Below are 71,073 nucleotides of genomic sequence, written 5' to 3'. Positions count from 1 at the left end.
TGTCAAACAAACACATTGTAAAGTCGAAGTAATTAGTAGGGGTGGAAAAATGGGCGAGCAGGTGCGCAATGCGATGCTCATACCTATATGATATCCACCAAAAATTTACAAAACCACCGTGTTCTCACAACCCACAGCCGGTAAAATATTCATAGACAAGCCTGCCCAACTGAGTAGCATTTAAACCAATTCCCACCTACTGATAGTCAAGTATACCCCTCACGTAACCACGTTCACTTTAGGTTCGCGTTATATATACTCCATATATTCACAATTAATTGTAAGTTTAATACAAAATAGTAATATATCGTACATATGAAATGAACGAGCGAGTATGAGGTGGGTCGAGTGGATGGATGTGGGGCGGCTAAGACCTCATACCCTACCCTTTGATCTTTACCCATTGCGAGTAAGACTTTTTATACTCATATTCACCCGGAACTCGTTAAATATATTCATACTCACACTAACTGTAAATGGGATGAATATGTTACAAAATCGTTAAAAATTTATCTGTCCATTATTTCCTAGCAAGGATGTTGGCATTTGTGGACATAAGCTTCGATTTTGAACCGATCTGAAACACCTATTTCAAAATCGATCCGATAATCCGAATCAACAACTCTATATGTGTCATTTTTGTAAAACCATAATCCACTCAATGGTTTTTTGCACTTGTGATGTAGAAACTTACGGTGCCACTATAATTGATTGTTGAAAAATTATCGTGAATAATATAAATTTTAGTGATTTTTCTATGGTACTATCTTTAAATGAATCAATGAATAATAGAAGTGCCAATTTAGGGGTGTTTGTCTAGAACAATATACACTTTTGTTTATCGTAGGTTATTTGAATAAAAATAAAGTTAATTTAATGGTTAAAAAAGCTAGTAATATTTTAAAAAACACTCCTCTAAATTGATATTATTTAGAGTTAATTTAAAGTTAGTATTAGGAAAATTTGCTTTTAAAAATCTCACCTTTAATGATTATCTTTTAAATATCCCACCATTTAATTAATTTTGAAAAATCCCACCTTTCACCTGAATTTGGTTCTAAAGGACAAAATGACCTTCAACCTGTTTAACAGGTTAAAATCTATTTTTTTTTCTAAATTAACAAAACTAAGAAAAAAAATAAAAGAAAAAGAATATTCATTCTACCTCCCCACCAGCACTTACCCCCTCTCCATGCTAACATCCACTCCATTAACACTGGTGAAACCACCACCCCTCTCCCCCTCCATATCTGACGTCGACAAACCAAACCTCCCCATTTCTCTAACCAGATCCGTTAATGAACTTTAACGTCGTAATTATTATCGATAATTTGGAGTTTACTTTACAAAACATTCTCAACTTTAATTTCTGCTTATTTGTTGTGAATTGGTATTGTAATGTTGATAATTTAAAATCTAAATATAATCTTTATTGTACTATTGGATTAAATTAGTAGTATTTATGTTAAATTAGAGTGTTTGAATTTCAATTTTTGTTGTTTATTTAACCGTTGATCTCAGAGAAGGTTAATTAATCCATTTTTTTGTTGTTTTTGAAACAAAAAAGTCTCAATTGCAGTGTGTGCATCTTTGGGTGTTTTGATGAGGGTGGGTTGTTGCAGATTCACAAAGGGTAGGGGTGACAATTTAAGGATAGCAACTATTGAGGTAGTTGTGGGTGGGGTTTGGCGGCAGCAGTAGGGCTGGATGAGCAGTGGTGGTGGCCCTACTTGGTGGAGGGGGCAATATTGAAGGTTTCAGGGGTATGTTGCAATGGAGTCGTGGAGCCATGGAAGTGATGCTGAAGAAAGGTAGATGGAAGACAATTTTTTAGGTTTTCAATGTTTTAGTTTTATTTTTCTAATTATAAAAATATAAGGAGCAACCATAATGAAACACATGGTAAATTATTTATTTTTCTGTTACTTTTTGAAATTAACCTGTCATAGTAGGTGGTAAAAAGTAAAAAGTCTTTTAGATGAAAATGTGAGTGAAAGGTGGGATTTTTCAAGAATAATTAAAATGTGAGATTTTTAAAAGATAACCACCTAAATGTGGGATTTTTAAAAGTAAATTTTCCTTAGTATTATTATAGGTAAATAAGTGAAAAATTATAATCACATTTTTATTTTTTGAATCAATATTTTTAAATAAACTTGGATGGTTTCAATAAACTTTGATGCTCATAATTTAGTCTTGGGATTATTGCTCTCAAATCTGATGAATAATCAATATTTTTGAATATTTCTTATGTTAGAAATAACTTTCATTTAGTTTATCTATTAGGTTAATAGATGAGATATGAAAGGTAATTTGTTTATAATGATTTCTTATCGAGATTAGGTGTTCAACAGATCAATCAAAAGCAAACATAAAAGTTATCATATTCAATACATATTCCTTAATTGCAATTTTTGTTTTAAAGTTAATTAATAGACTTATAAGAGTTATAATGCAAAAAAATTAAATAAATAAAAAAGCATTTTAAAAATAATCATATTAACTACTATCTTGGCAAAAAGTAGTGCTACAAAATGATCACAATTCAAAATCTTAGACCCCAAATCATGGCTATATTCATTGTCTTGTAAGCAATGAAACTTTGAAAGGAAACAAGAACCTAATGCATAGACGAGATTCAAAGATCAAGCATTATAAAAGGAGTGGGAATAACAATCAAATACATTTCATAAAAAATTATAAAAAATAGAGTATATAATAAAATTTTATATGTCGAGACAAATCCAATAAAATCATACATGAATATATTTTAATGTACAGATATCCATGAAAAATTTTGTACTCACTCATTTTAATTGAATATTTCTTGTGGGAACATCAAATGACAATGAAAAAAATAATTTAAAACTCCTCATTCAGACTTTAGCGACAAATAATTTAGAATTTAAAATTATTTTTTGAATTAAAATTAAAATTATATTTTTTGAAACTTAAATTCTAGACCTTGCCTATGAAAAACAATACTCTTAATCTCCAACTATGATAAAATTGGATTATCTAAACATTTAAATTACTTGATTCTCCAATAATTAGAAGTCCATAATTTTGAGGATGATGAGTCCTAAAACGGTGATCTATCTTGTTTATTTAAAAAATTGGTCCCCACCATGTGCAACGGTCAAAACATGCCAAAATTTCAAACAGTAGGGTCTCCCATTCTCAAGAATGTCTCATTCTCCCAATCAAAACCCTCTTCAAATATTTTTGAATTCATTCACTCCTTCTTCTCTCTCCTCCACAAATTTGAGTGAGTTAAACTAACAATCAAATTTTGGGTTTAATACAGAACAACGGTTGGAGTAAATGCTAAGAACCTTCCTTCCTTTCCTTTCTTCTACTGTTCACCAATCATCTTTTCATGGTTGCATTAGTATTTGTCTAGAAAGTTAAAGAGAGAGATTAAATACTGAGATAAATTTTTGGGTTTAGAGAGAGAAAGAGGAAGAAGTAGTGAGAGGGAAAGATGAACAATAGGCAAATGCAGAGATCTGGGGTTTCAAATGCCCATCATCAAAGACAGTATTCTGATAATTTTTTGGATAATGGGTTTTGGCTTCAGTCTAATGGTGCCCAACAGGTTAGATCTGATTTAACATTTTGTAATTTTAGTGTTCATTTTTGTATGAATTTTGTGTTGTTTATAGTTTCTGAGTTGTGAGTTTGTTTGATTTTGAGATGGTTAATGTTCGCCTCTTTCTGGGTATTTGAGTTCATGTGATTCTGCATATCTGATTTCATGTGAATTTCCCTTATTTGCTTGCGCTATTTTTTTCGTTTGTTACTGAATTTTTGAATTTATTACTTGTACTTCTTTGACCGATTTTGAATCTTTTGTATATTATGATTAAAATTGCTACTTCTGTAGCGAGTAACTTTGGGGAATATCGGGCTGTTATGTTGATGATGTGATTGGTGAATGCAGGATTATGGGTATTATGCACAAGGAACAAAAGGAAGTAGGAACGGTCAGAGGGGTTACGGTGGTGGAAATGGGGACTTTTATACAGAGCCATCAACACCACCAATGAACCCATCTCGAATTTCAAGGAAGAACAGCGAGGGTCAGATTTCGCCCAATGACTTCAGCCCTGGCCTGTTAGATCTTCATTCTCATGATACGGAACTTCTGACCGAAGTGGGTGTTTGATTGATCTCCTTTTCAATTGTCACTTTATGATTTATGTTAAACATAGTTCTTTGGTGTCATGTGCATTTTTATTTATGTAAAGTTGCTAATGATCTTTGATTCCAAGTTCAATTGGAATCAACCTCATTGTTATCACTAACAATGATAAGGTTGTGTACATTCTACCCCAAACCCCACCCTAAGTGGGAACCTCTTAATGATGTCGGGGTAATGAAATGACGTTGGGGTAGTGAAATGTTGTTGTTAGATGTTAGTTTTCTGTTTGAGGAGTGAAATCTAATTAATTAGGATGAGGATGCTGTGGACATTCCCATTTGATTGCAGAAATTTGCTGTATTTTGTAGCATATGAGTGTATGTTATTGATCGGTGTTGATTTGAGAATATTAAGGAAATGAGTCTAGATTGCCTTAAGTCAATCTAACATGCATCCATTGATCTAAATGTAAAAAATTTACATGGTATTGTGGCCAGTACAGTAGTATAATATGTTAGTATGAAGATAGTAAAGAAAATAATTTTCGTGGGTTGTGTGTAGCTTGTAGTTTATTGCTTTCTGCTTTACTAGAGGAATTGAACTCCAGATTTGTGCTGGCCTGCTGTGCATGCAGGTTGAAGTCTTATAACACGGGAACCAATTTTAGGTAGTGACTTCGATCAAGCTTGTTATTTAAAGTTCGAGTTTGGACTTACTAGCCTTTCTAGGTTTTACAATCATTATAGATAAATCGAAAATTAGGGATGGGAGATCTTCCTAAGTAGGATCAAAACTAATGACTATGGAGTTGATACATAGGCGAACTTGTTAATGCTTGTTGTTTTGGGTTTTGATTTCACCATGCTTGTACTCACTGGTCATATTCGCTTGCATTGAGATGTGTTGTGAGTTTTAATGCTAATTGTGATGATATATGCATTCCGTCGGACCATAATGTATGACATTTCTAAATGGTTTTATGTATAATTTACTCAGATGCCTGCTCCTGGTCAGTTCAATGGCTCTCTATATCAATCCTTTCAAAGCAGAAGTTTTGATGACTTTGAAATTCCTGCAAGTAAGCAGAATGGGACTAATAGAGCTCGTGGTTTGCAAGAGAACAATCTTTTGAAAAGTATTGCTGTGGATAAAGATAAAACTAGCTCTGTTGCAAAAATCAAAGTTGTGGTATGCTTTTCTCATCCTAATTTTGTTTTTTGCTCTACTTGTCTTAAGGACACATGCTGTTATATGATGAAAATCTTAGTCTATCTGGGTCAGCATTTGATGGTTTTTCAGGGTTAACCTTGGACTGTAATCAAGAATAAAATAATTAGTTTCAAATCATAATACTCTTACAGTTCATATATGTTGGAGAAACAGTGTATTTCCTCCTATTCTATTGCTCAATTCCAGTTCCAAATCAGATGGGTAAGGAAGGCTGTAATAAATTAAATCAGATGAAGCAAATTAGATATTAGGGCAATGGAAATTTTCTTAGAATAGAATGTGCCTATATCTATTGAAACATGCTCTTTTAGGCCAAGCTTTTGGATGACTAACTAATTCATAAGTACACAACTATGCAAGTTGTTTGCTTGCTGATATTCCTAACTACTGGATGGCTATAAGATTTTCTCGGTAGGGATTACTCTAACACAGGCTACAATGATATTCTGGTGCTTTAAGAGACGCAATAAGAAATTATAACTGCATCATGACTAAATTTTGTGCTTTGATTCTCGTACTTCAAGAGATGCTTGTCCACGCTATTGCTTGTTAATCTGTGAAACCTTGTGGGATTACTTGCATGTGCAGGTTCGGAAAAGACCTCTTAACAAAAAGGAGTTGGCGAAGAATGAGGAAGACATTATAGAGACGAATGCAAATTCTCTAACAGTTCATGAACACAAATTGAAGGTGCGTGTTTCTCATCTTTTTAAAGTATAGTGTGTAATTGCTTCCTGCATATTTTGTCTCTTAAATTGTTTTTTGTCCTCAAAGGTTGTCTCCCCTGGTTAAATTGATCACTACTTTTCTAGCACACAATTCCTTGCATTCATCATTTATGTTTAGTGTTGATTTCAATATCTAAAGCACCGACTGCCATTATGATGCTTGAACAGGTTGACCTGACAGAATATGTGGAGAAACACAATTTTGTCTTTGATGCAGTGCTAAATGAGGAGGTATCCAATGATGAGGTGAGATCATAGGAGATGTTAAATTGTACATGACAAAGGTTTTCATACTTCATAAATCAATCCTCTATATTTCAGGTCTACCATGAAACAGTAGAACCCATTGTACCTATTATTTTTCAACGTACAAAAGCAACGTGCTTTGCATATGGACAAACAGGTGAGCCCATAGTGCCTTGCGTATTATTGGCTATTTGTAATTCTTCTAAAAGTTTAAGTTTTCGTTCAATTATCTACTGTTGGTTTGGCTGATTTTAAGCCTTAGTTATGTTAATTTACTCATTCTCACATTTGGAACTGATTTTTTATTTTTTCAAAAAATTTTCAAGTGAAACCTCAGTGTTTATACTCATTCTTGCACCTTGAACTTATGCAGTATAGCTCAGCACCTTGAATATATTTAGTGACATTAAATATGGAAAAATAGTGAAAAAAATAAATTAAACATGGTACCATGAGTACTTTAAAACTGAATACTTAAGCTGGTGACATGTTAGTGGCCTGAATCAATTTCATTCCGCATCATGCCTTGTGGTGTGTGAGACACCTACTATAACCAACTATCAGCATGTTTTATATAAAAATGTCTTTTAATTTGCTTGATTCTGATGCTTCTATAATCTTGTTAGACAATTAAACATCCATATGGATCAAAGCTAGTCTGCTAAAAAAATAAAAAAATGTGCCTTTGTTTTCTTACTGTTTGGCCATGAACCACCTAATTGTGTCTGTCTGGGTGTTCAGAATGATTGTGATCAACACAATTTTACCTGAAATAAAATTTGATCGGATACTTTAAACGGCAACGAGAAACATTTATTTTAGAGTTTCTGAAATGTAGGAGAGGTAGGTACACTTTTAATTTACAGTAAAAAATGAAATGAGTGAAAAAGGCAAGAAAAGAAAATAACTAAAAAGAAAAAATAAGGAAAAGAAAAGAAAAGAAGGGCTCATGGTATTATATGAATGTTGTTTCGGAAACATTATTCTAGAGTTTGAGAATAAAAGGTTCCGATACGAGATTCGGTTGAAAGTTTCCGGTTTCTATTAACTATGGGTCAACCTAATTGCTGCTTCTGATGTCCAGGAAGTGGAAAGACTTACACAATGAAACCATTGCCCCTCAGAGCCTCTAAAGACATTCTACGACTAATGCACCACACTTACAGGAACCAGGGTTTTCAACTGCTTGTCAGCTTCTTCGAAATATATGGTGGAAAGCTTTTTGATCTCCTTAACGAGCGAAGGTGAGTTGCCCAATGTGGTTTTGCATTTGTTTTTTGATATTTCTTTGTTTGCTTTAAATTGAAGCTCCATTGTGTAGAAAACTCTGCATGAGAGAAGATGGAAAACAACAAGTCTGCATAGTAGGTTTGCAAGAATACCGAGTATCGGATGTGGAGATGATCAAAGAGCTCATAGAGAGAGGAAACGCTGCAAGAAGTACAGGTACTACTGGTGCTAATGAAGAGTCCTCTCGCTCGCATGCTATTCTTCAACTTGCTATCAAGAGAACAGTTGAAGGTGCCGAGTCAAAGCCTCCACGACTTGTTGGCAAGCTTTCCTTCATTGATCTTGCTGGGAGTGAACGTGGTGCAGATACCACAGACAATGACAAACAGACCAGGTAATAGATGCTCTTTTCATCTGTTTATTTGTCAAGTACTTTCCGTCGAACCATTTTTCCTTTGATATTGAAAATATGTTCGGTTAAGGAATCTTTATCAGTAAAGTCCTATATCTCTGCTAGTTGATGATGACTGATGAGTCACGAGCTTAGCTTTACGTTCAGGCCCAAAGTGTATCATGTGTTACTCAATAGTCGGAGATGAGGTTGCTTTCATATTTAAAGATTTTGTGAGCACTCCCAAGTGTAGCTCAGATTCTCGACTGAATTGATCATATGTTACCCAATAGTCATTATTAAGAAACTTATACGGGAGCATTTTTTTTGAGATATGATCATATGAACCCTTAAGCATGATGGATCTGGGTTTTGTTGAGCTTCGTTTCCAACTTGCTAAGCACATCTTGTCCAATCTCAAAGGGGGAAATCCTCTTTAATGTATGCATTAAAACAAGAAAATTCAAAGTATACATATACATCTAAACAAAATACAGTCAGTCAGTCATACTTCACAAACTACTACCTAAACAAGTACTTTTACATAACAATAGGCATATAAACATGTTATCATATTTCATAATTCATATAATACATTTATGAATTTTGAACTCGGAATGACATACATACTAGTACATCAATAGCTTTCAATTTTTCTTCGAATAATTGAATTATTGCAGCCTTTTTTCTGTTACTGTGTCCCATTTTTAACATGTATAATTTTCCAGGATAGAAGGAGCTGAAATCAATAAAAGCTTGCTTGCCTTGAAGGAATGCATTAGAGCACTTGACAACGATCAGAATCATATACCCTTCAGAGGGAGTAAATTGACCGAGGTGTTAAGGGATTCTTTTGTTGGAAATTCAAGGACTGTAATGATTTCTTGCATTTCTCCAAGCTCTGGTTCAAGTGAACATACTCTTAACACACTAAGATATGCTGACAGGTATCTGTTCTTCAGATAAACTAATAACCTTAAGTTTGCACTCATTAGTTTTCTGTCAATCGAAAATAACCTCTTTTCTTTATCGCTAACAAGGGTAAGATTGCATATATCCGACCCCACCCCCAAAATCCACTTTCCTGGGAGCCATGTTATGGCTTTAGGTAATGGAGTACTTCATGCAACTGATATGACCTGCTCCAATTTCTTCAGGGTGAAGAGCCTTTCCAAAGGAAACAATGCAAAGAAAGATATTACACTTCCTACCGCAAATCTAAGGGAATCAACAAATTTACCCCTGTCTTCTGGTTTTCCAACTTTTCTCAAGGGTGACATAAATGACGATTGGCCCCAGTCCGTTGACAGAGATGAGTATGAGATGCCAGAAGAAACTTATGACCAAACAAAAGTTGTTAGGAAGAAGAGTGGAAAGAGTGATACAGGGGCCTATGCTTCTGAGGATAAAAGAAAAACTGCTAAGTGCCAAGTAAAATGGAAAGATGTACCCAAAGTTGATACAAATAACTTTGATTCGGATGATGATGATCTAAATGAACTTTTGCAGGTAATTGATTGTGTTGATGATTCTCAATTTGAAATCAAGTTTTTTTTCGACTGAGATATAATTTTATTTTTATGCAGGAAGAAGAAGATCTTGTTAATGCTCATCGAAGACAAGTTGAGGAGACTATGGAATTCGTAAGAGAGGTATGTATATGATTATTGTGCTAGATATCCAGGGAAAATGGTAGTTAAATCCTACCTTTATTATATAAGGCCGGTTGTGAGTCTATGGCTCAGTGAGTTTGTGTTTAATTTATTATGTTAAGTTAATTAGTGTAACACCCGAATTTTCTCCCGTCCTTCACGATTTTGGTTTCGTCTAAGGGGTTGGAAATTCTGAATTTCCAACCCCTTGGACGAAACCAAAATCGTGAAGGACGGGAGGAAATTCGGGTGTTACAATTAGAAAATAGAAATAACTACGATATGAAAATGTATATGGCGAACAAGATTTTTGTATCAATATTTTTTGAGATAGGTGGTTTGAGGAACCCATTGATACATTAATAGTACACACATAGTAATGATGCTTACATATGATTATGTAACTAGTAGAGTGACCGGAATGACTTGCTCATAACTCATGAACCGTGTAGAACTGTATATTCAATGGGGCCTCACCTGCCCAACGAAGTTTTGCCCCTGATTTTTTTCGTAGTTAATTGAAATTATATCAAGAAAAAACCACACAACAATGCCAAAGCCTTAATCTTAAATGATTGAAGTCTGCTACATGAACCAATCGATCTGCTTCTTACACTATTTTCTTTTTGTATAACTGAATTATGGTTTGTATTGTGACATTCTTTTAGGTTTTATTTACATGTCTTTAGGGATGATAAAATTGTCGGAATTAACCATGCTTTCATACATAATTGTCAATTAATCCTACCTAGCATTTTACCGCAGGTGTTGAATTCCGATCTGGTTCTCTTTTTTAGTTTGGATACGTTATTTATTTCTTGTTTCTCTTCAAATTGCTTTGAATTGCAGGAAATGAATCTGTTGGTCGAGGCAGATCAACCAGGGAACCAACTGGATGATTACATAACCAAACTTAATGCCATTTTATCCCAAAAGGCTGCTGGCATTGTGCAGCTGCAAACTCGCTTGGCCAATTTCCAAAGACAGCTGAAGGAACATAACGTTTTAGTGTCATCAGAAGCATTTTAACATCAGCAAGTCATCTATCGAAGAAGACGAATTGAATATAGAGTGGGCCAGCGGCTTTTGCATAACAGCGCCAGCTATTGTCGTGCCTTGCTGATAAGCGTGTTAATGCAGGAACATTTTTCAAACCCTCCTGCTCATATATTGCAGCCATCGAGTTCGAATCATAGGTGCTTTCTTATTACCCCTCGAGGGTTTTTACTACTCTGTTATTCTTCCTTAATAACATGCATGTCCCGGAGAAGACATGAGCTCGTTCGTGTGATTTGTTACTATGAAAAGAAAATCTCTTGAACATTGCACATCAGTTGGAGCTGTGAGCTTGTTCGTGTGATTTGTTAATGAGGTGATGGCATTGCAATGTGCCCTTGTAGCTAAGGCATTTGTATTGTTGCTGTATTGTTACTGTGACCATTGTGTATCATTACTATCATTTATTATGATGGATGTTTACCTCAAAATTTCAATGGGGAGAGTTTGCGTTGCGAACCAGTTGAAAATGAAATGTTGCGTTTTGTCGATGTGATTTTCTCTCCCATGTTACCTAAAACTACTATTTTATCCTTCATATGAAGTTCGAGAATATGAGTGGCCTCCTCCATTGACGACTTCAACCTTTACAACTCACAACATCATTGAATTATGTGGAGGGATTAAACTTATGTCGAAACCATTTCTATGGCTTGTTTGATCTACTACTTGTGCTAGGCTCTTTTGGCAATTTACATGTTCATTTTCGTATAATTCTTTTGGAATCGCAAACGATCGCTGATGATAAAAAGCTCAACACCTCTCATATTTATTACATTTTCTTTCATTTTACATACCATATAAAGCGTACAAGAAAACACACCAAGCACACAAATGAAGCCAAGAGACAAAGACGAAAAAATTCAAATACGATGATACCTTAAAGACGAAGACACAATACTTTTATTCTAAGCAAAGTGTGAACGAGCCAAGTTTCCTGCTCGAAGAGCATATTCTGATAGATGAATGTGACATCAAAGGCCCGATTCCTCTGCTAGAAGGTTGTCGCGACAAGGGGCCAAGTTTGCTGCAGTTAGACGAACCTATGCTTATTCCTGGTTGTAGCACATGAAAATCAGTGTACATATCCATGAAGAATTTGTTCACCATTTCGACATATACAGGGCAAGTAATGCGCGAATAATAGTGAAGTGCTTCTTCGATATCTAATGTATGATCAACATCTCCTACATAAATCATCTCCAAATCTTTCATTTTTTGAGCTAGTATGTATGAAGATTGCTGAACTTTTCTCGGATCTTCTGATTTTTTTGTGAGTTCATCATTTGTTTCGTATGAGGTTGAAAATTCTCGAGTAGTGTGAATGCCATCATTATGGTCTTGATCATCCTTATCGAAAACTGATGATTGGTGGAAGTTCGACAACTTTGGGTGGATGTGTTCAAGGTGATGACTTGATTGGTTTAGGCTGTTGCAAGATAAAGGGTTTATGAACAACGTTTTGGGTATATTTTCATAGGTTCCAAAGAGGAAGGTTTTTAGATTTTGCAGGGTTTTTAGGAAGAATTTTTTGGTTTTTTGGATGGTTTTTTTAAACATTTGTTCCCTTTTTTTTTTTCTTTTGTTGTAGTAGAGAAGTTTTAAGCATAAGAGTAATGGAAGAATTAGTAAGTTGAGTACTCTTTGAGCAGTCCAATTCATTCATATAAGCACTGTTCTATGTGTTCCCTAAAAGTGGTTCATATTGTTGCATCGTGTCGACCGTATTGTAAAGGGTTTCAAATTTACTGAACTGACCTTATCGCATTGTTAAGGTGTACAAAAATTCTCATTTTAGGCTGTATTAAGGGATATCATATGATTATGGCCGATATTTGACAATATGACAACCGCATCACTCCCGCAACCATATCAGCTAATGGTTACCAAAATCTTGACAGTTACTAATTTTTGCATGTGGTTAGTGGCACTGATTAAGGAGGAAAGCAAAGGAAATGATATGGTAGGTTAAAGCATATAAAGAGCTCTCAAGCACTTGTCCTAAATCATGATCAATTATTCTTGTTAACCCATGTTATACCGGATAATGGGGAGCAATCTTATAGCATTGAAAGAAACCTCACTTTAGGCGCTTATGCATTTTTGCAACAATCAATTATAGAAAACTTTTTTTAGTGTTTAGAATTTTATCAACTAATGGTTGTAATGCATGCCTTTTTTTATTACTAATATCTAGTTGTTGATGGTCCAACATCTTTGCCAATCACAACCTTCAATCATCATTAAAATTTTTTTGTTAATGGGGTTCATGTATCTTGTTCATCTTGTTAATTTGAAGTGTATAGTTTGGTTTAGATACATTTGTTTAATAGTTGGTAGATACTAAATAGTCATAGTTGCTTATATACATGACTACATGAATTCAATTGAGTAATTGATAATAGTTGAAAATATTTGTTTAAGTGGAGGCTTGGTTTAAAATATGATTTTCTACATATAATTTTATTGTTTAGAGCATCTGCATGTGGAGCAGAACGTTTGGGGTTCAACCCTTACTGAGCGCAGGTATCAATTGGGGGTTTCTTCACTGCACACATCTCTCTTTACTTCCTCCTTGGGGAACGAGTATGATTTGTCCGCATCTTTCAGGAAAAATAAAACCCCCTACCCGGACCTTGCCTTGTGCGGAATACCGGGAGCGTCATTCACTTTTGCTTTTTTTTTTTTTTTTTAGTTTGACAAGAGATTTGATTTGAAAATTTTGAATGGAAATACTATGTTACAAGAGTAAGGCTAAAACAAGTGAGTATTTTTTAGGCAAACAATTGTTTGTTATGTGCTCATGCTTGGACAAACACGAGGATAACTTGTGCAAGCTATGTGCGTATAGGGAGGAAAAGACTTGTTGGAATCCTTGCTCATGCAAGTACTTAGCAATTTGCAATGTATTAGCTGGTTGGATGATCTTGCCAGCACGAGTATATTGTAGGATGCTAGGCTAAATACACACTTTGGTTCGTGTTCGAATTAGCAGTTTAATACTCGGATATAGCAAGCTTGGCGACACAAGCTTGGACAAGTTACTTATATGCTTGGACGAGCACTATTGTATGAGTAAACACAATGAAACTTTTTGAGTTTGATGAGACAATCACTTTTAAGTATTTGAGTGAGTTTTGTAATTTCGTATAATAATAATAATTGTAAAATTATTTGTGATTTAAGTGGTAAAAAAATTCTCATATTTTGTTTTTTCTCTTTGTTCGTTGTTTACTTAAGAGTCATGTACATATTTGCTCATCTTTACATGTGGATGTAAGTAAGTTTCACTCAAACTAACTAATCTTATGTCTTCTTGGGTGATTTCAAAAAAGATTTCAACCTTTACATGTGGATGTAAGTGAGTTCTAACAAATCAATTCCGTTGAATGATTAAAATAGTATTTATAAAAAGCTATTATATATTTAAAAATAATATTTTTCACAAAACCAAGCACAAAAACGCACTAATTATACATATGATACTAATTACTAATGATAGTATAATAATTTCATCATGCTTGATTCGTTTAGGTCAAAGACGAGTCAATTTCTATTTGTAATTTTGTATAGTAGTTAGCTTGGTTTACACATCACTAGTTTGACATAGTTCTATAAGTTGCACATCAAAGATGAGTAAAGTTTGTTGTTAGTTAGAACTAATTTTGCTCTCTAAAAATACATAAAAAAAAAAAAGATTTTCTTAAGCTCATGTATTTGCATTTTCTCAATTATTTATCCTAGTAAATTAATTAAGAATTTGTTTTTTTTTTAATGTTATCTAGTATTTCACAAATATTCATTTAAGACGGTCTTATTGTGAGATATAATTAAAATGGTCTAAATAGTCCAACTGAACTGATACTTTGGTTATTAGAAAACTTATTTTTTAAATTCAAACTCTTTATATGAATATGTCTCGTTGCGACACGATTTCATGCAAGAGTTGTTTCCAGACTCCCAGTATTTAGTGGTGTTATTGAACAAAGTAATTGCAAATCACAAATTGTTGTGAGAGATGGTCTCTCCGAGAGATATATTAGATATCTGAGCTAAATATCCCAATTAATACAAATTAAAGAGAAAATAAAAATGCGGGCTTCTTATTTGAGTTCGTCTCTTTAAGAGATAATTGCAAATATGGGCTGAAGATCCAACAACAAGAGAGATATGTATCCATCCTCCAGTTGACTCAACCCGGCCCACTACATCCCACATTGTCCTGGCGTCCTGCCCCCAAAGATAACCCATCAAAACCCTAAACGTATTAATCACACACTATAACGCCGCTCACATTTCCTCTTTTCTCTTTCGCCATTTCATTGTTCTGCTTCTTCTACTTCTGCAATGGTGATTCTTCTTCCTTCCTTCCCTTTTCTCTCTTCTTCTTCGTCTTTCAATCTATCATCTACAATCTATCAATTTTATTCTTTTGACGATTAACATTTTTATTTTTGTTTGTTTGGTGATAATTAGGGTAAAGGAACAGGAAGTTTTGGAAAGAGGAGGAACAAGACTCATACTTTGTGTGTGAGATGTGGTCGCCGTAGTTTCCATCTTCAGAAGAGCCGTTGCTCCGCTTGTGCTTTCCCTGCTGCTCGCACTCGCAAATGTATGCTCTTCTCTTTCTCTTTTCTCGACTTTTTTTTTGAATTTCTTCTCTTCTTTGTTTGTTTTCTACTTATCGTTGATCTGGGTTTTTCAATTGTAAGAAATAACTTTGAAGAATAGAGCAAATTAGATTTTATAAGTGTATATGTTGTTCGATAGATCTTGGATTATATATTAGGTATTTGATTGATTTTATCTATGCATCCGTTTTTATATCATTGAAAAGTTGTATTGATTACTAGGTATTGGTGATATAAATTTGCTGATACATTTAGGGCGTGATTGTATTCGGCAAATATCTAGGAGGAAAATAAAGGTCAAACTATAAAAATTTAGGTCAGTTGAGATGGATCTAAAAGGGAAATGAAGGTCTAGAGAACAAAATGGCAAGAAGGAAGATGAATAAAAGGGGAGATTATCAACCTAATTATGACGGAAAACAGTTATTTTCCGTTTTGTTTGACAAGGTAATTAAAAGGGAATACATGGGAAAAAAAATTTCTATCACTTTGTAAATTAACGATGTTACACCACTCTCTCGTCCCAACACCTCCATTCCCTCTATAGAGTTTTCCATTAACTAAATGAAGAATATTAATTATCTGAATTTTCCATCAGAAATTCAATTTATAGAAAAGTGATACATTAAAAATTATGAAATTTCATATTATGAAATTATGCGGTGTGCTGCAAATAAAATGAGTTCCCACACGATTGTTTTTTCTTGTAAAATAACATAAAATGATGAACAATGCAAAAGTTGGTTTGGAAGCGACTTAAAAACAGAGAAAGTATATTGGATAGTTTGGGTATTTGTTCCATTGCTAAATCTTTGGACCTTTTGTTCATTTTTGAATTATTGGTTTTCATTGGATCATATATGATGAAAACTTGCTTTAGTTTCTGATCTTTATGAGGAGGATATTATTGAAAATGGGTTTTCTAATTTGGATTTGGTCTTTATGTTTGTGGAAATTTAGATAACTGGAGTGTGAAGGCAATTAGAAGAAAGACTACAGGAACTGGCCGCATGAGGTATCTTCGCAATGTTCCACGTCGTTTCAAGACTGGTTTCAGAGAAGGTATTTTGTTGATAGAGCATTTTCTAATGTGCTTGTTTAGGTTTGTTTGTTGGGTTGTTGAACTATGATTGTGTGGTTGGTTTAGGCACTCAAGCTGCACCTAGGAAGCAAGGAGCTGCTGCATCTGCTTAAAGTGAGCTGTGGAGGTGTTGATTTTGGTACTTTTCGGGCATTAACTCCATTTTTGCATCATTGAAGTGTTGGAACTAGCCCTTTATATCTTTGAACTAGCTTTCTATTTTGAGACAGTAATTGTGATAAGAATGATATTACTGGGTTTTTCAATTCAGTACATTGTAGTAGACATTTTATATATTTTGAGGCCAAAAGATGAGATTTTGATTAGCTTCTACATTTTTTTTTGCTAATAATCTCTATTCTGCTGCTGTTTGTTATGGTAAGCTTGATTTTGTGTGGCGCTTCCCTTGCTGGTCTTGTTGCATTAGTTTAGCGTAAGAGGACCGCACAGGTGATAAGAGTATACATTGTCTTGGTATTAGTGCGAAGCGTTGGTTATTGTATCTGCTGAAGCATACGAATCAATGATGCACTGAAATTCGCTTTGTTTTCATATGCTCAGTTTATGTTTTTGCTTGGAAGTTTCATTTGTGTGCTGGGCATCTATTTCTTCTTGCGATGGCATTTACGATAAACTCATCATGGTATTTACACAACAGACAGGCCATTGTTTGGCCACATTTGTAGACGCTTGAAATCTGCTATTGTACTGTGGTTGAATATGTGGGATGGTTAATGAAATTATATAATTGGTTTATCCCATATTAAGCCGTCTCCCTGTGAAATTGTAATATCCGTTTTTTTAAATAATAATAATAATAAATAAATAAATTTCAGAAATTTTAAAAATTAAAAAATAAAAATATAACTTTCCATTAACAAATAACTTCCTACTTCTCCCTCTAAATCTTATAATCAATCTCACATAATTATTATAAATTAAACCAATTACCCTTAATTTCATTCACATTATTACTCACACTTCCTTTTCTTGCTACAAAAAGGTATGTAATTTCATCTCTTTATAATATTGTTCTACCAATTTCAATCCAAATTACACATTTTGTATTTGATAAAAAATAAAAATAAAATTATTTCTGACCTTAATTTTCCGGCAATATGACAGTCACCGGGATACCACCGGCGTGCGACGGCGGCCACCGGAGCCACCGCCGGTCGGCACCTTCTCCTTCTTCCTTCTCCCTTTCTCCTTCTCTCTCTTCTTTTCTTCTGTTTTCTTCGTGGGTTGGGTACTTGTGACCCATTTCCTAATCTAAAAGTATGACAATTTTATTTATTTATTTTATATATTTTCTTTTTTTTCTTTTTTATAAATCCTTTTTAATTATTATTTAAACTTAATCCTTTTCTTTTAAAACCATTTCTACTAATCTTAAAAATTTTAACTACATTTTAAAATTTGTCATTTTAAATAAATTATAAAATATAAATCGAGGGTCTTTTAATTTATTTATTTCGATGGGTTGATTGGGGTATTAAATTGAGATATCTTATTTTATCGTGTAGACAGCGGATTCGTAGACAGAGATTATTAAGAGCGTATGTTGTCTAGGATCGCGTGACAAGGTAATTCTCAATGTCCATCTAATTAGGACTATCCCGTTAGTATTATGTGCTAAGTGATAATTAATGTGTTTAAATTTGATATGACATTATTTTGTATGATATTGTGTTTTATATATTCTCAAATTATATCTACTATTATTTTTGTCAAACTTGAATTTATAATTACGATTTTGATAAAATTTATATTAATAACGAAATTAGATACGGTTTAATTTTGAAAGAGAAATATTTATAATATTATTATTTTGATGAAAGTTATATATTATTTTAATAATGATTGTAAATGCGATTGAATTTGGGATGAAAATATTATGATATTAAAATTGCAATTGAATATTCTTGAGATATATTTTTCTTGGGAAAATTTATGATCATAAAATAAAATGTATAAGGTATGTTTGATTATATGTTTGTGTGCACGCGACTAATTATTAAAATATATTAAATCACGTAAAGTGTAACACGAGGGAAATGAAGCTCTTATATTTGTTGTGATCCAAGTATAAGGGTGATGAACAGGTTGTCCTGTTTGGTTAGTATAGCTGCCGACATGTATTATTATTTCTGATACTTGATACGATGTTTGGTCTTTCTTCTATTTGTTGTGATCCAAGTAGAAGGGATGTGCACACTAGGGTTCTCTGAGACTACTCTGCTGGCCTTGAATTATTTGGGGTTACGACCTCTTGATGAAGTAGATATAGGGGTAAAGCCTCGGCCTACTGGCGTTCTCGTTCCCTCAAATTAAAAATTGATTATGTGTTTGTCATTATTAAATATCAAATTAATAAATTGGTTTATGTGATATTATATATTGTTTTTTTAAAATTGTTTTTCTTTTAAACTCAGCTATATATTTTATTTTCTTAAATACTTTTCAAGCTTAATCGTTTTACGGGATGGAGTTGGAATTACTCGATTTCCTGATTTTGGAAGTTTTTCCTTTGTTTTTCTTGCATTCTTATGTTGCAGGTTATTGATGGCATGGGAATCGTGGAGTGAGGATCACTTAGAAATATAGCTTTTATTAGAGTTGTATTTCAGTTTAAATTTTACCTTAGGTTGTTTAAATTTTATATGGACATAGATTACATTTCAGTCTTTTCTTATGTTGTAAGACCCTTTGTTGGATTTAAAATTATTAAGTTATTTCTTAGTCGTTAAGCCTTACATTTATTTTATTAGAAATAGATGTGGCGATAACACTCCCATGAGTAGGTTTTGGTTCATGTTTTTCATTAAAAGTGTTTTCCAAAGTTCGGCCTATTCTGAGGATGTTACAGAAACGGTTTTAATGAAGAATTTGTCTTAATTAGGGATTTACTGGGGAGTTTAGATGCAGTTATGGTCATTTTGCTACTACGCAAACATAGATTAATGATAAATTCTTAACATGTAAACAGTTTACGTAAATCCACCAAGTTTTCAAGCGGTAAATGAGTGTATCATGGTTGTTAACCAAGTTTTCTCATTTTACAATGAGGCACAAAACAAAATAGCTTAGAGTTGACATTTTAAGCTTTAGGGGTAGGTTATTAAAACTATAAAGTAGGATATTAACATTTTATTGTTCTTACATAATGTAATAATTTTATCAAACACTTGGAATGCAAGCTCAACAATAATGATCTCCATGAAGCAGCAATGCCGATGGTAGTACCGATGTCAAAGCTGACGGAGCGTTTAAGACTTAAGAGGCAAAACATAGATTGGAGATAAAGAATTGCATCTAATCATCTACAAGTACCAAATTGTATATCTGAGACAATCTCGAAATATACATTTACGCAGCACAAATAGGTGTAATAACAGGGCAAAAGCAAATTGAAAATTCTGTGGTTTATCATCCTCAAAATTTACAGAACTGAACAATCCAAACAAATGATAATCACAGACTTGTTGTAGAAAGGCCAAAATTATACCATTACAGATATGCTAAAGACTAGATCATTCAGATGTATACTTGTAAGGCTTTGGGTTGAAATTTACAAAATGTAATGCAAACATTTTGAAAAGATCAAGCAACCTTGAATTCTCCAAACTTGTGTTTTTCTTCATGGAGCTGCTTGAATACAGGGTCTAACTCTGGGAATGTATACAAAAGTAAAAGTTGGAGAAGATCCATGACAAGCTGCTTCAGACACACAGATGACTGCCAAAAATAGATGATATCAGAAGGGTGGTTTCTAAAACCCACCATTATAAGGGGAAATAGTATCAAGTACTTACAAATCAATTGACCGTGCTTTTTTTAATATGCTGGATATTTCAGTCGTTTCCACAATACAATTAGCAATCTAGCATAACAACTTATATATGTTTCACACATTAAGGGCATGGTATCACCAACTAATTAAGGGCATGGTATCACCAACTAGTTTTCTTTCCCTTTTTAACAATATATATTAGCAAAAAATGTTCTTTAAATTCTCGATACCACAAATATAAGATGAGAAGCTAAATTCACATGATAGTTTCCCTTTTTCGATATAATTACAAATAACAGCCAGTAAATCAGAAGCAGTGTCACATTGCCACATAGGAGCAGTAATATTATTTTCATTACTCATTTGGAAAGAAAAATGTAAAATTCTTTTAGGACAAAGGAGCATATCCAATCAATCAATGATAGGTTACAATTTGAGAAGATACTAATGGATAAATGCATTTCTAATTCATGTGGAGCACATTGCGCTCACAGTAATAGAAAGCTTTAAAAGTCGCAGCAAGATAAATGGAGACGTCAAGATGCAGTGGGAAATAGGAAGCGAGCCCTGGACAGCAGATTGGTCATTTGTCAGATGGACAACTCAACCAATCTGCTATTTTAAGCTTCTTAAACTAAACGACAAGTCAAGGGTTGGAAATATTGACCGAAATCTAACAAGTAAATGTAAATCCCTTATCCAGTTAACAAGCAAAGGGTATACTTTCCCTCAATTAAATAAAGCAAGATTAAGTCTTCACAAATCTGAAATCTATTTTCATTTAGAAAAGCAGTCTTCATTTTAATTTTAGACAAAAAACAGAAAGTGAATGAGAAAACTCAAGGTTTGTTTCCCTCAATTTCTATGAGCTGCGAGAAGAGTTCATAGCTAACTGAAAAGAATGGAAAAGGAAAAGAAAACTAAAATATTAAAACGGCCGCCTCTATTTTATACATACATCACAGATGCACACAAGCATGCGCGTGTTAACAGTTAGACCTTGGTAACAGTTTCTAGGTCAGTATCTGAATGAAAAAACCATTTTGTGGTGCACGGTAAGCTCAATCATGGATCAGAAGAAAGCTTAAGAAAACTGCAAGTTGGAAGAAATGCAGAAAATTGATTCTTCAATCTGAAACAAGTTACCTGGAGGAAGTAGTACAGATCCTTAGCACACTGTTCATACTCCTTACGTCCAATAATGCTTACAACAGCAGAAGGGGCATTATCTGCAATGAAGATTTTCCACTAATCATATTTCAAAATGCAGGATGAGGAACAAGTATAGTTCTGAAATTGTAATTGGGTAACTGACCAATCATTAGCTCGTAGACAAACTTGGCACGTCTTTCAGCCTCACTCTCTTGAAGTTCAGCAGTTGTATCAACATCCTCTGCCTTAGGTGATGATAGCTGACTTGGAGATGGACTTTGAGATTGGCTACCAGAGGCAGGGGGTTTTTGCCTGCTAGGATGCTTTGTTATGAATATTCCATCTGGCCAAAGTATCTGCATTCAACTTAAGTGTTAGTGTCTTCAACTACTGGGATGCAGTATCTGCTAGTGAGATAATAACAATAAAAACAAATTCAGCAAATCATCCAAAAACCTACAAATATCAGAAGACATTATCAAGCCCAAGTCATGGCTACTGTTTACAACGTAAGTAATCCTATGAAATCCCCCATTTTTAATTCCACCAAAGAAAATAAAGAAATGATAAAGAGAAAAAGAACAATACTTAATCCCAAGACCTAAAAGGAGCCGTAGCCTAATATAAATAGAGGAAAATAATAGCAAGACCTAAAAGGAGTCATAGATTCTTGAGCCAACTCATAAAACCAATATCTAGTATATTTGTAAGACCAAGCAAGATCAGCACAACGATAAATAATAATCTAAATATGCTGTTGGAAAATAACACTCAATCCCAACTAGGAAAAATACTCCTGTTTTACATCACCATTAGCTAAGCAAATTAAATCTCCTGGACCCTGGTTACTGATTTGATAGATGTTGACAGCACCTCAGGCCAAGTAGGAATAAAATCATACGTAAGGTTACCAACTCAGCCTGATGTAGCATCAACTCATAATATACTAGAATCATGAAAACAAGCAGCTCCAAAACCTCTGCATGTATACTCACCATCAAGTACCAGGTATCAGCCAAAGAAATTATCTTCCACTTTGTGCCAAAACTTCTAAGTTCTAAGCGATCAAAAAAAAATATCAAAATAACAAACTTGCTAAAAAAATATTTTTCAGCCAGGTGTTTTGACATAGCTTATTGATTTCTAGCAAGTCCCAAACGCATAATGTTTGTTTCCACTGACCAATAGTAAGGTCCTAAATAGTTCCAGTCCAACCAAGTGAAATCACTGCAACTTATAAAAATTCCAAGTTATCAATTCAGCCTCTCTCTAAATAAAAAAATCACACCAAATCACCCAGATTCAACCATGACGTGAGTGCATCACCAGTCACCACCACTATGCAACAGCCCTAAACAAATCTTCACAAGAGCCACAAATCTTAGCACACAATCATTGTTGCAAAGGGCACAGTGTGAAACCTGAGATCTGAAGTTGGTTATTTGAAAAGAAAAAAGAGAATGCAAAAACAACACTACAGAACAGCTCTAAAACATAAAATCTTGCCCACAATGGATGATTACAGAGTACATGTTGTGCAACTCGAGATCCTATGTTGGTTATTTTAGGAATAAAAAGAGGCAACAATACTTAGTAGATGATGCCATCATCAAAATGCATCATACAGCACTAGACAACACCTCTGTAAATGAAACAGATTATCTAGAAGCATTACAAGCTATACTCCACCACGTCCCCCATATTGCTCCTCATGAATTGAACCCAAAACAAAACCTTGAGAAATGATGATAGAACCAGTACTATAGCACCTGATTCTCATCCATACTTCCATGATCTTAACCTTTTTTTCTCTTTGTAACTTAACACTTGATTGTTCTTCCCTCTCACTCTACTTCCAATTAATATTCAAAACCCATTTTAATATTCATGCCAAAGTCAACTATTTCTGCCCCATCATCACTTAGGTACAATTATTCTACCTCTTGTACTTGATACTTGCAATTATAATGGAAATGGCCATTTGCCAACCTACCACCCACTGATAAGGTAGCCAAAATGTGTAACATATAGACTGTTCTATACCTAGTAAATATAAATCATACAGCAAACACTTCCCAGATATTGGTCAAGTGCAAGACTGATCATCTGATGCAGCTTCATTTTAGTCCTGAATCCAGCCAAGAAATTGCCTTTCCACCAACAGAAACAGAAGGTTAGACTTCTTGTCCCCATCTTTTCTCCTGTCTGAATCTTTTCTTTTCTCCAAAAGAATTTAACACAAGGCTAACGTGATTGCTTTACCTACTTTAGGGACTAGTACTAGTCTACTAGTGAGTTGGGGCTCAGAAGGCCCATTTTATTTCCTTTCCGGAATCATCAATCAATATGCAATAAAGATTTACTAATGTAAATCCTATTTGCTTATATGATACAGATTTGAAGACCTTATAAAATAAGAAAGTACAGATCCTAATTTTCGTGGGGATTAGATTGCAAATCACAAAATGAACACGATCATAATAATTGTTTAGTAGTCTTGTCAAAACCTAAAACTCAAGCCAAAAATCTCACTTCAACTTCATAAATCACACATTCATATAAAATATACATCCTATGCATTGATATAGATTTGAAAATGTTATCCCCTATGATAATCTACAACACTAAAGTAGTACTACCAATGAGTTACTTACGCACTACTGAATAATTTAAGAGAGAAACATCTGATGCATCAAACTTAAACTAAGACTAACTGAAATCAGATTTTTGTTTTGCAGAAACTCTCAAAAATCTGTAACAGTAATAGCTAAAAGACATAAAATATATTAACCAGTCAAATCTTTAATAAACAAACTGCTCCACTATGTCAACACAAATTCTACCCATATTTACCAATTCAAACAAGATGATCCACAAGACATCCATTCCTACACTTATTCATAAAATAAACAAACCCAAATGTTGAAAAAACCAACTAAACAATCAATTTTTACTTGGAACAACTAATTAATGGAAGTTTTTCCCTCAAAAAATGATTGGGGATTTCAAATAACCCTAAAAATTTTGAAGTTTTGGAAATAGTTGACCCAGGACAAAAAATAATATATATATATATATATACACTCTCCGTTTCTTTTCAAATGTCCCATTTGGTTTGGGCAAGTTTGACAACGCACTAATACTACCCTTAATATCTCTAATTGTGCATATTAAAATTAAAAATTATAAAAACTAGATATTAATAAATCTTATGTTAGGACGAATCAAACAAGATCTCATTTGACTATGTTTTAACTTAGAAATTAAGAATAAAATACAAATTAAGAGTAAATAATAGATAGTGTCCAAAAACCAAATGGGACATTTGAAAAAAAAAATGGAGGGAGTATATAGGGATAGGATCATGTGAAAACCACTAAAGTGGTAAAAATTGAAAACCAAAATAAGATATACATATTGTGACAAAAGGTAACATACTATCTTATAGGGAGTACATATTTCTGTGAAGGAAAAAAATACATATTATTTACAAAAATATCATCTGGATATGTACAACTTTTAAGCATGTATGTACACCTTTTAGAAAATGTCCAATTATTTACAAAATTGCCACTGGAAGATGTACATCCTTTAAGCTTTTATTTACACTTGTTTTCAGTTTTCACCATTTTAATTAGTTTTCATATGATCCAAATGTTGTCGGTACGTTTTAGCAAAAAAAGTGTTACTTTTAGAAGAAAAATATATTTTTCAAAAAAAATAAATTATACTCCAAGTAACACGTTTTTTCCGAAAAGTAACACCTTTTTATGTAAAAAGTAAAACCTTTTTTGAGTTCTGTTCAGAATTTTTTTTCTTAAAATAACACTTTTTTGCCGAAAAGTAATCCACTTTTTTATCAGGCAATTTGGTTCTCGCGGTTTTCATATAAGGATGGTTCTCATTTGAACTTCTTCCTATATATATATATATATATATATATATATATATATATATATGAAGCCAATGATCTTTCATCAGAAACATTAAAGGGATTCCAAATTGGAAAAGATGCGTGTTAAATAAACATCACACCTACCATGAACACATAGATAACTTTTAAGTTCATGATCTAATAAAAACAGCAATTCTCACACCTGCTCAACCCTCTTGATCCCTGAAGCAACAATAGACCCTCTCCGTAAACGCTGGATCTTTTCAACCAACCAATCATCAAGAGCATCACCCATTCCCAACTGCAACACCTGTTTGACTACCCAAAAAGCTTTCCGCCTAACAAATAGCACAAGAGTAAAAGAGGATAAGCTTATACACGTGGCATCTAACAACCCTCAACTCGAAAGATTAAAAATACAATGACTTTTACGTTATAAATCAAAAAACCAAGTAATACCTGATCCATGCTCCTTCCCGAAGCTGAAAAACAACATCTACAAATTCCAAAATGGGTCCAGTAAGGTTTGGTGGCACCCACTGAAATCAAAGGACGCCAGTCAATCAATAAATGGTGTAGCAGGTAAAAGACACTACCCAATAAGAATACAGACGAATGTGATTGTGAGTACAAGGTAACTAGTATAAGTGTTCCTCTATTCTGTAATTTTTTAAGAAAAATAAAACTAAGTACCATTATTTTAACTAAAATTAACAAAGACACAAGTTTCATATGTTTGTAGTCTTAGCACCTCCTCAGGAAAAGTTGGATCATCAACAGCATCTTGTTTCACATCCCCTGCAATTGCGTTCCCTTTTCTTCCAACATATTGGTCAGCAGAAACTTTTTTTTGTATCTTGTTATCTGACTCTCCACCTGAGCCCTTTTTGGCAGGTGAATTTGTAGTGCTTTTCATATCACATTTCAAACCATCCATAGAACTATGATTCATCCATAACGATTGATCGTTTTCAGATTCTGCACAATCCGTCCTAGTTTTCAAGTGGTTCATCTTTGGGCCTCCACGGCCAGATAAGCTTGCAATGTTTTCATGTGACTTAACTGAAAAACAAAAGGCATTAAAGATATAATACCAACAGATAAGGGGGGAAATTTCAGGGTATTTTCTTCTCAAAAAGAAAAGGAAAATTCCCTAGCTACCTTTGTATATGGGTAACGCCCTCCTGGTGTTTTTATTGTTAAAAAAAAATAAACTGGCAAAGGAAAACATACTATGTGGCAGACAAGAAATCCTAAAACCAAACAATAGAATACTAACAGAATTGAAGCTTTAAATGTATGCTGATATTTCTAAAGATGAAAAAGTAACTATACTTTACTAATAAAATAAAGCTCACCTGTCAATGTCTCAACGATAGAAAAGGCACTGGAAAATGTGTAAGTCTGTGCAGTCCAGAGAAAACCAATTAAGAAACATTATAGATGTTGCAACAAGTAATAACACAAACAACAGCCCCACTAATAGCAAACCTGAGAGTCAATGCTTAGGAAGTCCCACACATCTATTGATGCTGAAATAGTTGGAAGCTGCATGAGCTTCTGAGGAAAAGAGAAAACATCAAAGAGTTATTTAAGATGGACAACTTTGATTCAATTACAGCACAACAAAACAACAACTATGTTTCCAAAGCCTTAATTCCAACATGGAACCGGCTACATGAACCAAAACAAATCAGCAACGGAAATCGCCATTAATAAAGACTATACTTTATTTGGCCCTATACAATACTAATTTACAACTAACACTACAGCAGAAGAGATAGAAAAATCAAGTGAAGGAAGAGATTGGGGAGGATACGGATAATTTACAGGACAAACCAAAACAAAAGAATAATAATTAGTAAAATCTTATCAGAGATGATAAATAACTATCAAAACAATACCATTACACAACACATAACTCATAGTAATGCAAAGGACTGTCAATATATGATGTGGAAATGGCAAGAAAAGAAGGAACATATAACCTTTAAGTATTGATCAAGCAATTTACAGCGTTCTAGTATTACGGGCACATCAAGGCCAGTAGACAGAAAATGTTTTGGCGGTAAGTGGAGATTGTACTCTGGATATTCTTTCAAACGTCGATGTAGCTCCTCAAAATGTCGATATCTATCAAAGGCAAACTATTTTAGTAGTGTGATGATAGAAGTGTCATCCTGGATTGGGAAGAGTTTTGACACAAATAGAAAGTGAATTGAAAGCATTAGGCACCTTCGTTTAATCGACCAACTGTTATTTTCAGCATCTGTGACTGCAATGGAATAAACGGCAAACATTTTAGAGCTACTCGTGACAATATTTGCGCCTAAGACCTGTAAAAAACACAAGGCCATCAGAAATATGCATTCCTATGTCATAGCAAATAGTTGTTGATCATTCACATACCTCACATCTCAACTTAAAAAATGTATCTCCTAGGAAAGTACTTTGAGGGGAGTTGGCAGACGATGCAAAGCTTCCAGGTAACAATGAAGCAGCAGATGAAGAAGCAGTTGTTCCACTCTGAAGTCTACCCATAGTCTCCATGTCATAATCATCACTAGAGTCATCATCTTTCACATTTGCTTTCAAAGGGTGTAAATCTTGTCCATCTCCTGATAAAAAGCTTGTCCTCTCAACCTCTTGCCACAATGACGTCTTCTGACTGCCTAATCTAGACCTTTTCCGGCCACTTTGCTGTCTATGCAACCTTTGATGCTGAATTTTGTTAGTCCTTTTACCCTTCTTTCCCACTAAGCCCTCAAGTGGATGATGGATATGAGAAACACCAGAATTCCGATTAGTTCTACCATCCCAAACTTTGGTGGTTGGAGAATCTAAACCTGTTACTCTATTTTCTTCATCACCTGAAGAGCTTTGACTGCTCTCAGAATTTGTCTCATCCAAAAGCATAAGTTTGCGCTCCTCATCATCTTCATCTGATGTAAGCGGAGGTGGACTCAACGTATTTCTATCAGCATGTATGTACATGGTTTCAGACTGAGGCCTCAAATTGGAACCACGAAGAATAACTCCTCTCTCAACGGAAGCAGTCTTGAGTCCACTTTCTTTCTGTTTTATGTTGACATTTGAAGAATTAACTGTATTAGATCTCCTTATTGAAGGATCTCGAGGAAGAATATGATTCACTGCTTCAGCTTCATTATTGTAATTTCGCCCCTTGGACCACATATTTTCAAAGTGTTCAGGAGCAAGAGCCCGTGTTTTCTTGTGAGAAATATAATCCAACATATCACCCCATTCACCTCCAGAGGCAGACCGATCAATGTTGCTACTAGCAGCAGCTGCAGGTCCCATAGGCAGAGAACTCCAAGAACGAGTAGATCGGGCATCAACTGAAAGCAAAGGATCCTTGGAAGCATCTTTATTGTCAACCTTCCCTCCACTGAGGTCATTTAAAGAACTTTTAGATTGATTGCTCTTAAGCTCAACAAGTTCAACGCCAGTGGTAGAGGGATCTGGGAACGGTGAGAAATTATCGGAAGTATCTCCATTCTGGTTTAAGAGTGAGGAATCATTTGCCGTTGCACCTCTCCCATTTCGCTTCTTTGCAGACATTACTACTTGTTCAATTCTTTCATTTATAAACCTATGGCAGCATTAAGAATAACAAAGAATATCATCTAATATACATACATATATGACCCAACAACAACAAACAAGCGAATGACAATACGCCACATCAACATTAGAGAAGGCAAGACCCAAATTCTGAAAGAAAGGATCTTCTAAAATAAATCACACCAAGATATACTAAACCCAAATGAAAAGACAAAAGATATAAAATATCAGATTTCCTCCGATACCTGGGATTGGCCAAGTTTAGAACTGGTCGAATTACTGCACAAGCAAGAAGCTCTCGAGAAACATAATGGAAGAAAGAACACTGTAGATCTTCAGGCTTGAAAGTTAAAGACAAGACACCATCCATTATGTGCTGCAATACCTGTTCATATACAATATAGCTTATAAAAACTATGTAATAAACTCAGAGAGCAGATTTGAACAAACTGCAGCCAAAAACTCTTTAAATATAAAAATGACTTGACTCATTGGAGGAAGAGAATAACAATAACAAAGACCTTACTGCAGGAAAAATAAAAGGTATTTTAATACTTTCACAACGAAGCTCTCAACTAAGTCATAAATCACTAAATCAGTAACTGAGACCCCGTATATATAGCTTTGCTGCATGTATCCAAAAAAATGAGGTCAAACAATAATATATACAAAGCGGAAGACTAGTGGCCATAAATTTCTTTCTACAGAGTATGTTTCAAAGTGTACCAAGGCACTTGAAAAGCAAGAAGAATCAATTATATCTCTGAGTAAGACTTTTTTCTCTTTAGAAGTTCTAGGGCTTTCTATCATAAAAAGGGTCCTTCTCCTCAACAAAATGGCTGATGAACTCATAGAAAAATGTTGATCCAGATTTTTTAACGATATTAGTAATTTAATCAACCATATTTTCCTGTAACGCAAATCTGCCATCAAGCTTGAACATCCAACTTTAATATTTCTAAATTTCCTTATATCGTTGACCAATTCTAAAGTTCCAAGTCTAACTATAAAATGCCTAAAGTTATGTGATTTCCCTTTTTTTCTTCTAACTACCATATTCCTTGTTACAAGCAGTACCAGATAAAATTAGTCACTTCAAAAAAAATACTTTCACCCACAGTACGTCTCAGCGAGGATAGTCAAACTTTTATTGTTCCAAATTTCCAATGTGATATTTGTAGAATTAGCTAGAGAATAAACTTTGTTTCAGCTTTCATGTCCCACAGCATGTCCTTCAAATTCATCCTACATCACTTGGTATAAGATCAAAATCACTCAACAATAATATATCATGAAAAGAGCAATATTTTGCCAAAAAATTAGTGTTCAAAGTTGAGCCGTATAATGAATAATGACCCTGGTATTATGGACAACAGATATCCAACTTGATCATTGCCCCTCGCAAACTTCAATCACCACTGGACTATCACTATTCAGCTACCACTGAACTCCAAGCATGAAATATTGAATTGCTTACATATTAGTTTTGAGATTGTTAAAAGTTTAAAACCCTAAAATCAACAATTCTAGAGTCATAAGGACAATCAGGTGTTGGCTGAAATGGCCATTTTGAAATCTATACAACTTTATATATAAAAATCACCACATATCAACCATCACAGACTACACATAACCGCAATAAGGTACACTAATACTAGCAATCATTACCACAGTTGCTAGAAAAATGAGACTAAACCTCTTCCAAACTCAAAGCATCCTCTCTGTTACCATTTCCAATACTCGAGTCACAATCACAGCCACAAATCTCCATTCTTGTCACCACCATCAATATTTCACCTACCATTCTAATACAAGCAAGTACCTCTTGCAAGTTACAACCCCCTTTGACGAAATCATTTCCGATCCATACATATATCACATATTGACAAGAGCTCTAAATACCATGTCCCTTTCATTTGCTCCATCCACAAGACCAAACAGCCAACAATATGCAAGTTTAATTGAACCCTCTTCACACTCAAAGAGCTCCTCCACCCCCACTCCCCCACCCCCCAAAAAAAAGGAAAAAGAAAAAAGAGAAGGCTCAAATCTCCCAAAATGATGCTAAACTGCTCACAGTCATTGCCATTAAAATGGTATGCCACGACAGCTAATCAAGGGCCATTATTATCAACATCATTCAGTAAACCACAAAGATCGTCAAAGAAAAAACCGAGGAAAAAAATGAAAGAGTTAACTCCACAAATGATCAATACTTTTTCTTCCAACAAGAAAAGAAAGCAAACTATGTATTGTGCAAATTAATATTGTCGACATCAGCGCATTGTAAATGTGTTTGAGTTTACCATGACAACAATGTATGCCAAGACAACTGCAAAAACATAGCAAAAGTTGTTCCTAAGACTGAAACTGCAAACGCGCTCGTATTCAATATTTTGCACTATAGAACTACTTGTCTTTCTTCAAAGCATTTATGTGGTAGCTTCATGGTTCCATAGGGAACAGCGAAGTGAATTAATGAGTGAAAGACCAGAGAAACAGAGGAGAATAAAAAAGTCATTATTCTTATCTATTTTGATTCCAAAATTTCGAACCTTTTATATCTTGTGAGTGTATAGGAGCACTCACTTTTCTTTCAGAGTTGTTTAAGAAAATGAAAGTGCTTCAAGTTTCAAACTAACAACCCACTTACCTAATATCAATAGTCAATGAAAAGTTTAAGATACCAGGGGATCAACAATAATCGCAACATATAAATCTCATTTCAGAAACTCAGGGCACAAATTTAAACATCTATCGAGATTCAAGAATAAGCACCTTATGTTCTGACTCAGCAGAATAAAGAAGTGGGTGTAATTTGTTTTCAGCAGCAAGGACTAGTTTCAGCTCCATATCGCGTTCATCAAAAGTAAGTGATGCCAAATTCTTCTTGATCTTTGCTTGACAGATACGAAAAAGTTCCAGATGCTTGCAGATCAGATGAATAACATCCCTGCATCATTTCAGATATATTATCTACAATTAGCACTTCAAAACCACTGACATGAAAACATGAAGGGTGAATGTGAGTTAATACCTCATCAGAAGATCAATGAGATTAATATTCCTCATGCGATGTGCAAATTCTCCCAAAACGCTATTCATTAATTGCACTAGTGCCTCTGGACCATCCAGATCAGGGGTTAATTTGGAATACCAGAGATCTGTAACCCATTCAGAAACTATGTGTCTTGTCAAATGATCAATTGCATCTTCAACAGGAGGGGAATTGACTTTCCTTCTCCAATTATCCATCATAAGGGAAGCTTTAGGACCATCAAGAGGCTTCTCCTGAATCACATCATTTGCGGAAATCTGAGTCTTCTCCATGGAAACATTTCCATAACTCTTGCTATTGTAGGCTGCTTCTTTTCGCCGCATCTCAAAATCCAACGAAAAATAACGGAAAAGAATGACCAGAACAACCGCAGCAGGGAGATTCACCCAAACTGACGTACTTGTCACTTCAATAAGCGTGCAAAACAATCAGTTGCTGACTATAAGTGTGCTTACAAACTTAGCAATATCTAGGAAACTTCAATTCTGAGAAATCTTCCCTAAACTAGCCAATTAAAATAAAATAAAGACAATTATGTGTAAATCAACTACCACATTAGGGCACACTTGCAAAAATGTTCAAGTGCTTCCTAGACCCTGCCCGGAGAGCTAAATTTAAGCATTGCCCATTGTTGTTCAACTAAGTGCTTCCAAAGATGACTAATAACATCTCCAAAGCCAACAATCTAAGCATTCAATTAACACTTAAGCAATGAGAGAAAATTCACTACTATTCAGCTTATTCTGCTGTGAGTCTGCTCTCCAACATCACTTTTTCCTAGAAGATAAAATCCTAATAATCATGCATAATAAACTACAATCTCACAAAAATAAGATTTGTCAGGTTCTATTCTAAGAATGTATTTTCTACAACCAGTAAATAACAAATTTAATACATTTTCCTATAAGAGCAAACATGAATTTATCTTCTAAACCGACACATGTTTTAATTCAAAAGGAGTATAGGGGGTTACAGCACTCCATAGAAGAAGTTGCTATGAAACTTGTTACTCTCTGGAAAAAATAGTAAAATACAACTAATGTAAAAAAAAACTAAATGTAGAAGAAAATGTAAAGAAAAAAAAAATTAAGAAAAAAAAGAACCTACCTACAAGGCTACCACATATCTGCACAAACAAAGAAATTCTTAAAATATCCTCAAACCCTCAATCTCCTTTCTTATCTGCTACCATGGTTCATAAAAAATCAACTACCCACTTCTTGAAACGCTTATTGAGCAAATAGGAAAGGAATCACCAACCATCAAAGATTGCAAAATTAGATTTTAAAATTTAAAATGCCAAATAAATACAGATACCAATCTGTATGCAACTATAAAGGAATAAGGAAGAATTACAGTCAGTCAATAATGTTTAACTACGTAAGCAACATGTGAAATACTGCCTTTGTCCCTTTCAATTTATACCACTTTTCATTTTAGTGTGCTCCACTGATTTTGCACAGTGCTCTTTTTTGACATAGTCCTATCCTCCTTCTAATCTAATTAACAAACTTATTTTCTCTTTCCGTCTTAACCACTCGTATCATGCACTTTTTTTTTTTTTTTTTCTAAATCTCTAACTCGATTCTATTTCCAATAAATTTCACCCAATAATTTACTCGCGCAAATTTATTTCATTTGCTGAATCATATAATACATCAATGCAATACTACTTGTCCGCTAAACCTATGGGACTAATTTATGATTCATGAAGCATACCCCCAATCTTTTATATCTAAGGCTTTAGCATTATTGTTTATGTAATACTTGTCCAGTAATAAACCAAAACAATGTTGTTTGTCACTTTTGAAAACTAATGCAACAATTCCCAATTCCTTAATAAACACCACAATCTTAAAATAAATTGTTTTCCAATGGAAGAATTACATTTCCTGCCTTGGCACCATTTCCCATTCTGAGCTAAACTACCCTTAAAGTCTATAGAACACACAAAATTGTTAAGCTTAATGAAAAAGGGACTAATAACAGTCTCAAATATGTAGTTCAAATACTCCAATATGAACTAAAAAATTTCAATCAGAACAAAATTAGCATTAAAACTTACAAGACATAAGATAAGAAAGACCAACAACACATATTGAAAGAATGACAATTCGCTTCTTTGCTTCATCGACCAAGTCACGAGCAGTCACCAACTGCCGCTGTGTACTCATTTCTAATTTCTCAATTAAATTCAATCACCTTCAAACTCGATCAATCACACTTACTAAACCCACATAATCACCGAAAAAAGCCGGAAAATGTGAGCAATTCCATCAAAATGGAAAACCCTCTAATTGAAATTGATCAGCAAAAATCAAAAAATGTGGGCAAAAATTAGGGTATTAAGCGATGCAATCTACGGAAAAAATTAACGGAAATTGAGGGGAAATGGTATCGGATTGATCTAATTGAACGCGCAAAAAATTAGGTTTTAACGTAACTGAATCTATATATTTTCTGAGTGTGTGAATTAGGGAAAAATTGGCAAAAAATTTTCTACTACCCATAGGAGAATAGTAGTTCGTGTCTTTGTGTGTATAGCTGATTTAAATTTGGGAGTCATGATGTTTGGAGTGCATATAATTACTTCCTCTAATCCTCACTCTTAGCAAATTTACGAAATTTCAACTTTTGGTTTTGAGTATTAATTTTTATTAACACATTTAAATTATATTTTTATTGTATTTATTATATATATATTTTTTTATTTTTTCACCAATAATTAATCTGACAAATTTTATGAGATAAATACAGTATATTCAGAGGTCTTGAGTACTATGTAATTAAGTATGTGTTATATGATTCTATCTTTTTCACATAAAGTGGTTTCAGACCCATTCGAGATGTCCAATCCCAGTAAACGGAGGTCTTATATATTAACAAATTGCTTACAATTCATCAATTTAACGTAGCTTAGCTTGACGATGTATCTTCTAGTGATATCGTTGGTTAGGAGTTTAAATTTTACAAATTTTATATTTTACTCCGAAATAAAATCCCTAAACTCTTTGATATGCTCATATTGTCACATGGAAGGTTATTTTTTTGAATATATTATTTTTATTGTTTATTGAATGTTTAATGATCATGAGTTTTCAATTGAAGCATTCTCTATTGAATTTTGGGTATGATAAATGTTTATAAATTTTAATTTAAATCCATCATGTTCATAATATCAGTAATTTAACGAATAATTTTTCAAATATATACCTATAGAAGAGCGAAATCAAATTATTATATGGTAGTATTAAAAGTCTTTTAAAATTTACTTTCTTTATTTTATCAAAATTTGACTGTTTTTAAATACATTCCAATTAATTTGTCAAATATTTTTTTGTTAAGATTTACAGCTTTTTTTTTTCTATTGTGATTTATATGTTTGACTTTTATTTTGATTTCATCATCATTATCATACCCATTGTATCCCGCTCATAAAGAATTATGATTAATTTTATTTTGATTTTATTTACACAATTGTCTTATTTTTTCATAAAATATCACTAGACTATTTTTTTTAATTTTTCCACAAATTGTCATTTAGGGTAATTTTTATGAGACAAACACAATATAAGACAATTCAACTTACATCTTTATGTTATACCATCATAATGTGTTTATTAGATCTAATAAAAAGTTGAGAAAATGTTGTATGGTAATGGAATTGATCCATACTAATTTTATAAAGTGTAGTCAAATATAATTGTTGAGAAATATTTGCTATAATTAAGCTAATAAACACTAAGATATAGTAAACCAAATTTATAAAAAACTTTTATTAAAAACTTTCTTAATTTTATCTTATAAATACCAATACTCTAAATATTATAGACCAAACTAAATATAAATTTCACGAGTACTACAAATCCCAAAACTACTGTGCAAAAGGAAAAAAAAAAGGGAAAGAAAAAGTGCAAATGGGATTTGGTCACCTGCCTATACAGATAGATCGAAATCACTGCATACCTTTTAAAAAATAATTTAAAAAATGTTTATTTTATTTTAAAATTCTATCATTTATTGTTAATTCTTTGAGCCACTTTTGTACGAGACCGTTTTACTGTGAGACGGATCTAGTACAAGAAAAAAAAAATTAATAATTTGGACCGATTCGATTAAGGTCGTCTCACGATAAGATGGCTTCAATAGTGAATTAGTGCTTGTACAATATGAACTTCAGCTCGTCTTATATGAGTCTCACCGTGAGATGAGTCCATATAAAAGACCCATTAGTACCCGTCTTGTCTAAGAAACCATTTTTTTTAAATAGTTTGGACTAACGGAATTAAAGTTGTTTTACGATGAGACAACAACAATAAAGAATTCACAAATTCTTGTGAGAGACGATATCTTTGAGAGATCATCTCTAATTTGGTCGGTCCATTATATATTTTTTAAAATATTGTTAGTAGACATTAAAATAATATAAGTAGACATTTAGGATATTAAAAGTAGGTATTAAGGATACGGTAAGTAAACATTAAAAATAATATAAGTAGACATTAAGAATATAACAAATAAGCATGAGCTAAACTTAAGATATGTCTCTCAAAGAAATGGTGTGTTGAGAGACAACTCGGAAATAATTAGTGTACAATTTTTTTCTTTGGGCCCTCTCATCCACCCTCACCAATTCCAAATGCCCATGGCCCGCAGTCAGTTTTTCTGAATAAAAAATTCTGATGAGTTGGCAATTGCATTTCGAAATCTCGCACCCAATAAAGCACGTCAAAAAGGCGTCAAACTGCCGTAATGACGCTGTTGTACATTCCACCCTTTCAAAATTTTTTGGGAGCACACAATTTATTAGAATTTGGAATAATTTCAATAATTTTATATTTGTATGAACGTGTACTCAATTTTTTGTGGACACTATTTTTTTAAGTTGGAATACATCTAGAGAATTTTCTACATAAAAAAGATGAAAAATTAATTTTTTATTGAGCGGGAATCAAGCCCCTATAATATTAACAAGGGTGAAAATTGAAGTTTCTAATAAATAAGGCAATTTATGATTGCTCGGTGTAGATAATACTATCTTTATTTTTATTTAATAATTACTTTTTTAAAAAAGAAAATTCATATAAAAAGGTGAAGTTTAACAATTTAATATTTTTCTATTTATTTGGAATTGCACAATTTGACTCAAAGCTCTCAAAATGGACAAAAGAAGTAACAATTTTAGAAATACGTTGAACAACTTTAACATCATGCAATACTTATGTTCTATTTGATTTTGCACATTTGCCGACGTATTATTTTAATCTTAAATATTCGCAATTATATTTGATATAAAATTTTAAAAATTAATATCAATTAATTTTGTATTAAAATGAATCAAATACAATCTCACTTAACTACATTTCAACTTATAATTTGAAAATAATTAAAATTAATAAATAAGATTGAGTATTGAAAATGCATTTTCCAATATAAACGACGCCGTATGACAGTCGTACACTTGGAGAGTTGAGACACTCCATCCCAATTCACTCTGTAGTCTGTACTAACAAAATTCTAAAAAAGCAAACAACGTCTTTCTTCAGACATTTCTCACTTTCTCTCTTTTTCTCACTACTACTACTTTTTTTCTTTTTTACATTTCTCTCTCTTCTAAGCCGAAACCATGGATTCACCGCCGCCGGAAATTACGCCCCTCATTCCGGCCGATAATGTAACTATAGCTTCTCCACCAGTGGCGTCAACAGGATTAGCCGCTTTACCGCCGTCAAACTCGAGTACTATTCCACTAACGCCGCCGTCTTCCTCGGGAATGTCGAAGCAAACTTTGACGGCTTTAATTGTCGGAATTGGGCTTGGAGGGTTAATTGTTCTCATTGCTGTGGGTATTTTCGTCTTTTTTTACAAGCGACGAAAGCGGAAGTTGGCTGAAGATGGATTATTGTTGCCTACTAAACGTATGATTTACTAACTTAATCATTTACTTGATTTTTTTTTTATTTGGTTGGTTAATTAGTGGAGTATGTTTTTTTTTTAAATAGATTAGTGGAGCATGTTAGTATTTTGTTATCTTCTGTTTGTTTTTTTTATGTTTTTTGTTTTGTATATTTTCATGCTTGGTTTATTAGTACAAGGTTGTCGTTATTAATGGCGTCTGTTGTTGATTAATTAAGTACTTTTAAATAGCATTGTGTGATTGATTAGGTAAATTTATTGTACGGATTTTTGTTTGCTTTGATGTATTCATTCTTGGCGGTTTGAATATGTACATTGTGAAGATGTTGATGATTGGTATTGCAGTTTCTCTTTTTATTTTTAAATTTTATGGATATGGTTATGAATAAATGTGAAAGATGTTTTTCCCCTATTTAATGACAAAGAGTTTTGTTTACAAACATCGTTTGCAACTTCACGTGAATAAGGAAAACATGAGGCTTAATAGTCACTTTTTAATATAGTCTATATAAATGTGAAAAATAAACTACTATTTTCAACACTGCAAATTTCACAAATTTGATAAAGTGGGCAAGTGGGATTTGTTTTTCAAGTTGGAATGTAGTTAAATTTGGCAACTATTGGAGATGAGTTAATGAAGAAGTTGGGTTGGGAGTTCTTTTTGTAGGAGTTGATTTCATTGTTGTATAGCTATCTTTTTGGATTGTATGTTGCATAATTCCCATTTTGTTTGTCAAGTTACATACTTATTTAGATGAGTATTTCAACATTAATGTAGGGTTTCACGGAAGATTTTATAACTGGAAAAAATGAACAAGGTGTGGTGTGATTGTGGAATAATTTTGATAAGTTGAGAAGTTGAGTTGACATTATCTTTTTGGTACTTGATTTTGTTTGTTGCATATCAATGTTTTTAGATGGTATGTTGCATATTTTTTAATTAAAGCTATATGTGTGATGCACTTTTCTAGATATGTGTTTCGACATTGGTAGATGGATTTCTTGGAGATTTTGTGGGGTGTGATCTAATTTAGTTACTTTTGGTGATGAGTTAATGAAGAAGTTGACTTTAGAATTTTTTTGTGGGACTTGATTCCATTGTAACATAGCAATCTTTTTTGTTGGTATGGATTTATGGTGCATATTTGTTTATTCAAGTTATATGTGACGTGAGAATCATGGGTTAGCCTTATAGCACAGGGCTTTCTCGTTCGCCTTTGACAAGGGCTTGGGTCTCACCTCTTACATCAAGGATAATTCCCTCCCCTTCTCGTCTACAGAATTCTACAACCTACCCCAAATAAAAAAAATAGTTATAAGTGATGCAATGTTGTAGCCTTGTATGCTTTATAGGATAAGTATTTCATATTGATATAGGGGTTCTTTGGTCTTCAGATTGTCCATGACTTACTGACAGAATTTTAAGCCTTAAGTCTCTATCAAACATACTATTAGTTTGTTAAGTCTTTTTCATGGAAATCTCATAGGCTTTCAAGGAGTAAGGTGATAATTGTTGACACAAATGAAAATTTTGCAATTTTATAAAGCTTTGCATCTAAAAGACTGTTTCGGTAAATGTTAAAACTTTATTGGAAGCAGAAGGAGTAACTTGATAATTGTTGCATAGATGCAGGAATTACAATGTTGATAATGGTATGCATCAAAATGAGTATGGTAATGTTAAACACCCCACAAAGCAAGTGGAGAAACTTGCTAAATGCCACATGAATTAGAATTTGCGATATTCACAAAGCTCAGCAACATAATATTTCAGCATAGTATTCCATCAGCTGTTACTTATTCCTTTTTGTTATTCTCGTTTGTTCGTTGTGAGTGTGGTAACTGCTTTGTTATACTAGGATGATAAGTAGGGATGACAGGTGTGTAAAATTATATGAATTTTGTATTGCGTCTGCTCGAGTTGGGGCGCATATGGGTATGATTTTGGTGGGTAGTGGGTCGGTATGAATATGAAAAGTCCTACCCCCCATAGGTAGTGGGCAGGTGGTGGGTATGAGGTCTTACCTGCCCCATACCCATCCACCCAGCCCAATACCTAGCCGTCCCATCCAATACACACTCGCCCCGCCCCATAGCGGCCCACCCTATATCTACAATGTACTAATTTATATCAATATTGTATATTTTTATTAAAAATTATTGATAAAAATTAAAGATATTAATTTTATTTTATTACATTGAATGATTTAAAAAAAATTAGATGTACCAAGATTTATGAAGTATATAACGCAAACTTGGAGTGAATGTGAGGCGAGTATAAGGTGGGTATACCCATAACAGTTGGCCATAGTGGATGGGGATGAGTTTGAATATATACCTTGGTGGGCAGGCGTGGGTATGAAAATTTTAGGTTGGTATGGGTATGGAAGAGAGAATACCGCATCCACTCGTCCATTTTGCCATTCCTAATGACAAGTATAGTCCTATGGTGTAGAAAATTCACATCTTCACTCTTTATGCGGGGGTAGGATGGTGGTGGTGGGGTTGGGGCGAGGCAACATCATCATTGTCGTCTTTGTGCTTCAAGTTTCCATAGAAAGTCCCTTTTCACTCCGAAGTTTGAAGCACATAAGGTGTAAAGTAGAGATCTACTTTTTCTAACTGTTAAATGATAATTATGTGCTTATAGCCTTATACCTAGACCCTTGTCTACTCCTATATGCTAGAGAAAAGTAGAAGTCAAGGTCTAAGTTTGAAACTCCTTCTTGTTTGTGACATTACAGAATTGAATTTTATCTTGCCATATGTTACACCCCCTTTAGATGCCTTAATTTTTGTCCCATGTTTTTGCTTTTAGATTACTCGTGTATATGTTATATCCTTCCTTCTGATATTGCAAAACTTGATATACATATCTTAACTTGCAAGAGGATCAACTTTTTTTTGCTGTACAACGGTCTAATTTATTTAGCAACATTTAGTTTTTTTTGCCATTTAATTTGACAGCTCATGTGGGTAATTTTGTGTACTCTATATTGATTCACCTTTATGAGTTACTTATAGGATGCTGCTTGTGAGTCTAGTAAGAATTTGCTTATATTCTGCAATCTTTGTATTTCTTATGGATCCTATTTGACATTTTAGGTTCTTTTTTGGTTGGGGGCTGAGCAGAAAAGAGTTTACTGTGGTTTGTTTAGGTGATTCTGCTTAAGGTTATGTGTGTTGTTTTGATGAATGTTTGGCCTCACTAGTTAAGACTTACTGTCACTGGGAAGTTTTGAATGGTGATTGGCATATCATGTACAAACATTGTGTTGTTTACTACTCTTATCATATATTCTTGTAGTCCCTTTGACATTGCAATTTACACCCCTTCTTTTAGTTGTAATATTAATTTGTAATTAACCTTCTATAAGCAGCATACACTAGTATGATGTAATAGAATGTATTTGAGGTCATTACAAGGTTATGGGACTTTGTCCCACAATGGTTGTATGGGAAACTAATGTGGGGTTTATAGAGAAATGGACTCTCTCACCTACTAGGCTAGTCTTTTGGGTGAATTCTCTTGTTTGTTTTGTAACATATGATGACTATGATGATTAATTTGCAGTTATTAAGAAATAAGACAAAATACAATAGTGTAAAGTGGGACAATGTATAATAGAAATAGGTGCAATTTCATAGGGTGTTATCATATTTCTCTCATTTGAAGAAGGGAAATCGTGGTTTCTGTTGGTGCTAAAATTAGAGATTGTCATGTTGTCTTGATCTCCTTGAGTTTTAGTTATTGTTTTCCAGTTACAGTGATTCACTTTCTTATCAAATATCCACTCATGCTTATATCACTTCCACTTCCGACCCTACTATACTATTGTTTGTTCTTACAAATCCACTTTTAAAAAGCATGCCGTTTAGAAGTAAAGGTTTATAGATGTTGTGTTTGAGAAGAAGGTAGGTATTTCTGCAGCCCTGTCCTCCAATATTAGACACAAATAAATTGGTATATTGGTGTTTTGTTGTTCTATAGACGAAGAAACACTATACTTTATCCTTACATGACGGGGTTATTTTATTTCTTTTCTTTTGCCATTATATTTACACGCTGTTCACTTAAGCTTATCAGATTCTTGAATATTTTCAGATAATCCTTTTGGTGGACAAACTCCACACAGTGTGCCTCTGAATTCTAATGATGCGATTCATCAGCAACACAAATCTGATCCACCACCACCACAATGTGCTGTTGTGCCAATACCACCTTCCACAAGTAGCAACTCGGGTTCGGAGCTACTAACTCAGCCATTTGGGATGTCATCATCCTCATTGCCATTCCCAAATGGTACATTTACGTATGAAGAATTAGCTTTGGCAACAGATAACTTTTCTAGTGCCAATCTACTTGGTCAAGGTGGCTTTGGATATGTCCATAAAGGAATCCTGCCAAATGGCAAAGAGATTGCTGTCAAACAGTTGAAAACTGGAAGTGTGCAGGGGGAGCGCGAGTTTCAAGCTGAGGTTGATACAATTAGTCGTGTGCATCATAGGCATCTTGTTTCACTTGTTGGACATTGCATGTGTGGGGAACAACGAATGCTTGTTTACGAGTTCATCCCAAACAAGACCTTGGAGTTCCATTTACATGGTGAGTTCTTGTTTGCATCTAACCTATAATTTCTAAATTACTGAGTTTCAATAGTAGTTTGCTTCTACATATTGAGGCTTTGCATTTGGATCTATATGCTATAGCATGATTATATTCAATTTTCAGTTTATGAATATTTGAGATATGTTAAACAAATATTTGGGTAAGTTGACTAGAATTGTTAATTTCACAACCTTCTTTATAAAAGTGTCAACTAGTGTTGGATTCCAAGAATCTAGTGTTGCCAGTTGGTTACGCTAAGCTACTTCTATTTGTATAAAATGGTTGTGGACAAGATTAAATTATAACAAGTTTACTTACGGTCTTTGAGAATGGAAAATAATCTTATGATTCCAGGGATATATTTTCGTCTAATATATTTTGGCTTTTGTATGAATTTTCTCCTTTTCAACAATGTTTTTATGTCCTGAGTCTCGAGTCCCGACTCACATTTCTTTTATTTCCACTATATTTATGGCTTGCTGATCCCTCATATGCCAACATCCACTACTATAGCTCAATTTGAGAGAGCTTATAAGCGTTATTGACAATTTGTTACTAAAGCTGATGGAGCAATATGTCAGTCATCAAATTAGTGATTGATCCTTGGGTCATGGAAGCCTAAGCTAAAAGACTCAACTAGGATGTACGTGTTGTTTATGGAGGAGAATTGAGAGTAGTAAACTTTAATTTGAGACGTCATGAGCATTTAACCAAGGACAAAATGGTATTAGAAATTGGTATGATGGCTGGCCCTGTATTACACCTTATTTACAATTGAGAAAATTTTCATAAAATGACAAAGTTGTATTAGATTAGAAAACTTGCCTGAGATCATCATTTTTTAGGATAGTTAAATCATTCTAATGTTCAGATTGGAATAGGAAAAATGTCATCATGTTATATTGGACTCTGCTGCCTTCACAAATTATGAGGGATTAAAGTGACACAGAAGTTCTATATGCTTAAGAAAACAACTGATCTGAGTCTAGACTCTAGAATATTTTTTGAAATAAGTGATTTCATTCGTGAAGCAGAATGCATCTAATTGTGCACAATCATGTTGTGCATGAATATTACATCTGGATTTTGTCAAGAGAATCATGCATTACTTGTTGAGAGTTAATATGATTGAAATAAAGGTTAAAAAAGCAAAGAATGATGGAAAGTCCAAATAGACTTGCTTTTCATTTTTGCTATCAAGGTCAATTGAAAACAATGCCTTTGTTATCACAATGATATAATTGCATATATAATCATCATCATATCCAAATATCCCGTTCATAGAAGTTATAATCAAGGTTTAGGGGGGTTGAATGACGACATAGTGCATACCATATTCCTACGAAAAGAAATAAGTTGGTTGTGATCAATAAGACTCGCGTAACATCAGCATATTACTTTTTTGACATTAGCATAACATCAAATATTGATTTCTTTTTTGACATGGTTATCAGATATTGCTTGATCATTTCTTGTAAGCTAGTATTATGTCATTCACATTACCTTGCAACATTACTTAATGTTTCTGAATTCTTAAGATGCATAGAAGACCTTATAATGCATTACTTTCTTGAATGAGATGTAGATATTTGTTGTCCAAGATCAGTAATTTGAAAATGGGCCCACATTCCAATAATTAAACATTTTCTCATATTTCATGACACATTTAAATAAAGACTAACATCATTGCAGGAGAAGGGAAACCGCCAATGAGTTGGGAAACAAGGTTGAAAATTGCTGTGGGTGCTGCTAAAGGATTGGCATATCTTCACGAGGACTGTGAGTTCCTTGGTGCTCATTGATTTGGAAAATTTTGATTTTTATTTCACAAGGACATTTGAAAGAAAAGAAATTGACCTTTGGATTGATACAATGTATATGCAGGTCATCCAAAAATCATTCATCGAGACATAAAGGCTTCTAACATTTTGATTGATGATGAATTTGAAGCAAAGGTATTAAACTTGCCAAATTATAATTAATTGAGCATCTATAAGGACGTTTGGCTACATCAAGTTTGATTGTTATTTAATTTCACTTGTGCTTTTGAGTACTACTGAAAGTGTTCATTATATGACCCACGTCTTTGTATATCCAGGTAGCAGACTTTGGATTGGCAAAGTTTTCTTTTGACACAGACACTCATGTATCTACCAGGGTTATGGGGACTTTTGGGTATGGTTAACAAATACCATTTAAAACCTCTTCTGTGATGTTAAGTACATAATTGATTAATTTGTGGACGTGACTTGCAGTTATCTAGCTCCTGAGTATGCCTCAAGTGGGAAACTCACTGAGAAGTCCGATGTTTTTTCCTTTGGGGTTGTGCTTTTGGAATTGATTACAGGACGCAGACCTGTTGATAAAGCTCGTCCATTCATGGATGATAGCATGGTTGAATGGGTGAGTGTTCTTTCTCTGATTTTGGGAGATCTATCTAGGTTGAATGTATTTATGAATATCCATGAGCATTGCACTCATAGTATCCTTGTAGTAGACTCCGGAGGTAGTAGGAACAACTTTAAACTGCAGAAAATTTTGTGTGTCCAACCCCAAAAATAAGTCTTGTTGCTTGTGTGGCTAGGCTAGAATACTACACTATAGTGCAACTTCATAAGTAAAGATAAGAGTATAAGTTTGATGAGCTCACTAAAGAAAAGTTTGAAACTTTGATGGGATGATAAATGACAAGTTTTCTGATTTATGTGCTCTCTGACAAAAATGTTTGCTTACACATACAGATTTAATGCTGTTTACTATTAATTCTGTAAGAATTCGGCTTTTGAATAAGGTTTGGGTGAACACACAAATTTTTTAATGTTTTTGCTTAATTGGAGTTGACAATAACTTGGTTTTATGTGAGAAATGTATTCATTTCATTTCAAATGGCGTTAATGATATATGTCATTAATGATCAATTAAAAACAATCGGTTTAATGGGTGGCGGCACCTTTTTAGAGGCATTGTGGAATTTGATGTTGATATGTTCTACATCATTGCCTAAAATCTTAGACTGATGCAGAAAGTTAAATTGATAGTTGTGGTAGTGGTAACCAACTGAAATTTTCTGGACTCTGGATTTCATGAACCAGTATAGTGGGTGGTCATTTTGTTTTGGGCTTGTTTTTTGACTAAGATGGATCCACTTGGATATCCTCAGCTGCTAAATAGGTCAATCTATTAGAAGAGCTAAATTTTGGCTCACACAGGAATTTGTTTGAATGTTGTCATCTATGAGAAGACCTAAACATGTATTTGGACTGCTAGCATTTTCCTTCATGTGATGTCCATGTATATGCTAAGCACCGGTGCATTTCTGAAATTAGTCCTCATGACGATAACCATAAAACATTTAAAATTTTGAGTTCTTGAAGAAGTGAATTACATGTCTTAGACCACGTGCCTTGGAACACAATTCATTTTATGCTTTGTCTGCTTTTGTTGATGTTTTTAGCTTGGCATTTTCCTTTTCTGATTTCTAATGCCTTGCAAAATTACAGACATTGATGAACTGATATTTCATTTTGATATCACAGGCGAGGCCATTGTTAAGTCAAGCCTTAGAAGGTCGTAGTTTCAATGAACTTGTGGATCCCAGATTGGAGGAGTACAATTCCTTTGAAATGGCTCAAATGATTGCTTGTGCTGCAGTATGTGTTCGTAGCTCGGCAAGGCGAAGACCACAAATGAGTCAGGTACATGTGCTGGGATCGATAATAGATTTGATTTCTAACTGATATTAGATATTTGTGCGGGATGATTTAAATCTTGGAAGTAAACTTTTAGAAACTGCACCTTTGAAGTGTGCTATCAATTTTCATGCAGGTTGTTAGAGCTTTGGAAGGGAACTTATCCGCTGAGGATCTGCTGAAAGAAATCGCACCAGATAACAGAACATTCCACGGAAGTTCAGATTACGACTCGAGTGCTCAATACAAGGAGGATTTAAAGAAATTCAGGAAGCTAGCTCTTGATAGCCAAGAACAAAGTACCGGTGAGTACAGTGTATTCACCAACGAGCATGGTATGCCCCCGTCAACCTCGAGTACCGAAAATCAACCTGATACACAGGAGATTGAAACCGGGAAATCTAAAACAGGCACCAGAGATGCCCGTGAAATTCCTGTTGAATGAATAGAGTTATCTTTCTATTTGATTTGATTAATGTAAACTTAATCCATTCTTTTAAATGCTCACTATGGGTAAATTCATAGAGTTAGGTGTACAAAGAAGTTTTCGTTGATCTTAATTCCGCTTTACTTAGCAGAAGTCATTGTATATGTTCAGATACATGAGCTTGATTACTAACAATCAACTAATGTATTTTCCCACCCACTTTTTTTGATTCAATTTATCCTTGTTTAGTAAATGATTTTTCGGTTTTGCCCCATTGATCCAATCATATTATGCATGAGTTGAAAATCTCATCATTAATCTTACCTATTTAATTAACATTTCAAATTCAATGAACCTGTTTAGTTAATTGGGTTGATTTAAACTTGTTTATTTTAGGTCAACTTTAGATGATTATCAAGACATAATGAATTAAGAGATGTTTGTTCTATCATTTTTAAATTGACACTCATAAATTTAATCCACCAATTTTATAAACATCATTACATCATGTTATTAATTTTGTCTTAAGGTTGATTTTAGCCGGCTACTTCCAGAATTCTTGTATTCGTAGCAATGAAACTATTTTTTATGTGCAAAAGCACGTGTTGTTTCTTATTGGGTGTTTGGCAAGTATCTCTGATTAAATGATTTATTTAATTTGTCTAACCAACTAGTAACATTAGGGAGGTGTTTGACAGCTAGCTTTTTTATTGGTTTTTGGATTATTAGCTAGTCAAATAGACAACAAAATAAGAGTTGTGGTAAACGATTTTAAAGTCAAAACTAAAAAGCTATGAGGAGTAGTTTTTTTCATTGGCTTTGACTCTTTAATAAACACTTTCATGATAGTTTTAAACGACTGGCTTGAACTGTTGGCTTATTAGTCAATGTTTTTTAGTTGCTCAAACCAAACAACTTCAACCAGTAGTTATTTGCCAAACAAACCTTACTTTTTGTTTGCTAATAAGCCAAGTGTATATGTTGGGAGATCTGTTGCTCTAATAATATTAGAGTAAAATTGGGTCAAGAAGCCGAAAATAAAAACATAACATCTTTTTAACTGCTTAACCGACCAGATAGCCAAAATCAAACCAAGAACCCATTTTCAAACACCGTAGCCAAAATCAAGCACATTATTCTTCTATCAAATACTATCATTCTAGTCTAAGTTCTGAAGACTCCTTCAAGCTAACCATTGATTACCAACTACTCTTAACTCTGTCATTCTAGTCCACCTACCCAAGATTCCACCTACCCAAGATGTTGAAACGTGCATACAGCATACACACTAGTTTTCTTCTTGTCAAACCATTAGTTTAATCAATTGATGTAGCAAGTGAAATTGACAAAAATATATTTACAGATAATATCTTAAGGATATGAATCAAGTGGGAAAAAAGAATTACTAAGGTTTTAGGTATATATAACAAAATCTTAAATATTTACACACATAAAATCAACATTTAGGAGATATGGGTTGACTTTTCTTGTTGAAGTTAAATTCTTATTATCTTTAGGTAATGAAATTATTAAGGACTAAACTGTATGATTTGAACTAGTAAAACTTCCTTAGCATGAACTTGTTGATGTGAAGCGCAGCATCCATGAAAACATGTTCTTTAGGCCAAAGTTCCACCAAAAAATGTCTTTCTTCTGTAAATTTATTTGTCTGAGTTTTTTCCTATTCTTTCAGCTATGTCATCTTGTATTTTCAGAGCCCCAATTTGCTAGCTCATTCTGTATAAAAAAGAGTGGATCATACACAAAGAACAGCCTGTATTGGACTAATCTGAGTCTCGCTTTCTCGAATTTAACATCTGCATCATCAGTGCGCGGGTTTTCCAACTTCACTTCAGGTGACGGTGTTGACAAGGTTTATGCTCTCTTCTATTGCAGAGGTGACCTGAAACATGCAGATTGTCGCGACTGTGTTGAAACTGCTATAACAAGGATTTTGTTCGAGTGTACCAACGAGAAGGAAGCAATCGTTTTTTTCGAGGAATGCACATTTCGTTTTGCTAATCGCTCTATCTTTTCCCTAGAGGAGGAAGATCCAAATGATTGGTCTTACAGTAAAGATATGGTTCCTGATAAAGATCAGTTCAATGATGTACTTACAGCAGCAATAAGTGACCCTATTAATCAAGCCGCGTTTAATAAGTCTAGCAATGGTTTTGCTACAGGAATTACAGCGAATTCATCTACGAATCAGACTGTATATTGTCTTGCACAATGTACACCGGACATTCTTGGCAATTCATGCCTTAAATGCCTTGAAGCAGCACTTGGGAACTTGCTTGATGAGGGGAAAACTAAGATGAGTCTTTTCATGCCTAGTTGTCAGGTTATGTATTCTCTTGCTCCTTTCTTCGATAATGGAACTGCACCGAGTTCTTCACCAGTTAATCCTGCTCTCGATTCTCCTGCTAATGCACCGTCTTCTAGAGTTTCCCCTCAATCCCGAAGTAATTCAATGAGACCTATTAACCTATCAACTGCTTTGATTTGATGAGCTTATGTATCTTATTCACTTCTTAATCTGTTTTTTGGGTGGCAGAAAATACGAAACTGTACGTTGGTGTAGGAGTTGGTGCTGCTGCGTTAGGATTGCTTGTTATTCTCTTTTCTATTTGGTTTTGGATGCGTAGGAGAAGGGAAATTATGGAAAGTCAAAAAGGTACTTTGCAGAAGTTTCTAATAGGGTGCATAACGTATCATGGGGCTACAACTATGAACTTAAGCTTTTGGTTGAATTGGTTTCTGACATGGTATCAGAGCCAACATAATATAAGGGTAATGCATACGAATCTCATCCACTTCTCATTTCAAGTGGATTATTTAACACTATGTAGAGAATATGTATTGCATCTACACTTTAAGCCCAAAGGGTGTAGTGTAAGGGGTATAACAGAGTATATATCTTATGGTTGCAACCTTCAATTTAAGCTTTTAATTGAGTTGGTTTCTTGATTATTTCTAGTTGTAAAAGCCACTATAATCTTTATTACCAATGATTTCTCACGGTTGATTTGTTTTGGCTCATGTAACTAACTCCATATTGTTGGGATTAAGACTTTGGTATTGTTGTTGTAATCTCAACGATCATATTGCTCATTAAATGTTTCAGATAAGCATGAAGAGAAGAAAGGCCAACAGTTTGCAGACAATGTGAACAATACATTTACTTATGAAGAACTGGCTATAGCAACTGATAACTTCTCAGATGTCAATCTTCTTGGTCAAGGTGGTTTTGGATATGTCCATAAAGGAGTCTTGCCTAATGGCAAAATGATTGCTGTCAAACAGTTGAAAACTGGAAGTAGACAGGGGGAACGTGAGTTTCAGGCTGAGGTTGAGACAATTAGCCGTGTGCATCACAGGCATCTAGTTTCCCTTGTTGGATATTGCATATTTGGAGATCATCGGTTACTTGTATACGAATTCATCCCGAACAAGACCTTAGAGTTCCATTTACGCGGTAAGCTTTTCTGTTTTCTGCCTTAAACCAAAAATCTTGTTTCTGATGTTTCCATGATTCATGATCATCTGGTTTGATGGAGTCCCACATTTTTGTAGAAGGAATACCACCTTTGAGTTGGGGCACAAGGTTGAAAATTGCTATTGGTGCCGCGAAAGGATTGGCATATCTTCATGAAGATTGTGAGTGATCTAGCTCGAGGACCTTGAATTTCTTTTCTCCATGACTGTTGATACAACGTACCGACAGGCATTGAGGTTTGGTTGTAAGAATGTTGTTTTTTGCAGGTCATCCGAAGATTATTCATCGAGATATAAAGGCAGCAAATATTCTTATTGATAACGAGTTTGAAGCGAAGGTAAGAGGCTAGAAAGAACATATTGATTGTAAAAAACCAATCGTAGGACTTTGAGCTTTTGGTTGAGAACTTGAGCTGGTATCAGAAGTCTAAGTTATCGGTTTGAATCTCATTCACCCCTTCACCTGTGGATGCTGTCTGATGGACTCTCGTGCGAAAAGGCTTATGAGATCATAAAAATTTGAGATTTGGATTTAGATTTATGCAAATGGTTTATAAAGTGTGTTTTGGATTATTTGCATCCCAGGTTGCAGATTTTGGGCTAGCAAAGTTTTTTTCGGAAACAGAAACTCATGTTACCACTAGAGTCATGGGAACTTTCGGGTAAGATCCAAATTTCTTTATTATTTACATTCTCTCTATTCTGAATTATTGAGACGGTTCGCAGCTACCTTGCTCCAGAGTACGCTGCAAGCGGGAAACTTACTGATAAGTCTGATGTCTTCTCATTCGGGGTTTTGCTTCTGGAAATAATAACAGGGCGTAAACCTGTTGATAGATTCCGTCCTTTCGTAAATGATAATATGGTTGAATGGGTGAGCTTTACTTTTCTACTTCAGGAACATATTATAACAAAAGGATCATGGCTGCAAGAGAATGTCTTTAATGAATCGGTTTGTTCAAACTAAAAATGCAGGCGAGGCCTTTGCTAGCACAAGCACTAGAAGGCGAACATTGCAGTGATCTTGTTGATCCAAAATTGAAGGACTATAATCCTTATGAATTGAATCAAATGATTGCTTGCGCTGCTGCATGTGTTCGTGCTTCTGCAAAGCAACGACCTCGTATGAGTCAGGTAAATGACTAAATGTGCTTCGGTTTTGGTTTGTGCAAGTCAGGCAAAGCAACTTATAGCAAAATGAATTATGGTTCGGCATCCATGAGCTTGTGAATGGTTTTTTCTAGTCTTTAAAGACCCGACTTCACTATAATGTAGGTAGTACAAGCTCTGGAGGGGAATTTGTTAGCTGATGATCTGCTGAAAGAAAGGCAAGAACAAAGTACTGGCGAATACAGTTCATTATCAAGTGAGCACGGTGTTCCTGCGTCTTCCTCGAGTACTGAATTTCAAGAAAGTTCACTATATATACATGGTAGATGATCTAGAACGTTCTGTTGGATGAATTCGATCAACCTCCGAATGTTTAATGTAATGTAATCAAGGGCATGTCAAATAGCTTAGCATCTCCCAAGTCCCAACTATATAACTGATACAAACTTCTAATAGCTTAGGGCCTGTCATGATCTAGAAATTTAACAGGTGTTAAAGGAAATATTAAAAAAAAAAAGCACGTCTTGTATGAGACTGTTTCACCGTGAGATTGCCCATACAAGCAGCCCAATAGTAAAAAAACAAAAAAAAAAAAAAACATTGAAAACTGAATTTACACTTATACAGGAAGCGATTATTTTTTTAAAATAGTTTGGGCCGACCCGATTAAAGTCGTCTCATGATGAGACAACCTCAATAAAGAATTAATGATTAAAAGAATATATTACATATCTAAAGTTGTCAATAAGCATATCCAATATTAAAGCATATAAAATATTTTGTTTATCGTTGAGTTGTCATACTTTGAAATCTACTTATAATAGTACCAAATTAAATAATTTTTTTTGGAATACTAAGTATGCTGAAAGGTTAATGAGCATCGAATCTAAATCTCTCCAATTAAATATTTAAAAACAAATGATTCTATAGAAAAGTAAAAATGAACTCTCATTTAACAATTGTCTACCATACCTTGCACAATTTATTTTTGTTGTGATTTATTCCGAAAAATGTTCAATTCATGTTAAATGGTAACCAGACTTTAGGGAATGAGCTTTGGGTACATCATTTTTTATTTTAGAATTTGGTCAAAATTTTAATGAATTTTCGATTATAAAGCAAGTATATTTTAGAAGGTGAACCGCTGATTTAATGAATTATATTTTCATTTTGGAAATTGATTTATTGTATTAATCATGGAATTAAAATTTTTTTGCTAGTGTATCGATTATTAAAACATAATTTTTTAGTTGAAGTATTCGTCATTTCACTATAATTTTTTGGTATCTGCGGTATTCATTATCATTATTGGCTTGTTTCAATAATTGATGCCAACAGACAATAGACAAATGTAATTGGCAGCAGTTGGAACAGGAACGTACTATACCCATCTTCTGCATTGTGCCTTTGTCCGAGTCCCCTTTATCACATACTATACCATAAACAAATTCAAACCACTCAATGAATTATTCATTTATGTCATGAAAAAAATATGTATTACAATTTACAAGTGAGAGCAGGGGTGAATTTAAGATACTAGTATAAGGTGCACCGAACACTCACCTCTACATATGTGTTGAATGAACTCGGTTACTATTCTTCTGTATTATATGTATTCAAATGACCCGGACCATTGACTAGGCAAGCTCGGGACTATTCTGCATCTCATTATAAATAAGAATTTAGTGATATTTATGTTCATATCATTCAATAAGCCATGAACTCCTCCAACACTAACCCACTAAAAACAGAAGAGGAGTTTACACAACTCAAAAATTCCCTCCCAAAAGAGTTATGGTTCAATGGAAATCCAATGTACTTGTACCAAGGTTTCTGGATCCCAAAGTTGGAATCCTTAATTGCCTTTCAACACCACTTTCAAGCTCAAGATAGAGATATCTTCATCACTAGCTCTCGAAAAGCCGGGACAACTTGGCTCAAAGCCCTGATCTATGCCATCTGCAATCGCGTAAATCACCCAACTTCCAACAGTCCCTTACTCACCCATAATCCCCATGAGTTAGTCCCTCAATTAGAGTCCAATGTTTACTTTAAATCAAAGAATCCAAATCTTAGTGGCCTAAAACCGCCTAGGCTTTTTGGTACCCATGTCCCATTTACATCATTACCAAATTCAATAAAAGACTCAAAATGCAAAATCATATACATATTTCGAAACACATTTGACACCTTAGTTTCATCATGGCTGTTTTACCAAAATGTTGATGATAACAAGACACTTAGGCCTGATCTATTTGGTCAATATTTTGATATGTTTTGTGAAGGGAGGATTCCATTTGGTCCTTTTGAGGATCATGTTTTGGGGTATTGGAAACAGAGCTTAGAACAACCAGATAAGGTTCTTTTCATCAAGTATGAAGATCTGAAGGCGGTCCCAACAACTCTATTGAAGAAAATTGCTGAATTTGTAGGATACCCATTTTCCAAAGAAGAAGAGTTAGGTGGTGTAATTGATGATATTGTGAAGTTGTGCAGCTTACAAAAGCTTAAAGAGGTTGCTGATTCAAATAAGAGTGATAGAGTATATGCTTCATGTTCAAATGATAAGTTCTTTAGAAAAGGGGAAGTTGGAGATTGGGTCAATCATGTGAGTACATCCATGGTGGAGAAACTAGGCAAGATCATGGAGGAAAAGTTATGCAGTTCTGGATTAACAATCTAGTAATATTGAGAGTATTTAGTATGTAATTTCTGTTTTTTGAACTATAAAATTATGCAATTTGTTATTGTCATTTGATTACATCCATGGTGGAGAAACTAGGCAAGTAATTCATTTATAAAAACTTTCCTGCATTAATTTGTGGATTTCTGAATGTATATGTACAGCCGTACAGGCACTGTGTTAAAAAATGGAGATTAATGGTGTCATGGGAGGAGACAAAGAGGTATAACTGTATAAGGCATTAGTGTAGGATTGGAATTTTAAGTAACAAATTTTGTTAGTACAGGCAAGTCGAGAAAAAGGGAAGACTAAAACTAGGTGAGATGAGATTCGATCTCAGAATCCTAAAAATGATTGTAATTGCTCCAATAAAAATCAAACCTAATTCACAAAAAATAAATAAATGTAGTAATCAAAATGTATTAGGATCCCTTCATCACTTTTCTCTATTATCCATATTAAGATTTTAACACTTAATTTAAAATAAAAATAAAATCTCAAAATTTCACCATTAGATTGGATAATAAACTCTCCATTATATTTTGATGGAGAGGATCTTAACTCAATCAAAATATCATTACAATAGTCTGGTTTACTAATCTGTGCACGAATAATCAGCATAGCCCCTCTTATCAATTCCCGCACACCGAAGCTTAATAATAAAAACACCTTTTCCAATTTGGTCCTGTCAATATCTTAATCATGCCAAATGCGTGTAAATGTTCAACGAAAACTCCTCAATAAAGTTATTGGGGATCCAGATATGCCATTCGTAATGCGATTGCACCAGTTTTTCTAGCCAGAATTCGCAATAGGGGGATTGCGAATGGCATTATAACCATTTTACAGGCGGCAAGCCGGCAACATTTGTAGTCGGCTTATTAGCATCTAATATTCCAGAGATTGGGGTGAATTTTCAGGCGAATTATCATGCGACTGTACAGAAATTTCAAAAGAATTAGGGTTAGATGTACCTATGACGTCCGAATTCCATGCCAGTTATAGATTTGTCTGTCAGATTGATTGTTTCTTTAAAAAGCTTTAATGGAATCCTCCTCGATAATGACATTTTTGGTGAACTCCTCACTCTTTTCCATGGGCTAACTCTTCCTCTTTTCCTGCGCCATAGCCGCCCCCACCACCACTCCCATTCCATTCCTCCTCTCTTTCCTATGAAATCAACACTAAATTGGGTGCCGAAATGTCGAATCGTCGCTTTTTTGTTAGCCTAGCACGCTGAAGTTCTAACGACGATCATTTAGTGTTATAATCTGTTCCAATTTACTTCTAACAATGGAAATATTTACACAATTTACCTATTTTTTTAATTTTTGATTAATTTTTAATCTAAATCTATAAGTTTAAATATAGACAGATAGAATCTTATTTGATTCGTCTCAACGCAAAGATTATTAATATTAAATTTTTATAATTTTTTATTATACATAAATAGAGATATTAATAATTGAATTAATAAATTAAATGATGTGAAAAAGCAAATATTACGTTACAACGGAGAAAGTATAAATACTATTTTTATATTATAAACACTTTTATAATTTTTGGCTCCTGTTCTTTATCTAACTTCTTCAAACATGTGCCAAAATCTCTAATCAAACCCTGTCATCATAAAAAACATGCTTAAAATTATTAAAATCACTAAAAATCAACGTAACGCCAAAATGAGTAAATTTGCATAAATTTTTCAAAATAAGCACGAAATCACTAATAACGATCATCATCAAGATTGGATACAAATTAGTTCAGTCAATCTTTAAAAAATGCATATTTTTAGATTGGATAGCTTTTGGTTGCAGTTTGTATTTTCGTGTCTGGTCACTTTTAAACAGTTCTACTTCGAGCTAGTCGGACAAGCAAAATAAACCAGCCAGTGATTGTTTTCTACGAGACAACACATCAAAATAAAATGCCTTCAAAATGGTCAGTTGGGCAGGTTCATATTGAATCACTCTCAACCGAGTCATGTAGGTTGAGTCACTTAGCTTTTAGCTGAGTCAATTCGAATCAGGTCATTTTCAAGTCGAGTTAGTTGGGAATTGAATTGTGCTAAGTATGAATATAGTTAAGATCAGACTGACCCAATTTGTCAACATTAATTTTTTTTTCAAAAAAAGTCATCATCATCATCCAACTCAGTATATCCCGCTCTTAGAAAGCTAAGGTCAGGTCTGGGGAGGGAAGGACGGTGACAACTCATACCCATAAAGGAGAGCACGGCCAAAGGAGTCCCCCGACTCGAGAAAGATAAAGAGACGCGAAAAACACAAGCAAGACAACTTGAAGGGTATTTCAAAAAAGTATATAAAGTATTTTTTTTAAAAAAAATTCTTATAAAAAAGTCAATATTTCGATTTCAATGCTAGGAAAAAGATAATAATGACTACAAGTTCAAAATTTGACTAAAAAATAACTTGAAAATGAAAAAATTGACAAAATTAGAAAATATGTCAAAAAGGTCGGGTTCAGATTACCATTGGGTTTGACCCAATTTTTTCCTGTTAATTTCAGGTTGGATCATTTTCGAGTGACAGATTAAAACTTTTGAGTTATAACTAGAGTTGTTCAAAAGTGACTCGACTTGAAAACCCGAACTGAAACCGAAATCGAAATCGAAAGTAAACCGACCCGCAAATGTGTTCTTTTTTAGGTTTATCGAACCGAAAGTACTCGAACCGAAATTGTTCCTGAAACGGTTGACAACCGAAAATGGGAAAGCTGAATTTTGTAACCGACACATAACCGTTAACCGAGATTAGCCGAACCTAATAATGACCGACCCGAGTCATATCCAACCCAAATCATGCTCGAAATCGAATTCGATCCGGCTAAAACTGACTTAACCCGAACGAATTTTAGATCGAACTGTTGTAAACTTGAACCAATTTTTAACATAGAAGCATGATAAACTCATATTCAATCATCTTATTAGTTAATCTAATAAAGTGTTAGATATTTTAATAAATTAAATTTTATAAATACATGGTTTCATATATTTAGAATTAATAATCAATGGTCAATGTTTATTTAACTACTTTTAATCGAATTAAATGAAAATTGATAGAACTTTATAATTTTAATTTCCGGTCAAACAAGTAAAAGTAACAAAGTAATAATGATTCTAATTGATTTGCATTTTAACTATTTTGCTTTAAGTAAAGAAAATCTTGTCACCATTTAAAAAATGACTAACAACTTAATTTGATATTGATTCGATCGATAGTAATTAGTAATACGTAGCCGAACTTTTTTTTAATAAAAAACCCGAACCCGATCTGTACCCGACAAAACCAAACCAATTAGTAACCGATGACAACCCGAGACCGATTGACACTCGACACGAACTTCAACCGACACCGAACCAATACTAACCCGATAGCTTGAATAACCGATTTCCAGCCGAACCGTGACTAACCCATTCGACCCGAGTGTGACCCGTTGTAACACACAGCCGAAAAATAACCGATCCGAAATACAACCGAATCGAATGACACCCATCCGAAATCGAACTGATCACCCGAATGAACACCTCTAGTTGTAACCAACTACTTATCAATCTAATTCTGAATCAATTTCGAATCAGGTCAAATTTTATCGGGTATAATAGACATCAGGAATAAGAGAAGGAAAGGGTCATTTTAATTTGATGTCACGAATTAAAATAAAATAAGTTATTATGTCACAAACTAGCAGGCTAATCACTTAAATAAAATAAATAATCTTAGATATAGATTAAACTATTTATACATTATCATAAAACTCAACAATGCATATTTTAAAGACACCATATAAATTGGACCAATTTTATGAATTTTTCATGGTAATTTTAATTAAAATTGTGAGAATACTAATAAAAAAATTAGTGTAATTTTATTTTAAAAAATCTTTGACAATTTTATGGTTAATGCTAGTTAGTTGTTATCCTTCAATCTTTTTATTTTCTTCACAAAATATATTCCAATGTATTACCATTTTATAAGTTGTACTTAGTGGTGATGAAAAATTGTGAAAACAAAACTTTTTTATTATTAAAATATTATTACCATGAAAATAACATAGTACATTTCATAAACATTTTACGGGACAAGTTATTCTTATTACCACCTTTAAGTATATATCAATAACAAACTAATTGTTATTTCTCATTTTATTCAACATGTTAAGTGTTAAACATCTTACAAGACAGTTATAAAATTTAATGTTAATAACTTATTTTGAATTGTTTACATATATTACCTCCGTTCTATTATACTTACTACTAATAATGAATATTCTCATACAATAAATCACAATCAAATGCAAACATATCATATCATAATAGAGTAAGTATTAGTCATGTAAGAGGGTAGTTGACATGTTTTTGTTGGTTAATATGGATACCTTTACCTTAAATGGCAAAACTTAGTGCGCATGCATGCAAGCCATTACGTAGCAAACTAACACTGTTTGAAGTACCACGCTTCAGTCTATTTCATGCCAGGTGCCTAACAGCATCAAACACATGCTCGGTGCCGCTAAGGCGCAAACCAAACACAAATCGAAAAAAAATTCTAATTAATGACGGCTATTTACAAATAATAAAAATGACAAAATACATAATATTAAAATAAAAAAAATAATAAAAAGATAAAATAAAAATCTAAAAAATCCTCTTATAAAATGGAAACACATAAAAGTAATTTACTATATTCTTAAATAACCATTATTTACCTATACTAACTCTAAATTGGAGATACTCCCTTTTTCTTTAAATTCACACAATTTTCATTTAAGTTTATTTTTTTTGATTTTGCACTTCATTTTATTATTTATAATGATCTCACTCTACTTATAATAGTCTCACCATCTAAATATATTCACTTAGACCAAAAGCTAGTTGTTACGTATTCTTTATTGAGACATTTCAATTAGCTAGCTAGCTGGTTAAAACATTTTAAAGACTTTTTAATGATATTAAGCCTTAGAACCTCGTTAACTTATATAAAATCCACTTAAATATAGATAAATACATAAACACCAAATATTTTAATTCAATTATCCTCATCATTTTAATGCAAAATAAATTTAGTCATTCCTAAAATTCAAACAATACCATTAAATCCTAAATATATAGCAACTAATTTCGGACGGAAGAACGCATTTAATAAGTCATATAGAAGTATATAAATATTATTGATCCAATTTAATAGAAAGACTGAATAATTTCACGTGATCCTCTCAAAGCTCCACTAAATGGAAGAATTTTACTAGTTGAAGTTGCCTTAAGTGATAAATAAAATTAACCAACATATCATTTTTAGTGTTTTCAAAAATTAATTAAACTATCTAATTTACCATTTTTAAAAAAGGAACAAATTAAATGATTTTGTGGAGCTATATTAGCTATCATGCTTGCTTTACACAATTGCCTAATTCCTTTCTCTCCACCTTTATCAAGAGCATGAAAAATAGGTTCTTGTGAGATAACCCCATCAACCTCATCAACAAGAGAAGAAGATGATGAAAAACTAAACCAATTCAAAAACACTCTCATACAACAATGGTTCAATGGAGAGCCATTATATCTATACCAAAACTTTTGGGCACAAAGATTAGACAACATAATTTCTTGTCAAAACCACTTTCAAGCTCAAGACACTGATATAATCATAACTAGCATAAGAAAAGCAGGCACGACTTGGCTTAAAGCCCTACTTTTCTCTATTATAAACCGCACAAATTACCCACCTCCAAACAATCCCTTACTCACCCATAATCCCCATGAATTAGTCCCTCAATTTGAAACAAATAATTATGCTAAATCAAAATGCCCTAGTTATCTTAATACCCTTAAACCTCCTAGACTATTTGGGACCCACATTCCATTTCCACCATTACCCAATTCAATCAAAACCTCTAATTGTAAAATCATTTACATTTGTAGAAACCCATTTGATACATTAGTATGAGTATCATCATGGTTGTTTTATTTAAATTTAGATGATAATAAGAGTTTAAAACCTAATATGTTAGGTCAATATTTTGACATGTTTTGTGAAAGAAAAATACCATTTGGTCCATTTGAAGATCATGTTTTAGGGTATTGGAAACAAAGCATAGAAAACCCACATAAAGTTTTGTTTATTAAGTATGAAGATTTGAAGGGGACTACAAAAAATGAAGTAAAAAGAATGGCAGAATTTGTTGGATAGATTTTCAGAAGTGGAAGAAAAAGAAGGTGTTATTGATGGTATAGTTAAGTTGTGTAGCTTAGTAAGGATGCAGCTGTATCTGGTAAGAGTGCTAGAGTTTATTCTTGGTCAAGAAATGAGTTGTTCTCTAGGAAAGGTGTGACTGGAGATTGGGTTGATTATTTGACTCCATTAATGGTCAGTGACCGGAGATTGGGTTAATTATTTTTGGAAAAATACGCGGAAATAAATTGAGGTGATTTGGATATGTATAGAAAAAGACTTTCGTCCTCCTATGAAGATGATAGAAAGCTTTATAGTAGAGGGTAAGAGGAGTCGAAGAAGACCCAGAGAACTTGGGATGAGCAAATAAAAGTTGATTTACATGAGTTAAACCTTTCTGAGGGTCTGATTAGGAATAGGGTAGTTGGAGATGTCATATCCATGTTTTAGATTACTGATGCCCTCTTAGGTTACCTTTTGGTGTTCTTGCAATCTTGCTTCTCTCGTTTCTTTTATTATTAGTTTTTTTTTCTCCTTATCTTTCTCGAGTTGGGAGACTCTTTTGGTCGCGCTCTCCTTTATGGGTATGAATTGTCGTTGTCCTTCCTTTCTCAAACTTTGTCCATAGTTCTTCTATGAGTGGAATACACTGGGTAGGATGATGATGATGAAGATTATGAATGGTCAGTGACGTATCTAGGATTTGATGGATGAGATTGCACAATTTAGTTACAGCTTAAGATAAAAAATTGTAGGACTTGGAGTGAGAATTCTTATTCCTGAATTATGTTCAAGAAAAATAATATTATTTTCACTTGTAGTTTGAATTTTAGTGATGAGACTCATTGGTTCATAAATTGGCATAGGCGTTGATGCTTGATTTGCGGTGGGTCATTGAGTTATAATAGTGGAATTTTTATTCGTTTCATCCTTAAAATATAACGATTAACAAAATCATTTAATTGCTCCAATTTCATTAAGTGACTCTCACCTAGGGTGGGGTTTAAAGTGTTACATGTACGCAATATTACCCTTATTAGTAATAACACTAACAAATTAAAAGGTTGTTTCTGATTGACTATTGGTAGCAAATATCATGTGAAACTTCACATAAATAAAAAGTGCGCTTGAAATAAAAAGTCATTTTACCATATATGTCTATTATAATCTAAAATATTTTAGATCTTTTACCCCATTTAAAATATTTCTATTATGAACATAAACTAATCCTTCAAAATTAAAACCCTTAAAATTATGGTATGAAGTCTAATTCAATTTTTCCAAACTCCCAATTTAATTTAAACAATGATTCACAACTATTTCGACTTTAGAGAATTTAGTCTTTTATGAAATAAGCCATTATATTACAACAATTTCAAATATTTAGAGATAAAAGAAAAAGACATTAACTAAAAAAATCACTACATACCTTTCATGTTTCAAAACATAATGTTATGTCTATTATAATCCAAAATATTTTAGATCTTTTACCCCATTTAAAACTTTTTAATAATTTGTTTAAATCTTCGTACCGATTAAGAAATTTATTTTTTAAAAGTTTTCATGATGGAACATTTGAAATTTATGTGTATAGGTGAAAGAGATTAGTAAAAGATTGTACATAAGAAAAATTAAAATAATTTATACTAAATTTGTAGAATCGAATCGTTAAATCGTAGAATCGTAGACTCGTGTTATGATTTTACCTCTCAAATTTTTATTCCAACTAGAATTGAAAGATTCTACAATTTTAAAATTCTACCTACGATTCAAATCGATCGCTTGTTTTTGGATCGTAAAATCGTAAAATTGTAGATCATAATTGTGATTTTAACAACAATAATTTCAAATATTTAGAGATAAAAGGAAAACACATTAACTAAGCAAAATTACTACATACCTTTCATGTTTCAAAACATAATGTTAATGGAATAATAGTAGGTGAGTTTTTTGGAAAATTAAAAATTGCTTTTATTAGATAATAGTAACATGTTATTTAAGTTAAGGACTATAAACATTAATTAATTTTAAACAATCAAGGTTTAGCTCAATGGTAAGAAATGTGTATACTTGAATTGATTGGTTTTGGGTTCAAAACCTATATAACCAATTTTTGTTTGATTTTTTATGGAGGATGGGGTTGCACATAACTCCTTGTTTAATGCTAGGTCCGCCCATGCCCAAATAAGATTGGAGATAAATAGTGTTACTATTCTAATGCAACAAGTATAATGGAACGGAGGAAGTATATGTAAAGCTTTCAAAATAAGTTATTAATGTTTGATTTCACAAATGTATGGCCAGACGTAAACAAGTTGAATAAAACGAGAAATATCGGTTAGTTTGGTTTTGGATATATATCTAAAGGTAGTAATGAGAATAACTTGTAGTGTAAATATTTATGAAACGTATTATGTCATTTTCGTGGTAATAAAATTTTAATCATAAAAATTTTTTATGATAATTTTTTGTTACCAGTTCATGGAAAATAAATTTTGTGGTTCTGGCTTAACAATATTGTAAGTAGAGATAAGAGATGTGTTTTTAGTTATATTTTCAGGCTTGGATCGGTTGCATTTTGTAGCACCTTGGGTCGGTTATAGTTAGAAGACATTAGGTTAAGCTTAATGTCTAAATGGCTAGATATAACAAAGATAAATGCAAAATAAACTCTTAGCCTACATCCATAGTGCTCGTTTGAGCACTTACATAGTTATGTATGTATTTTGTATCATTTTGTATCTTTTCGCGAACCACTGCTTTATTTTGTATGTATGAGTTCCTTAATGATTTATGTTTGTCTTGTACAATTAATGGCACGAAAGTATAGATCTAAGAAAAATAATTCAAAACAAAATAAATTTTAATATTTTACTTTAAATATAAAAAAAGTTTACAGATCATGTCTGAATAGCACCATTTAATATTTGAGGCACCTTATTTCGAGGATCCTAGGCGATCATGCTAGAAGTGACAATCAATATAGTATAGGTGAAAGTATTATTAATAAATGGTTACACCTAGTAGCCTTATATATGATTCTTGAATATGAATTGCCTAATGTGGGCAACAACAAAAAGTAGCTGTATTAGGATATGTTTGACAAAATGGAACGTCACAAATCACCCCTGGTGCACCGTGTTGACATTCTCCGCAACCTTTCACCGCATGACATGCTGTTTGTGGAGGTAAAGGTGCTGCTTCCACTGCTACGCATTTACATGCATCAATTCGAACAAATACAAAAATTAAGTTAAGGAAATTATATTGATATTATAATATTATATATAAGTGATATTAAAATTACTTATTATGAATTCTTGAATCAACCATAATTATTTATCAGCAACATTCTAATTGATAGAATATAAACAATAGAGTGACATATTGTCTCGGTTTCAAATTTCATTCGTATACGGTATAATCAATCAAGTGAGATGTTTAGTGTAGGGTAAGAAAATAGTCTGTATTATATAGTAACTAGTTAGATACCTGTACAATGCTTGATTTTTATAAAATTTAAAATTTATGAAAATTTGTGTTTAAATGTAATTTATGATTATTTATAATTTGTAAATTGAATTTATAAAGTTTAATGACCATTGTTAAAAATATCCTTTAAAATATTGGATAAATCGAGTTGTAATTTGAAAACTTTTAAAAATTAAAAGATGATAATTATTTTGAACGATGTTATTAAGCAACAACTTTTTTTTTAATATAATAGAACAGTTTGCAAATAATTGGGTATAATGTAAATGTTTGTGCAAGTAAATAAATTAAACATATGAGGAAAACCACATATACCTAATATTGTCAGTAATAATTAAATAATTGATTTACAAAATGTTTTTGGTTTACAGAAAATATCTCACAAGACTAATATATCAAAATTTCTTTTTTATTTTAATAATTACTTATTAATAACTAATATTGAGAAAAAGTCACCCCAAATTTATTTTGATTGATATGGTGTCACTATTAGGCTATCACTAAATGTTGGGTCAAAAAGAGAAATTTCTTTTTAAGCTAAGGATCGAATGCATGACCAACTATTATAATAATCCTTATTAATTTATTTTAAAGCTAAGAAATTTACAAATTATCAAATAATTGGGTACAATGTAAATATTTGTGTAAGTAGATAAATTAAGCATATGAGAAAAACCATATATACCAAATATTACCGATAACAATCAAGTATTTGATTTACAAAATCTTTTTGATTTATGGCCTTACTAGAAATATCTTACAAAACTAATATATCAAAATTTTTTTATTTAATAATTATTTATTAATAACTAATATTGACAAAAAGTCACGCAATTTTATTTTGATTGATTTGGTGCCTCTATTAGGTTGGAGTAATACTAATATAATAATTTTAAAGCTAAGAAATTCAAAATTTTATTTTTGAAGACTTGTCGTATAATATTACTTTTAGGTTAGAATAATACTAATATAGATATTTAAAAAAGTGATTAAAACCGACTAAATTAATATTAGTTATTATTTTTATTGTAATTAATGTATATTTGTATATTAGTCACTTAATCGATAAAGTTATTTATCAACCTCATTTAGTAAACATTTTAGTATATAGAATGATGGCAAATAATATACAGTATAAATAAAGAGGCATGCTTAATTTAAAGGTAGAAAATGTCACATTGATTTTTATTATTTTATAGAAGATAAATCTTAAATAGAAAATTTATTTTCAATCTTACTAAAATCACACCTAGTATTCCAATGCATATAAAGGGAAGAAAATTTGTTTAGAGGTAGAAAATGTCATAGTGATTTTTATTAATATATAGAAGATAAATCTTAAATATAAATTTTTTTTTCAATCTTACTAAAATCACATCTAATATTCCAACACATATAAAGATATAAATCTCATTAGTCTTAAATAGGCAAAATTAATAGTCAAACTTATTAGAATAGCATGCATTAATTTATAATAATCTTGTCGTGAAAGTTACAATAAAGTTATAGGAAAATATATCTGAGAAGTTAATTTGAGTGGGAAAATTTTTTACCAGAAGCTAACACGTGTTATTAGGTGATCTTTGCTTTAGTATATAAAATAATATCTAAAATTCTATCTTAAAAGGCTCTCATATTAAAAGGCATAATAAATTTCATAACATATCGTAGATCTATAATTATCGGTTACTTTGCATAGCCTTTATGAAAATTAAATCACCATTAAGTTACAATAATTTTCTTTAGGAATAAACAAATATCTTCTCAGTTTTTACTATTTTCTAATTAGTTGCAATAATTTAATATCAACCCCTTTTTATGAGATCTGTCTTACCGTGAGATGAGTCCATAAAAAAAAATATTATACTAAAAGTTTCTATTATTAAACTATTTAAACTCTAGTATGGGACACGTCTCACAATGAGACCGTCTCATAAAAGAATCTGAGTTTATTATAAGTTTGAGTTAATAAAAAAATCTAAAAATCTTTTAGGAGAAGAAAAAAAATTCTCTTTTCTACTTTGCGAGAAAGGAACTCTCTCTTCTTTCCTACATTTTTTTTCTATTTATCATCAACCAATTAATTATGAGGAAAAAAATTAATTTTTCTCGATAACTTTTTTCATCATACTAATCTCCTTCAATTTTGATAACATAACGATCTATTTTACAATTTTGAACCAATGTAATAAAATAAAATAAAAAAGCAAATTTACCAATGCCATAAGAGGCGATGATGAGGAAGATGGTGAGGACAAAAAAAAATGAGAAGGGCTTCATGGTGTGTAAATAGTATATTGTTTTAAAAGAAACAATTAATTTGTAAGGAGTATATGAAATAATTTACAAGAATTTTTTCTTAAGAAAATAATAGTAATTTAACCTTATAAATAGCTAGCATATTTTATATGAAGCACTAAACGATAAAAAAAGATTCTAGATTATTCTCGATCACTAATTACAATTTTAAATACGATTAGAAAGAATTAAATCACTTTGATTTGGTGAATTATTGTATGATGGATCTCATAAGGCTACACAATCATAACTCATTAATAAGATATAATTTCATCATAAATGTTTACAAAATCACAATTATGCATTACCATTTCAATAAGACATTCTTCATTTTAAAATAATTGTTTTACTCTATCAAACAATTTTAAAAAATAATTTTGTCTAAATATATTCAAAACAGACTCAATAATCTGACATAAAATCGGACTTTAAAAATATATTTATAATTATGTATAAATCAAAATGAGCATAAGACTCGTTTTTAACTTATAAAAAAACTTCATTTAAAATCGACCTGATATCCCAAATGTAAACATATAGTCTACTTCTTAAAGCAATTTCAAATGGATAGGATACTAGGAAGTAGTCCCAACTCTCAAAAGAGTTGCTCTTCTGAGAGATCGTCTCTCGATGACTAATTAGACAACCTCAAAAAAAATTCATATACTTATATTATATTAGATTGGTTGTTTAACTCATGTATAAGTGCATCACTTGATAAGATCGTCTAACAATTTGTGGTCCAAAAAAAACCTTGTAAGACTTTGACACTAAATAACCCAAATCCACTCTGAAAAAAGCCAAGCGACGGCCCAAATCCAAACCACTATAAAAAGCACAAAAACTTGTATGCAACGGTGTGTGAGTGCAACCACTTATAAATGAGCCAAATAGTCCACGATCTAATTTTTTTAATACTTTCATACAAAATTTAAAACTTAAAAGATCAAATTTAAAACCTAAAAGGCCAAATTTAAGACTTAAAAGACCAATTTCAAGACTTAAGTCGATTTAATTTTAATTCTTAAGTTAGGTATTATAATTTTATTATAAAAAACTACAATTTCAAGACGTAAAATGCCAAATTCAAGGCTTAAAAAACTACTTCCAACGTCATCTTTAATTTGGCCTTTGAAGTCACAAATTTGGATTGAAAAAAATAATTATATTAAAAAAAAATTTAAATATCACAGGTTGGGCCTTTGTTGAGGTTAACGTTTGGAATTGACAATTTAAGTATAACAAATTACTGTATGAGAAGATCCTACCGTAAAACATGCCCTATATTCCAGAGTTAAATAGCCCAATAATAAAAATTTTTAGTATAATAAATCTTTTATATAAACACAATCCTCGAATTTAAACTTATTAGGTTGGTCTGGTGGTGGTGGTCTACTGTTTTAAAGAAATTATTGGACTAGACTAATTATTAGGGATGGCAATTCAGTCCGAATCCGACCTTAATCCGACTCGATACGAGGAAAATAATCCGATTCGAGTCCGAGAAAAAGGTTATCCGACTCGAACTCCGACTTCAGGATCCGAATCCGAGTTAGAGACGGAACGGAGTTGGACCTTATTAAAAATCCGACACTCCGACCCGACTCCGACCCTGAAGGAAATCCGACTTAGAATTTGACTTTTAACCCAATATTTTGTTTCCTTTAAAACTCTAGACGTGGCTAATCCAAGCTCTCTCTTATACTAATTGTAATTTTCGATTTTGAAAAACTACTTGGTATTTTTATTTAGATCAATCAATCAAAATACGACAAATCAGATCAAGAGAAATAAAATAGGCAAATCAAAATGCGAGAAAATTTTGTTAAATTGCAGTATTAGGAATATTTTTCATGTTAAACTTGAATTCAAAGTACATATTTTTTTTGTTAAATTGTATTTGAAAAATATATTTTGTTAACTTCGTATGTTTTAAATCATTAGTACAAATCACAATGATAAAGTTTGATAATATTCCGACTCCGTATCCGACTCCGTTGGAGGTCCGAGTGTCCGAGTCGGGGCAAACTTGGAGTATGCATAATCCGACTCCGAGTGGAGGTGGACTGAAAAAAAAAGATCGACTAAAATACGGAGCAAAGTCGGAGTATGTATAATTCGAGCCGAGTCCATGGTGATCTCATACCTGAAGCGGTTGCATAGGAAAACTGGTATAAGGAAGACACGTGCTCATAGATGAAACTAGAACATCCAAGTAGCTTCAAATAAAACACTCATCACCATCCAAACTTTCGTCTAAAATCGATCAGATCAAACGAACCCAAAAGTTCCCCAAATATTCCAAACCCTAACATTTTAACATCTCATCAATGGAGGCAACAGCAGAAGATCTAAACCTCCTCAACAAGATCATTCCTCCGCGTATAGACGACGCCGGTCTCGAAGATTGCGCATTGCCTCCCCATTCTATTCAAGAAGCCTTCCTTAAAGCAGCCTCCGCTGTAGGTTCACGCGCATCTTCTATTTTCTCCGAAGACACCGGTGGATGCGTCACCGATCCTTGGCGGGAGAAATCTGTACAATCGGATTCTCTGCTTGGTATCGAATCTGAAAATGCTCCTTCGGAACCTTGCGCAGTTGGTAAGGGTGTTCCATCGGGCAGAGAAGGTGAATCAGGGAGTGATGTAGTGGTGGTTGGAGATAGAAACGAGGAAGACATTGAAAAGAAGGATGAAGTTTTGGTAGTTGGTTATGGCGAAGAAGGTGGTGATGGAAAAGATTGTGTCGATGGGTTGAAGGGGTTGAAGATTAAGGAGAAGGAAGAGAAATGTGATGAAGAAGATGATGATGATGAGGATGAAAAGAAGAAACCTACTTTAATTGAGGGGTATTTCTTGAATCCTTAGTTTTGTTTTTGATTAGTTTTAAGGGAATGTGAATTGGAAGATCTGTGTTTTGAAATTTTTGTAATTAGGTTAGTGATGGAGTTTAATGAACAGTCATAGTTTCTGTAAAATGTTTTCTTAATTGGTTACTTCAAATTGATTTTAATTGTCATGTTTGTAAAGCAAATGGAATGTTGATAGATTACTCATCTTTTTGCAAATACAGTTTTATAAAGAAGTCTCTAGTCTCTGAATAGATCTCAATTCTCAATCAGTAAATTCCCAAATTTTCTACCTAGCCTGATTTTTGCATGCTATTACAATTTCAAACATTTTATTTTTAGGGGAATATTTTGACAATTATAATCTCAAAACTCTGGCTCATATAGGGCAAGATTCGTGATCCCAAAATATTGATAGCATCAAACACAAAATTGTCACTGAGATTATGCTTGTGTAGTTGTGTTCAAGAGGTGTAGTGAAATGAAAGCCTTTTGGGGTCTAATGAGGTATTTTGGAATTACTGGTTCTCCTTCGCCTTGGTGGTTTAATACATTAAATCACAAGAACTAGTAGGGAAGAGGCATTTTGGAATTTGGATACCTTCTCACCCTAGCCCCCTCTCTATGAGTCATTACTGATTACAATCTTTCTTGTGTGTTGTGATCATGAAGTCATTAAACTCTTTATTATATACAAGGCAGATAATATTTTAGAACTACACAATAACTCAGCTATAAACTCACAATAACTTGTGGAATAACTTTACTTCATTGCAGCCTTAAAAGAAAATGAAGCAGAAAACAAAATGTTTAGATTCTAAACTGCCTGCTCATTCGAGCATGCGTTTTGCTCGTTCAAGAGGGTACTGCTAACACTTACTGTTAGCTTCTGATCGTTATGCTCGGACGAGCACTCATATTACTCGAATGAGCGCATCACCTTTGGCATTCTTTAATCTCGTTGCCTCGATTGAGCAACATTTTTTGTAAGCCGCCTCATTCAAATGATCCAACATCTTAGTATAACTTCTTGCTGCCTTGATAAAAACCCTTACTTTGTCCAATACATCTTATTAGGTTATTTTTTCCACGTCTATGATCTCATATAGTGACCTAAACAATCAAACTTCAATTCATCACAATTCAACACATCTATATTCTCTTTATATATATTCTCTTTCTCCAAAGTACAAGACACAGAATGTTCGATAACGTGATCAAATTCTTATCCATCTAGTAGATTTGGTACTTGCTTCAACAGACAGGATTGTCCCAAAGAGATTATACTTGCATTGAAAGGAATAAGATTATAGGATCATACGATTCTAAAAAAATTAAATTTAAATTAACTAATATTTTAATAGCTACTCATAATTAATGATTTCAAAAATTCTTAATTAAAATTTTTTACTTCATTTTGATAATAAAAAATGGAAAAAAATTAAAAATTTTGACTTTATTTCGTAGAAATTTTTTAATAATTATTGTAAAGTTAAATATCAATAAAGAACTTCAATTATTACAAACATCATGTGTGTGATAATATGAAATAAGTTGGTGAAAGATGATAGATAAGAAAATGTAATTATATTCAAAACTAAATTTGTAGAATAAAAAAAGTTGGATCTTAGATTTTAGATCCATGTTATATGATTCTAACACTTAATATTATTTCAAATTGGATTGTTGTTATAAATCGTAAGTTCGTTTTGAATTATAGAATTATAATACGTAAATTATAATCACAATATATTCAACATAAGGAGACTTGGGGTGACGTAAAGAAATTTATTCCCTATAAATTCCTTCCCTCCAAATCCTCTTTTTCTATTTTTCTATCAGAACAAGAAAATTTCTATTTCTCTAATTACTTTCCTTTTTCTTCCCTCTATTTTCCTCCATTTAAACAAGTCTTATAAGCTAATTTTTTTAATGTTTAAAAAGTTCCCTTCTCTCCTTGAGGTAGGGCTTTTCTCTCTCTAGGTTTTCCTTTTGAGATAAGCGTTCCTTCTCCTTCATGGCGGATGAATTAGTCGAGTAATGCTCCAAATTAACCATCTTGAATGGTGAAAAAGATATTGTCGATCTTGGTGAGGGTAATGATGATACCCACGATGAAAAACTGTCACTACGGCTGATAGGAAGGGTTCTCATTGAAAAACCCTTGAACTTCGATGCTTTCAAAAGGACTATGCTCCATGTTTGGTGTCTCAAAGATGGAGTGATTATTAGGGCTCTGGGTTCGTTCAAACTCCTTCATGTTTCAATTTTTTCACTGGAGAGATAGGGAGAAGGTTCTCAATGGAAGCCCATGGAGTTTCGAACAACGATTGTTTGTTCTGCAAGTAATCAACCAAGAGGTGCAACCGTCCGAAATGCTATTAAATTCTTCTCCTTTTTAGATTCTATAACCTTCCTTATGGTTGTACATCTGATAATA

General features: G+C 33.1%; 8 protein-coding genes, 1 long non-coding RNA gene and 1 pseudogene across 9 annotated transcripts; 7 read left to right on the top strand and 3 right to left on the bottom strand.

Moving 5' to 3' along the window:
• The first annotated feature begins 3,209 nt into the window (after nt 1–3,209).
• Nucleotides 3,210–11,453, top strand: LOC130813965 (kinesin-like protein KIN-13B). The gene is made up of 12 exons (XM_057679922.1): nt 3,210–3,598; nt 3,944–4,156; nt 5,141–5,332; nt 5,963–6,064; nt 6,271–6,348; nt 6,424–6,505; nt 7,433–7,592; nt 7,670–7,972; nt 8,698–8,916; nt 9,127–9,478; nt 9,556–9,621; nt 10,471–11,453. The coding sequence occupies exons 1-12, from the start codon at nt 3,485–3,487 to the stop codon at nt 10,648–10,650; spliced, it is 2,061 nt and encodes a 686-aa protein (XP_057535905.1). The 5' UTR covers nt 3,210–3,484; the 3' UTR covers nt 10,651–11,453.
• On the bottom strand, nt 11,373–12,285 carry LOC130813972 (uncharacterized). The gene has a single exon (XM_057679934.1). The coding sequence runs from the start codon at nt 12,235–12,237 to the stop codon at nt 11,581–11,583; it is 657 nt and encodes a 218-aa protein (XP_057535917.1). The 5' UTR covers nt 12,238–12,285; the 3' UTR covers nt 11,373–11,580.
• Nucleotides 12,286–14,871: 2,586 nt separating this feature from the next.
• On the top strand, nt 14,872–16,724 carry LOC130813959 (60S ribosomal protein L37-3). The gene is made up of 4 exons (XM_057679908.1): nt 14,872–15,027; nt 15,154–15,289; nt 16,269–16,370; nt 16,456–16,724. The coding sequence occupies exons 1-4, from the start codon at nt 15,025–15,027 to the stop codon at nt 16,500–16,502; spliced, it is 288 nt and encodes a 95-aa protein (XP_057535891.1). The 5' UTR covers nt 14,872–15,024; the 3' UTR covers nt 16,503–16,724.
• Nucleotides 16,725–19,684: 2,960 nt separating this feature from the next.
• On the bottom strand, nt 19,685–34,503 carry LOC130813952 (uncharacterized). The gene is made up of 15 exons (XM_057679895.1): nt 33,938–34,503; nt 31,852–32,278; nt 31,593–31,767; nt 29,060–29,199; nt 27,639–28,842; nt 27,465–27,565; nt 27,218–27,362; nt 26,721–26,789; nt 26,588–26,633; nt 25,981–26,291; nt 25,689–25,768; nt 25,432–25,567; nt 21,498–21,690; nt 21,329–21,411; nt 19,685–20,127 (listed from the first exon to the last, which is right to left on the bottom strand). The coding sequence occupies exons 1-15, from the start codon at nt 34,044–34,046 to the stop codon at nt 19,993–19,995; spliced, it is 3,354 nt and encodes a 1,117-aa protein (XP_057535878.1). The 5' UTR covers nt 34,047–34,503; the 3' UTR covers nt 19,685–19,992.
• A 2,850-nt stretch (nt 34,504–37,353) lies between these two features.
• On the top strand, nt 37,354–46,766 carry LOC130813933 (proline-rich receptor-like protein kinase PERK15). The gene is made up of 8 exons (XM_057679862.1): nt 37,354–37,790; nt 41,894–42,394; nt 44,090–44,176; nt 44,282–44,352; nt 44,496–44,572; nt 44,653–44,800; nt 45,934–46,092; nt 46,223–46,766. The coding sequence occupies exons 1-8, from the start codon at nt 37,499–37,501 to the stop codon at nt 46,529–46,531; spliced, it is 1,644 nt and encodes a 547-aa protein (XP_057535845.1). The 5' UTR covers nt 37,354–37,498; the 3' UTR covers nt 46,532–46,766.
• Nucleotides 46,767–46,887: 121 nt separating this feature from the next.
• Nucleotides 46,888–51,870, top strand: LOC130813926 (proline-rich receptor-like protein kinase PERK15). Its single transcript, XM_057679850.1, has 9 exons — nt 46,888–48,978; nt 49,071–49,190; nt 49,641–49,991; nt 50,090–50,173; nt 50,279–50,349; nt 50,597–50,673; nt 50,738–50,885; nt 50,987–51,145; nt 51,287–51,870. The coding sequence occupies exons 1-9, from the start codon at nt 48,126–48,128 to the stop codon at nt 51,449–51,451; spliced, it is 2,028 nt and encodes a 675-aa protein (XP_057535833.1). The 5' UTR covers nt 46,888–48,125; the 3' UTR covers nt 51,452–51,870.
• Nucleotides 51,871–52,429: 559 nt separating this feature from the next.
• Nucleotides 52,430–54,915, bottom strand: LOC130813948 (uncharacterized). Its single transcript, XR_009042267.1, has 3 exons — nt 54,779–54,915; nt 52,685–52,779; nt 52,430–52,553 (listed from the first exon to the last, which is right to left on the bottom strand). It is a non-coding gene; the product is annotated as an uncharacterized LOC130813948 (long non-coding RNA).
• Nucleotides 52,546–54,242, top strand: LOC130813945 (cytosolic sulfotransferase 15-like). The gene has a single exon (XM_057679874.1). The coding sequence runs from the start codon at nt 52,839–52,841 to the stop codon at nt 53,802–53,804; it is 966 nt and encodes a 321-aa protein (XP_057535857.1). The 5' UTR covers nt 52,546–52,838; the 3' UTR covers nt 53,805–54,242.
• Nucleotides 54,916–55,731: 816 nt separating the features above from the next.
• On the top strand, nt 55,732–60,709 carry LOC130817001 (cytosolic sulfotransferase 5-like; annotated as a pseudogene).
• Nucleotides 60,710–68,005: 7,296 nt separating this feature from the next.
• LOC130813919 (uncharacterized) lies at nt 68,006–68,700 on the top strand. Its single transcript, XM_057679838.1, has one exon. The coding sequence runs from the start codon at nt 68,116–68,118 to the stop codon at nt 68,650–68,652; it is 537 nt and encodes a 178-aa protein (XP_057535821.1). The 5' UTR covers nt 68,006–68,115; the 3' UTR covers nt 68,653–68,700.
• The last annotated feature ends 2,373 nt before the right edge of the window (nt 68,701–71,073 follow it).

The sequence above is a fragment of the Amaranthus tricolor genome, chromosome 1 (assembly GCF_026212465.1).
Source record: "Amaranthus tricolor cultivar Red isolate AtriRed21 chromosome 1, ASM2621246v1, whole genome shotgun sequence".
Taxonomy (NCBI): domain Eukaryota; kingdom Viridiplantae; phylum Streptophyta; class Magnoliopsida; order Caryophyllales; family Amaranthaceae; genus Amaranthus; species Amaranthus tricolor.
This window is presented reverse-complemented; position numbering and strand designations above follow the sequence as displayed.

Excerpts from the sequence above, each read along its gene's own strand:
- LOC130813965 (XM_057679922.1), top strand. The coding sequence starts at position 3,485 with ATGAACAATAGGCAAATGCAGAGATCTGGGGTTTCAAATGCCCATCAT. Across the intron at positions 6,506-7,432 it reads CTTTGCATATGGACAAACAG|GAAGTGGAAAGACTTACACA; the intron begins GTGAGCCCATAG and ends TCTGATGTCCAG. Across the intron at positions 7,593-7,669 it reads GATCTCCTTAACGAGCGAAG|AAAACTCTGCATGAGAGAAG; the intron begins GTGAGTTGCCCA and ends TCCATTGTGTAG.
- LOC130813972 (XM_057679934.1), bottom strand. The coding sequence starts at position 12,237 with ATGTTTAAAAAAACCATCCAAAAAACCAAAAAATTCTTCCTAAAAACC.
- LOC130813959 (XM_057679908.1), top strand. Across the intron at positions 15,290-16,268 it reads TGCTGCTCGCACTCGCAAAT|ATAACTGGAGTGTGAAGGCA; the intron begins GTATGCTCTTCT and ends GTGGAAATTTAG. Across the intron at positions 16,371-16,455 it reads CAAGACTGGTTTCAGAGAAG|GCACTCAAGCTGCACCTAGG; the intron begins GTATTTTGTTGA and ends TGGTTGGTTTAG.
- LOC130813952 (XM_057679895.1), bottom strand. The coding sequence starts at position 34,046 with ATGAGTACACAGCGGCAGTTGGTGACTGCTCGTGACTTGGTCGATGAA. Across the intron at positions 26,634-26,720 it reads TCCTAAGCATTGACTCTCAG|ACTTACACATTTTCCAGTGC; the intron begins GTTTGCTATTAG and ends TGGACTGCACAG. Across the intron at positions 20,128-21,328 it reads ATCTGTACTACTTCCTCCAG|TCATCTGTGTGTCTGAAGCA; the intron begins GTAACTTGTTTC and ends TATTTTTGGCAG.
- LOC130813933 (XM_057679862.1), top strand. The coding sequence starts at position 37,499 with ATGGATTCACCGCCGCCGGAAATTACGCCCCTCATTCCGGCCGATAAT. Across the intron at positions 37,791-41,893 it reads ATTATTGTTGCCTACTAAAC|ATAATCCTTTTGGTGGACAA; the intron begins GTATGATTTACT and ends GAATATTTTCAG. Across the intron at positions 44,353-44,495 it reads ATGATGAATTTGAAGCAAAG|GTAGCAGACTTTGGATTGGC; the intron begins GTATTAAACTTG and ends TTGTATATCCAG.
- LOC130813926 (XM_057679850.1), top strand. The coding sequence starts at position 48,126 with ATGTTCTTTAGGCCAAAGTTCCACCAAAAAATGTCTTTCTTCTGTAAA. Across the intron at positions 49,992-50,089 it reads CTTAGAGTTCCATTTACGCG|AAGGAATACCACCTTTGAGT; the intron begins GTAAGCTTTTCT and ends ACATTTTTGTAG. Across the intron at positions 51,146-51,286 it reads AACGACCTCGTATGAGTCAG|GTAGTACAAGCTCTGGAGGG; the intron begins GTAAATGACTAA and ends ACTATAATGTAG.
- LOC130813945 (XM_057679874.1), top strand. The coding sequence starts at position 52,839 with ATGAACTCCTCCAACACTAACCCACTAAAAACAGAAGAGGAGTTTACA.
- LOC130813919 (XM_057679838.1), top strand. The coding sequence starts at position 68,116 with ATGGAGGCAACAGCAGAAGATCTAAACCTCCTCAACAAGATCATTCCT.